Raw genomic sequence first — 70,837 nt, 5'->3', positions numbered from 1 at the left:
GACGAAGGGGACAAAGTTGACGAAGTGGACGAAGTTGAGGAAGTCTAGGAACTGGAGGAAGTGGAGGAGGTGAAGGAAGGGGAGGAAGTGGAGGAAGGGGAGGAAGTGGAGGAAGGGGAGGAAGTGGAGGAAGATGAGGAAGTGGACGAAGTTGACGAAGTGGACAAAGTTGACGAAGTGGACAAAGTGGCTTCAGTGCAAGAAGTGGACAAAGTGGAGGAAGTGGAGGAAGTGGACGAGGTGGACGAAGTGAAGGAAGTCGAGGAAGTGGAGGAAGTGGAGGAAGTGGAGGAAGGGGAGGAAGTGGAGGAAGGGGAGGAAGTGGAGGAAGGGGAGGAAGTGGAGGAAGATGAGGAAGTGGACGAAGTTGACGAAGTGGACAAAGTTGACGAAGTGGACAAAGTGGCTTCAGTGCAAGAAGTGGAGAAAGTGGAGGAAGTGGAGGAAGTGGAGGAACTGGCGGAAGTGGAGGAAGTGGACGAAGTAGAAGAAGTGGAGGAAGTTGACGAAGTGGGCGAAGTTGACGAAGTGGACGAAAGTGACGAAGTGGAGGAAGTGGACGAAGTTGACGAAGTGGACGAAGTGGACTAAGTGGATTAAGTGGAGGAAGTGGATGAAGTGGAGGAAGTTGACGAAGTGGAAAAAGTGGACGAAGTGGACGAAGTGGACAAAGTGGATTAAGTTGACGAAGTAGAACATGTGGAAGAAGAAGTGGACGAAATGGACGAAGTTGACGAAGGTGACGATGTGGATTAAGTGGACGAAGTGAGGGAAGTGAAGGAAGTGATGGAAGTCGACGAAGTGGAAGAAGTGGAGGAAGTTGACGAAGTGGTCGAAGTTGACGAAGTGGACGAAGTTGACGAAGTGGACGAGATGGACGAAGTGGACGAAAGTGACGAAGTGGAGGAAATCGAGGAAGGGGAGAAAGTGGAGGAAGATGAGGAAGTGGAGGAAGTGGAGGAAGTGGAAGAAGTGGAAGAAGTGGAAGAAGAAGTGGACGAAGTGGACAAAGTTGACGAAGATGACGAAGTGGACAAAGTTGACGAATACGACGAAGTGGACGAAAGTGACGAACTGGAGGAAGTGGACTAAGTGGAAGAAGTGGAGGAAGTGGATGAAGTGGACGAAGTGGACGAAAGTGAAGAAGTGGAGAGAAAGTGGAGGAAGTGGACAAAGTGGATGAAGTGGAGGAAGTGGATGAAGTGGACGAAGCGGAGGAAGTGGACGAAGGTTGCGAAATTGACGAAGTGGACGAAGTTGACGAGGTGGAGGAAGTGGACGAGGTGGACGAAGTGCAGGAAGTCGAGGAAGTGGAGGAAGTGGAGGAAGTGGAGGAAGGGGAGGAAGTGGAGGAAGATGACGAAGTGGAGGAAGTGGAGGAAGTTGACGAAGTGGACAAATTTAACGAAGTGGACGAAGTGGACAAAGTGGCTGAAGTGCAAGAAGTGAAAGAAGTGGACGAAGTGGAGGAAGTGGTGGAAGTGGAGGAAGTAGAGGAAGGGGAGGAAGTGAAGGAAGTGGACGATGTGGACGAAGTGGAAGAAGAATTGGAGGAAGTGGAGGAAGCGGACGAAGTGGAGGAAGTGGAGAAAGTGTGGAAGGGCAGGAAATGGAGGAAATGGACAAAATTGACGAAGATGACGAAGTCGAAGAAGTGGAAGAAGCGGAAGAAGTGGAATAAGCGGAAGAAGAAGTGATGAAGTGGACAAAGTTGACGAAGATGACGAATTGGACAAAGTTGACGAAGATGTGGAAGTGGACGAAAGTGACGAACTGGGGGAAGTGGACTAAGTGGAAGAAAGTGACGAAGTGGACGAAAGTGACGAAGTGGAGAGGAAGTAGAGGAAGTGGAGAAAGTGGATGAAGTGGAGGAAGTGGATGAAGTGGACGAAGTGGACGAAGCGGATGAAGTGGACGAAGCAAACGAAGTTCGCGAAATTGACGAAGTAGACGAAGTTGACGAAGTGGAGGAAGTGCATGAGGTGGACGAAGTGGAGGAAGTGGAGGAAGTGGAGGAAGCGGAGGAAGTGGAGGAAGATGAGGAAGTTGACGAAGTTGACGAAGTGGACAAAGTTGACGAAGTGGACAAAGTGGCTGAAGTGCAAGAAGTGGAGGAAGTGGATGAAGTGGATGAAGTGGACGAAGTGGACGAAGTGGAGGAAGTGGAGTAAGGGGAGGAAGTGGAGGAAGTGGACGAAGTGGAGGAAGTGGACGATGTGGAGGAAGTGGAAGAAGAACTGGAGGAAGTGGAGGAAGGGGACGAAGTGGAGGAAGTGGAGGAAGTGGAGAAAGTGTGGAAGTGGAGGAAGTGGAGGAAGTGGAGGAAGTTGACGAAGTGGACGAAGTGGACGAAGTGGACGAAGTCGAGGAAGTGAACGAAGTTGACGAAGTGGACTAAGCCGAGGAAGTGGATGAAGTGCACGAAATGGTAATGTCAGAAAGGGGAGGAAGACTATTGTGACCAGAAATGAAGGAAGTGGAGCAAGTGGACGAGGTGGAGCAAGTGGAGGAAGTGGAAGAAGTGGAGGAAGGGGAGGAAGTGGAGGAAGTGGAAGAAGTGGAAAAAGCGGAAGAAGAAGTGGACGAAGTGGTGGAATTGGAGGAAGGGGAGCAAGTGGAGGAAGTGGAGGAAGGGGAGGAAGTGGTGGAAGTGGAGGAAGTAGACGAAGTGGAAGAAGTGGAAGAAGCGGAAGAAAAAGTGGACGAAGTGGACAAAGTTGATGAAGATAACGAAGTGGACAAACTTGACGAAGATGACGAAGTGGACAAAGTTGACGACGATGACGAAGTGGACGAAGTGGACGAAAGTGACGAACTGGAGGAAGTGGATGAAGTGGAGGAAGTGGATGAAGTGAACGAAGTGGATGAAGTAGACGAAAGTGATGAAGTGCAGGAAGTGGAGGAAGTGGATGAAGTGAAGGAAGTGGATGAAGTGGACGAAGTTGGCAAAATTGACAAAGTGGACGAAGTTGACGAAGTGGAGGAAGGGGAGGAAGTGGAGGAAGATGAGGAAGTGGAGGAAGTGGAGGAAGTTGACGAAGTGGACAAAGTTGACGAAGTGGACAAAGTGCAAGAAGTGGATGAAGTTGACGTAGTGGAGGAAGTGGATGAAGTGGAGGAAGTAGAGGAAGGGGAGGAAGTGGAGGAAGTGGAGGAAGTGGACGATTTGGAGGAAGTGGAAGAAGAAGTGGAGGAAGTCGAGGAAGGGGACGAAGTGGAGGATGTGGACGAAATGGACGAAGTGGATTAAGTGGAGGAAGTGGTCGAAGCGGACTAAGTGGACGAAGTGGACGAAGTGGAAGAAGTGGACGATGTTGAGGAGGAGGAGGGAGTGGACGAGGTGGACGAAGTGGAGGAAGTAGAGGAAGTTGAGGAAGTGGAGGAAGTGGAGGAAGTGGAAGAAGTGGAAGAAGCAGAAGAAGAAGTGGACGAAGTGGACAAAGTTGATGAAGATGACAAAGTGGACAAAGTTGACGAATATGACGAAGTGGACGAATTGGACGAAGTGGACGAAAGTGAAGAACTGGACTAAGTGGAAGAAGTGGAGAAAGTGGATGAAGTGGACCAAGTGGAAGAAGTGGACGAAGTGGGCGAAGTGGACGAAGTGGACGAAGTGGACAAATTGGACGAAAGTGACGAAGTGGAGAGGAAGTGGATGAAGTGGACGAAGTGGACGAAGCGGATGAAGTGGACGAAGTGGATGAAGTTGGCGAAATTCACGAATTGGTCGTAGTTGACGAAGTCGAGCAAGTGGACGAGGTGGACGAAGTGGAGGAAGTCGAGGAAGTGGAGGAAGTGGAGGAAGTGGAAGAAGGGGAGGAAGTGGAGGAAGATGAGGAAGTGGAGGAAGTGGAGGAAAGTGGACGAAGTGGACAAAGTTGACGAAGTGGACGAAGTAGACAAAGTGGCTGAAGTGCAAGAAGTGGAGGAAGTGGATGAAGTTGACGAAGTGGAGGAAGTGGAGGAAGTGAAGGAAGTAGAGGAAGGGGAGGAAGTGGAGGAAGTGGAGGAAGTGGACGATGTGGATGAAGTCCAAGAAGAACTGGAGGAAGTGGAGGAAGGGAACGAAGTGGAGGAAGTGGAGGAAGTGTGGAAGTGCAGGAAGTGGAGGAAATGGAGGAAGTGGAGGAAGTGGTTTAAGTGCACGAAGTGGAGGAAGGGGAGGAAGTGGAGGAAGTGGAAGAAGTGGAGGAAGTGGAGGAAGTAGAGGAAGTGGAAGAAGTGGAGGAAGCGGAGGAAGGGGAGGAAGTCGAGGAAGTGGAAGAAGTGGAAAAAGCGGAAGAAGAAGTGGACGAACTGGACGAAGTGGACGAAAGTGACGAAGTGGAAAGGAAGTGGAGGAAGTGCGTGAAGTGGACGAAGTGGACGAAGTGGACGAAGCGGATGAAGTGGAGGAAGATGAGGAAGTGGACGAAGTTGACGAAGTGGACAAAGTTGACGAAGTGGACAAAGTGCAAGAAGTGGATGAAGTTGACGAAGTGGACGAAGTGGACAAAGTGGACAAAGTGGCTTAAGTGCAAGAAGTGGAGGAAGTTGACGAAGTGGACGAAGTGGACGAAAGTGACGAAGTGGAGGAAGTGGACGAAGTTGATGAAGTGGACGAAGTGGACTAAGTGGATGAAGTGGAGGAAGTGGATGAAGTGGAGTAAGTGGATGAATTGGACGAAGTTGGCGAAGTTGACAAAGGGGACGAAGTGGAGGAAGTTGACGAAGTAGAAGAAGTGGAAGAAGAAGTGGACGAAATGGACGAAGTGGACGAATTAGACGAAGTTGACGATGTGGACTAAGTGGACTAAGTGGAGGAAGTGGAGGAACTGGAGGAAGTGGTGGAAGTGGACGAAGTGGAAGAAGTGGAGGAAGTTGACGAATTGGTCGAAGTTGACGAAGTGGACGAAGTGGACGAAGTGGACGAAGTGGAGGAAGTAGAGGAAGTGGAGGAAGTGAAGGAAGGGGAGGAAGTGGAGGAAGATGAGGAAGTGGACAAAGTTAACGAAGTGGACAAAGTTGACAAAGTGGACGAAGTCGACAAAGTGGACGAAGTGCAAGATGTGGATGAAGTGGATGAAGTTGACGAAGTGGACGAAGTGGACTAAGTGGATGAAATGGAGGAAGTGGATGAAGTGGAGGAAGTGGACGAAGTGGAGAAAGTGGAGGAAGTGGATGAAGTGGGTGAAGTTGACGAAGTTGACGAAGTAGAACAAGTGGAAGAAGAAGTGGACGAAATGGACGAAGTGGACGAAGGGGACGAAGTTGACGAAGGTGACGATGTGGACTAAATGGACGAAGTGGAGGAAGTGGAGGAACTGGAGGAAGTGGACAAAGTGGACGAAGTGGAAGAAGTGGACGAAGTTGACGAAGTGGTCGAAGTTGACGAAGTGGACGAAGTTGACGAAGTGGACGAAAGTGACGAAGTGGAGGAAGTGGAGGAAGGGGTGGAAGTGGAGGAAGATCAGGAAGTGGAGGAAGTTGACGAAGTGGACAAAGTGGACTAAGTGCACTAAGTGGACGAAGTGCAAGAAGTGGATGAACTGGAAGAAGTTGACGAAGTGGACGAATTGGAGGAAGTGGAGGAAGTAGAGGAAGGGGAGGAAGTGGAGGAACTAGAGGAAGTGGACGATTTGGACGAAGTGGAAGAAGAAGTCAAGGAAGTCGAGGAAGGGGACGAAGTGGAGGAAGTGGGCAAAATAGACGAAGTGGAGGAAGTGGAGGAAGTGGATGGAGTGGACTAAGTGGACAAAGTGGAGGAAGTGGAGGAAGTGGAGGAAGTGGTGGAAGTGGAGGAACTGGAGGAACTGGTGGAAGTGGAGGAAGTGGAGGCAGTGGACGAAGTGGAGGAACCGGACGAATTGGAGGAAGTGGAGGAAGTAGTGGAAGTGGAGGAAGTGGATGGAGTGGAGGGAGTGGAAGAAGAACTGGACGAAGTGCACGAAGTGGACGAAGTTGACGAAGTGGACGATTGGCACGAAGTAGACGAAGTGGAGGAAGTAGACGAAGTTGAGGAAGTTGACAAAATGGACGAAGTAGACGAAGTTGACGAAGTGAAAGAAGTGGAGAAAGTGGACGAAGTAGAGAAAGTGGAGGAAGTCGAGGAAGTGGACGAAGTGGACGAAATGAAGGACGTGGAGGAAGTGGAAGAAGTGGAGGAAGTGGAGGAAGTAGAAGAAGTGGAGGACGTGGAGGAAGGGGAGGAAGTGGAGGAAGTTGAGGAAGTGGAGGAAGGGGACGAAGTGGACGAAGTTGACGAACTTGACGAAGTGGACGAAGCGAACGAAGTGCACGAAGCGGACGAAGTGGAGGAAGTACATCAAGTGGAGGAAGTGGTGGAAATGGAGAAAGTGGAGGAAGTGGAGGAAGTGGAGGAAGTGCACGAAGTCAACGAAGTGGACGAAGTTGATGAAGTGGAGGAAGTGGAGGAAGTGCTGCAAGTAGAGGAAGTGGACGAAGTGGAAGAGGAAGTGGCCGAAGTGGATGAAGTGGAGGAAGTAGTCGAAGTGGACTAAGTGGAGGAAGTGGACGAAGTGGAAGATTTGGACGAAGGGAACGAAGTGGAAGAAGTGGACTAAGTGGACGACGTTGACAAAGTTGACGAAGGTGACAAAGTTGACGAAGTTGACGAAATTGACAAAGTGGACTAAGTGGTGGATGTGGAGGAAGTGGAAGAAGTGGAGCAAGGGGAGGAAGGGGTGGAAGTGGAGGAAGTGGCGGAAGTTGACGAAGTGGAGGAAGTTAACGAAGTGGACGAAGTGGACGAAATGGAGAAAGTGGAGGAAGTTGACGAAGTGGAGGAAGTGGATGAAGTGGAGGAAGTGGACAAATGACGAAGTGGATGAAGTTGACGAATTGGACGAAGTTGACGAAGTGGACGAAGTGGACAAAGTGGACTAAGTGGAGGATGTGGAGGAAGTGGAAGATTTGGACGAAGGGAACGAAGTGGAAGAAGTGGACTAAGTGGACGAAGTTGACAAAGTTGACGAAGGTGACAAAGTTGACGAAGTTGACAAAGTGGACTAAGTGGTGGATGTGGAGGAAGTGGAAGAAGTGGAGCAAGGGGAGGAAGGGATGGAAGTGGAGGAAGTGGAGGAAGTTGACGAAGTGGAGGAAGTTAACGAAGTTGACGAAGTGGACGAAATGGAGGAAGTGGAGGAAGTTGACGAAGTGGATGAAGTGGAGGAAGTGGACAAACGACGAAGTGGATGAAGTTGACGAATTGGACGAAGTTGACGAAGTGGACGAAGTGGACAAAGTGGACTAAGTGGAGGATGTGGAGGAAGTGGAAGAAGTGGAGCAAGGGGAGGAAGGGGTGGAAGTGGAGGAAGTGGAGGGAGTGGAGGAAGTTGACGAAGTGGAGGAAGTTAACGAAGTTGATGAAGTGGAGGAAGTTGACGAAGTGGACAAAGTTGACGAAGTGGACGAAATGGACGAATTGGACGAAGTGGAGGAATTGGAGGAAGTGGAGGAAGTGGAGGAAGTGGAGGCAGTGGACGAAGTGGAGGAATCGGACGAATTGGAGGAAGTGGAGGAAGTAGTGGAAGTGAAGGAAGTGGATGGAGTGGAGGGAGTGGAAGAAGAACTGGACGAAGTGCACGAAGTGGACGAAGTTGACGAAGTGGACGATTGGCACGAAGTGGACGAAGTGGAGAAAGTAGACGAAGTTGAGGAAGTTGACAAAATGGACGAAGTAGACGAAGTTGACGAAGTGAAAGAAGTGGAGAAAGTGGACGAAGTAGAGAAAGTGGAGGAAGTCGAGGAAGTGGACGAAGTGGACGAAATGGAGGACGTGGAGGAAGTGGAAAAAGTGTTGGAAGTGGAGGAAGTAGAAGAAGTGGAGGAAGTGGAGGAAGGGGAGGAAGTGGAGGAAGTTGGGGAAGTGGAGGAAGGGGACGAAGTGGACGAAGTTGACGAAGTTGACGAAGTGGACGAAGTGGACGAAGCGGACGAAGCGGACGAAGTGCACGAAGCGGACGAAGTGGACGAAGTGGAGGAAGTACATGAAGTGGAGGAAGTGGTGGAAATGGAGAAAGTGGAGGAAGTGGAGGAAGTGGAGGAAGTGGTGGAAGTAGAGGAAGTGGACGAAGTGGAAGACGAAGTGGCCGAAGTGGATGAAGTGGAGGAAGTAGTCGAAGTGGGCTAAGTGGAGGAAGTGGACGAAGTGGACGAAGTGGACGAAGTGGAAGATTTGGACGAAGGGAACGAAGGGAACGAAGTGGAAGAAGTGGACTAAGTGGACGAAGTTCACAAAGTTGACGAAGGTGACAAAGTTGACGAAGGTGACGAAGTTGACAAAGTGGACTAAGTGGTGGATGTGGAGGAAGTGGAAGAAGTGGAGCAAGGGGAGGAAGGGGTGGAAGTCGAGGAAGTGGAGGAAGTTGACGAAGTGGAGGAAGTTAACGAAGCTGACGAAGTGGAGGAAGGTGACGAAGTGGACGAAGTTCACGAAGTGGACGAAATGAACGAAGTGGACGAATGGACGAAGTGGACGAAGTGGAGGAAGTGGAGGAAGTGGAGGAAGTGAAGGAAGTGGAGGAAGTGGAGGCAGTGGACGAAGTGGAGGAAGCGGACGAATTGGACGTAGTGGAGGAAGTAGTGGAAGTGGATGAAGTGGACGGAGTGGAGGTAGTGCAAGAAGAACTAGACCAAGTGCACGAAGTGGACGAAGTTGACTAAGTGGACGATTGGCACGAAGTGGACGAAGTGGACGAAGTGGAGGAAGTAGACGAAGTGCACTAAGTGGAGGAAGTGGAGGAAGTAGACGAAATTGAGGAAGTTGACAAAGTGGACGAAGTTGACGAAGTTGACGAAGTGGACGAAATGTAAGAAATGGACGAAGTGGAGCAAGTGGACGAAGTAGAGAAAGTAGAGGAAGTCGAGGAAGTTGACGAAGTTTACGAAGTGGACGAAATGTAAGAAATGGACGAAGTGGAGGAAGTGGAGGAAGTGGAAGAAGTGGAGGAAGTGGAGGAAGTGGAAGAAGTGGAGGAAGTGGAGGAAGGGGAGGAAGTGGAGGAAGTTGGGGAAGTGGAGGAAGCGGACGAAGTGGACGAAGTTGACGAAGTGGACGAAGTTGACGAACGTGACGAAGTGGACGAAGGGGACGAAGTGGACGAAGAGAACGAAGTGGACGAAGTGGAGGAAGTACATGAAGTGGAGGAAGTGGTGGAAGTGGCGGAAGTGGAGGAAGAGGAGGAAGTGGACCATGTGGACGAAGAGGAAGAAGAAGTGGATGAAATAGGCGAAGTGGACAATGTGGAGTAAGTGGAGAAAGTGGAAGAAGTGGAGGAAATGAGGAAGTAGAAGAAGTGGAGGAAGTGAAGGAAGTGGAGGAAGTGGAGCAAGTTGGGGAAGTTGAGGAAGTTGAAAAAGTGGACGAAGTTGACAAATTTGACGAAGTGGACAAAGTGGAAGAAGTGGAGGAAGTGGAGGAAGTGGAGGAAGTGGAGGAATTGGAGGAAGTGGAGGAAGTGGAGGAAGTGGAGGAAGGGGAAGAAGTGGAGGAAGTGGAGGATGTGGAGGAAGTCGAGGAAGTTGACGAAGTGGACGAAGTGGACGAAATGGAAGAAGTGGAGGAAATGGACGAAGTGGAGGAAATGGATGAATGGATGAAGTGGACAAAGTCGACAAAGTGGACGATGTTGACGAAGTGGAGGATGTAGAGGAAGTGGACGATGTGGAGGAAGTGGACGAAGTGGAAGAAGAAGTGGAGGAAGTGGAGGAAGCTGACAAAGTGGAGGAAGTGGACGAAAAGGACGAAGTGGAGGAAGTGGAGGCAGTGGAGGCAGTGGACGAAGTGGAGGAAGCGGACGAATTGGAGGAAGTGGACGAAGTAGTGGAAGTGGAGGGAGTGGAAGAAGAACTGGACGAAGTGCACGAAGTGGACGAGGTTGACGAAGTGAATGAAGTGGACGAAGTGGACGAAGCGGACGAAGTGGACGAAGTGGACGAAGTGGACGAAGTGGACGAAGTGGACGAAGTGGATGAAGTGGAGGAAGTGGAGGAAGAGGAAGAAGAAGTGGACCAAATAGGCAAACTGGACGAAGTGGAGGAAGTGGAAGAAGTGGAGGAAGTGGAGGAAGTACAAGAAGTGGAGGAAGTGAAGGAAGTGGAGGAAGTGGAGGAAGTTGGGGAAGTTGAGGAAGTTGACGAAGTAAACGAAGTTGACAAATTTGACGAAGTGGACGAAGTGCAAGAAGTGGACGAAGTGGAGTAAGTGGAGGTAGTGGGAGAAGTGGAGGAAGTGGAGGAAGTGGTGGAAGAGGAGGAAGTGGTAGTAGCGGAGGAAGTGGAGGAAGTTGGGGAAGTTGAGGAAGTTGACGAAGTGGACTAAGTTGAAAAATTTGACGAAGTGGAGGAAATGGATGAATGGAAGAAGTGGAGGAAGTGGACGAAGTGGACGAAATGGATGAATGGATGAAGTGGACAAAGTCGACAAAGTGGACGAAGTTGACGAAGTGGAGGATGTAGAGGAAGTGGACGATGTGGAGGAAGTAGACGAAGTGGAAGAAGAAGTGGAGGAAGTGGAGGAAGTTGACGAAGTGGAGGAAGTGGACGAAAAGGACGAAGTGGACGAAAAGGACGAAGTGGAGGAAGTGGAGGCAGTGGACGAAGTGGAGGAAGCGGACGAATTGGAGGAAGTATAGGAAGTAGTGGAAGTGGAGGAAGTGGACGAAGTGGAGGGAGTGGAAGAAGAACTAGACGAAGTGCACTAAGTGGACGAGGTTGACGAAGTGGATGAAGTTGACGAAGTGGACGAAGCGGACGAAGTGGACGAAGTAGTCGAAGGGGACGAAGTGGAGGAAGTGGATGAAGTGGAGGAAGTGGAGGAAGAGGAGGAAGTGGACCATGTGGACGAAGAGGAAGAAGAAGTGGACCAAATAGGCAAAGTGGACGAAGTGGAGTAAGTGGAGGAAGTGGAAGAAGTGGAGGAAGTGGAGGAAGTACAAGAAGTGGAGGAAGTGAAGGAAGTGGAGGAAGTGGAGGATGTTGTGGAAGTTGAGGAAGTTGACGAAGTAAACGAAGTTGACAAATTTGACGAAGTGGACGAAGTGGAAGAAGTGGACGAAGTGGCGGAAGTGGAGGAAGTGGGGGAAGTGGAGGAAGTGGAGGAAGTGCTGGAAGTGGAGGAAGTGGTAGAAGCGGAGGAAGTGGAGGAAGTTGGGGAAGTTGAGGAAGTTGACGAAGTGGACTAAGTTGACAAATTTGACGAAGTGGAGGAAATGGATGAATGGAAGAAGTGGAGGAAGTGGACGAAGTGGAGGAAATGGATGAATGGATGAAGTGGACAAAGTCGACAAAGTGGACGAAGTTGACGAAGTGGAGGATGTAGAGGAAGTGGACGAAGTGGAGGAAGTGGACGAAGTGGAAGAAGGAGTAGAAGTGGAAGAAGAAGTGGACGAAATGAACAAAGTGGACAAAGTCGACGAAGTGGAGGAAGTGGAGGAAGTGGAGGTGATGAGTCAATATTTTCTCAATTTCACTTAGCTTATTGTACCGAATTTAATTAGGGAATTGTGCTTAAATGTCCAGTATTTTCCCATTTTTCCTAATTGTGCTTAATTTGATCAGAAATTCTTATTTTAATTAATTTGAATGATTTGAGCTAATTATTTGCATTATTAATTGTAGGGAAAATTTTGGAAATACAATTTGGGACATTTAGAGGCTAAATGAGTGAGGAGGTGTGGATTTCATATTTGGGGGTGCACTTGGAGATGTGCATGTTGCTTGCTGGAAGGAAAAACACATCACACGGCCATTCATCTTATTCAGCCTTAGTTGGAATTAAAGAAGGGCCCACATTGAAGCACTCGGACCAAGCCTTCAAGCACACGCTGGCAGCAAAAATGGGGGTGCGTCCAGAAAAAGAAGGGAGCCCGTGGAAGAGGGGAACACACCTAGCAGAGGACGTGCTTGGAGGGAGGGGTGTCTCGGCCTAGGGCAACTGCCTCCCACATAAAAGAAAAGCACATTGCAATTTGAAAAGGGGGGGTGTTGGACGTGTGTGGTTCAGCCGCCACTTGCCACTCACTCTGTCTTTGGATTTTAGGATTTTGTTTTTGAACTCTTCTTTGGCTGGAAACGCTATTTGAGGATCATGAATGAAAAATACACTTTCAATTTTTCCATTTCGTTTTTGCAAGTGCTGGATTCATGAGCAATGCTTATTTAATTTTCATTATGAAAAGTGCACGTTATTGTTCAATCTCTACTCGCATTTTATGATTCTGGAAGTGTCACAAGGTGTCTCGGCCTGTACATGTGTTGGAGCAGTACCGAGAAGAAAAGAATGGTGTGCACGGACGCTTGAGTGCGTGTTGGATAATGGTGTGCGTGGAGTTGGAAGAGTTTCGGTTTTCATTCCAGTATTTCTCTTCATATAGAAAAGTGGTGCACGGTGCCTTTTAATTGTTCCAGCTGGGATATAAAAATGGGAGAAGGAAGTCACGGTGGCTCAAAGGAAAGTAGCTTTGCTTTTGTTTTAATGGAATGAGAAATAGATTAGGTGGGAGTCTAGGAGATGGGACGTGCCAGGGTATTTGGTAGCTGAATGTTAGCTAATTTTTTTTTTTTTTTCTTTTCTTTATTTCTTTGGGAATGAAGAGGTGGTAGGTAGGAGCTGTTGCTGCCACATTGTAGGGTCCATGAGGTGATTCATTTTGAAGGCACATGGTAGTAGCACGTTAGGTTGACTTGATTTTCTTGGAGTTGGAGCGGTGCAGCCACCACCCATTAGAAATTCAATTCAATTGATTTGCTTTTAGGAAATGAAAAACGCTGATTTCAATTGATGGAGAAAGGTAGCGCACCGAGAAGGAGTTGGAGCAAGAAAAATGGTCCACGGCAGGGAGCAGTCCGAGCGTATAAAAGAGGAAATCCATGGTGATTAATTCCCTTTTTCTTTGCATTTTTCTTTGCATTCATTTAGCTTTGGAGCGGTGCATTCAGTATTTTAATTTGGAGCGGTGCATTTAGCATTTTAAATTGGTGTCTTCATTCTCGGTGTGCTTTTCACTTTTTAATTCGATGTTGCAATTTAATTTGGTTCAAGCAATTTTCATTTTAATGTTGTCTAGTTTGGTCGGTTGTGATATTTTAGTTGTAATGTTAATTTAAGTTAGTTGGATGATTCGTCTTGGATTTGGATAAGAGTAGTGTGTAATTGTCATTAATCGGTGATTGAAAGTACGTAATTGAATTAGTGACCAACCATTTTAATTCTTCGGTTCCTTCCGTGTTTACATTCGCATTTTAATTTAGTTTACTCGCATTCACAAAATCTTCACAAACCCCCCCCCCCCCCCCCACTACGTGTTTGACCTGAGACTAGAACCACATTTGGTCCTTGAGAGACGACCTAGGAGTCACTTCCTAGCACTATACTGCATTAATATCTGCAATCAACTTTTGTTGGGAGGTGCGACCCTCTCATCAAAATGGCGCCGTTGCCGGGGACCAATGGTTCAGTCCTAGGTCTTTTTTGTTGTGTTTGTGTGTGTTGTGTTTTGTCTTGTGTTGTGATGTGATGTGATGTGATGTTCTGTTCTGTTGTGTGTGTGTGTTGCATGTATAAATGTGTTGTGTTTTATTTGTTTCGTAATTTTTAGTATTTTTCTTTTTCCATGTCTACCTATTTTGGTTATGTGAATGGTGCTTATTCTGTGAGTGCCTCTGATTATGATTCTCCTTCTGCATGTTACTCTGATTATAATTCATATTCTGCTGATTTCTATGTTGAGAACAATATGACTCATCCTCTAATTTCTGAGAGTGCTCTTTGTGAGCCGGTTTCACTCAAGGAGGATGATCTTCATTGCGATCTCACCCCTGGACTGATACATTTGCTGCCTAAGTTTCATGGTTTTGCAGGAGAATGCCCACACAGACATTTGGAGGAGCTCCACATCATGTGCTCTTCAATGAAGCCTCCAGATGTCCCTCTTGATTACATTTTCTTGAGCGCATTTCCGCATTCATTACAAGGAGCAGCTAAGGATTGGAAAGACTCTCTTCCTCTGAGATCCGTTACCGATTGGGGATATCTTGAGCATCAGTTTCTGAGCAAATTTTCCCCTGTGCAATATGCTTACAGCAACGGTCTTGGATGGAATGACCCTACCTTGGGATGGTATGATGCTCCACAACATCAATATCAAGAACCACCATTCCAGAGTACTTTTATGCCTCCACCAGTCCAGCAATACGAGAGTCAGCAGTATAGTGCTCCTGTCGAAATAGCTCCTCAGCCTTCTACTTCTGAGCCTACATTGCAGGAGTTGTTGGAGCAGATGACCATGCAGAACTTTCAGTTTCGGCAAGAGAACATGCAGTTCCAGCAAGAAATAGGAGCTGCTATTCAGAGTATGACTGATCAGATAGGGCAGATGGCCACTCAACTCACTGAGGAACAGTCTCAAGATTCAGAGTTACCATTTCAGACTGTTCAGATTCCAGATGATGATGATAGTGGCATCAACATAGAAGATGGGGAGAAGAGTCATGAGCTTACTACTGCGCCACATACTTTCCCACCTTCAAATGGTCCTACTCTTGCACATGCGGAGACTTATGAAGATTTTGAGGACCAGGCAGGTATAAGCAGTAATTTTGAGCCAGGTAGACCATTCTCATCCTCCACCACTATTCCAATCTTTAGGGAAGTGGAGGTAAACATACCTCAAATTGATTATTCTGTTGATGATTGTGCTATGCATGATTATGATGTTGATAGGTGTGTTGATGATTATATTGTTGATGAGTCTGTTCTTAATTGTCCCTCTTTGCATGATGAGAAACAACTGTTGCCACCCTATCTGAATACTTCTTATCCATGCATTGAACATGAATCTGAGCATGTTGTGGATATTGTTTCTAAATTTGAAAGTGATTCATGTTCTGAGAGTATATCTGAGGTTCAGCTTGTTACACTGGGATTGGGTGTTATACCCCTGCATGTAATTTCTGTAGAGCCACATTGGACTAACCATGTTGCAGGAGGTACACATGAATTTGACCAACATGCACCCACAGTGGAAGGAAAAGGTGCTTACATACACAACAATTTCAACATCAATAGGCACCAGCTAAACCCGCTCATCAACAATCACTTTTTAGATCCAGTTGTGGAAGACATTTCACTGCTAGATCAAATCTGGAGGATGAAGCAGTTCGTCCTCAAAACTTTCTTGCTGAATCCAGTGGTGAAAAACATCTCCCTACAAGTCCAAAATTGGCAACTGCCACCATGATCAGGGGAGTTTTCTTTCTCTCTTCTCCCCCTTTCCCTACTTTTATTGCACTTGTCCATGATCTGTTGACTGTTATGATTTCTGATCTTATGCTTATGACACATTGAGGACACTGTGTAGATTAAGTGTGGTCTATTGGGGGAGATTTTTATTTTTCTTTGTTAGTTTTTGTTTTTCTTGGTTAAATTTTTTTCTTTTCTAGGTTATTTTTTTTCTTTCGTGTCTTGTATACAGTTTTACATGTTTCTCTTGATTTCTGGACTTTGATTAGGTTGTAGATGTGTCTTTCACTTCATTGATACTCTGATTTGTTTGAAATCCTTGCTTTTCTCTGCTTGGGAAGATGATTATGATGTTTGAGAGGTTGATTTGATTGTGACATAAATTACCCTGTGTGAGATTTGAGCCACTTTATGTTCTTTCTTGTGTGTGATATGTCTCTTGACTGCTTGCACATATGCCTTGGCTTGACTCTTGTTGATAATTCTTGATTGATATGCATGTTTGGAAGTGATAAAGGCAGTTTTGTTCTTGAGCCTCTCTAGCCAAATAAGCTTACCTTGTTCTAATCCTTTGAAAACCCTTTTTGAGCCTATACTTTCCCCCATTTCTTTGTTTTGAATGCTCATACACTAGCCCTAAGTGAAAAACCATGATTACCTTAACCTTAGGGAATTTTGGAGCTTTGGAAGTGTTTTGGGAACAAGTGTGGTCTCCTTGGGGATTCTGATGAGTTGGCTAGTTGGTTCCTCTTCTTGTTTTGTTTTGGTAAATATATTTGTATCTTGTCTTTTACAATTTTGTTTTGAAAAGAGAGAAAAGAAAAGAGACAGGATGAAAAAAAAAATGAAAAAAATGAAAAAAAAAAAAAAATTGTGTGAATAATGGAGTCAAGAAGAGGATTGAATTAGAGGTTTTGGGTGTGATTTGATTGTGTTTACACTTGTTCCCCATTGCTCCTCTATTTCTTTTGGTTTATAGCTTCTCATCCATATGTTATCCTCCCATGTCCTTGGCCCCATTACATCCATGAAAAGACCTTTTGATTTGAACATGCGTATGTGCTTGAGTTTTGATATTAGAGGCTTGTCAAGTCTATTTGTGTTTGCTTTCTTGAGTGCATTGAGTGACATTGATTTACCTTAAACACTTGAGAGAAACACTGATAGTGCATCTGTGAGGTTTTGTTACTTTTGATTCACCTCTTGAGCTGATTGATCATTTTGTCATGATTTGAATTGCTTGGATAATTTCATGAGTATCTGCTTTCTCTGATTCTGAGTTGGATATTGTCTACCTCTTTTCTTTGTCCAGATTTCTTGAGGACTGTGTAATTCTGTTTCTGTCCTTGTTGAGTCTTTGTTTTCTATATGCTGAGTCTGTGTCACCTTCCTAAAAGTCCTTTGAACTATTCCTTGATCTGCGTCTTGATTTTGCCCAGGAGTGCAAAAGACTAAGTGTGGTCTATTTTGATGAGTCAATATTTTCTCAATTTCACTTAGCTTATTGTACCGAATTTAATTAGGGAATTGTGCTTAAATGTCCAGTATTTTCCCATTTTTCCTAATTGTGCTTAATTTGATCAGAAATTCTTATTTTAATTAATTTGAATGATTTGAGCTAATTATTTGCATTATTAATTGTAGGGAAAATTTTGGAAATACAATTTGGGACATTTAGAGGCTAAATGAGTGAGGAGGTGTGGATTTCATATTTGGGGGTGCACTTGGAGATGTGCATGTTGCTTGCTGGAAGGAAAAACACATCACACGGCCATTCATCTTATTCAGCCTTAGTTGGAATTAAAGAAGGGCCCACATTGAAGCACTCGGACCAAGCCTTCAAGCACACGCTGGCAGCAAAAATGGGGGTGCGTCCAGAAAAAGAAGGGAGCCCGTGGAAGAGGGGAACACACCTAGCAGAGGACGTGCTTGGAGGGAGGGGTGTCTCGGCCTAGGGCAACTGCCTCCCACATAAAAGAAAAGCACATTGCAATTTGAAAAGGGGGGGTGTTGGACGTGTGTGGTTCAGCCGCCACTTGCCACTCACTCTGTCTTTGGATTTTAGGATTTTGTTTTTGAACTCTTCTTTGGCTGGAAACGCTATTTGAGGATCATGAATGAAAAATACACTTTCAATTTTTCCATTTCGTTTTTGCAAGTGCTGGATTCATGAGCAATGCTTATTTAATTTTCATTATGAAAAGTGCACGTTATTGTTCAATCTCTACTCGCATTTTATGATTCTGGAAGTGTCACAAGGTGTCTCGGCCTGTACATGTGTTGGAGCAGTACCGAGAAGAAAAGAATGGTGTGCACGGACGCTTGAGTGCGTGTTGGATAATGGTGTGCGTGGAGTTGGAAGAGTTTCGGTTTTCATTCCAGTATTTCTCTTCATATAGAAAAGTGGTGCACGGTGCCTTTTAATTGTTCCAGCTGGGATATAAAAATGGGAGAAGGAAGTCACGGTGGCTCAAAGGAAAGTAGCTTTGCTTTTGTTTTAATGGAATGAGAAATAGATTAGGTGGGAGTCTAGGAGATGGGACGTGCCAGGGTATTTGGTAGCTGAATGTTAGCTAATTTTTTTTTTTTTTTCTTTTCTTTATTTCTTTGGGAATGAAGAGGTGGTAGGTAGGAGCTGTTGCTGCCACATTGTAGGGTCCATGAGGTGATTCATTTTGAAGGCACATGGTAGTAGCACGTTAGGTTGACTTGATTTTCTTGGAGTTGGAGCGGTGCAGCCACCACCCATTAGAAATTCAATTCAATTGATTTGCTTTTAGGAAATGAAAAACGCTGATTTCAATTGATGGAGAAAGGTAGCGCACCGAGAAGGAGTTGGAGCAAGAAAAATGGTCCACGGCAGGGAGCAGTCCGAGCGTATAAAAGAGGAAATCCATGGTGATTAATTCCCTTTTTCTTTGCATTTTTCTTTGCATTCATTTAGCTTTGGAGCGGTGCATTCAGTATTTTAATTTGGAGCGGTGCATTTAGCATTTTAAATTGGTGTCTTCATTCTCGGTGTGCTTTTCACTTTTTAATTCGATGTTGCAATTTAATTTGGTTCAAGCAATTTTCATTTTAATGTTGTCTAGTTTGGTCGGTTGTGATATTTTAGTTGTAATGTTAATTTAAGTTAGTTGGATGATTCGTCTTGGATTTGGATAAGAGTAGTGTGTAATTGTCATTAATCGGTGATTGAAAGTACGTAATTGAATTAGTGACCAACCATTTTAATTCTTCGGTTCCTTCCGTGTTTACATTCGCATTTTAATTTAGTTTACTCGCATTCACAAAATCTTCACAAAACCCCCCCCCCCCACTACGTGTTTGACCTGAGACTAGAACCACATTTGGTCCTTGAGAGACGACCTAGGAGTCACTTCCTAGCACTATACTGCATTAATATCTGCAATCAACTTTTGTTGGGAGGTGCGACCCTCTCATCAGGAGGAAGTGGAGGAAGTGAAGGAAGTGGAGGAAGGGGAGGAAATGGAGGAAGTGGACGAAGTGGAGGAAGTGGAGGAAGGTAACGAAGTGGACGAAGTTAACGAAGTTGACGAAGTGGAGGAAGTTGACGAAGTGGACGAAGTGGACGAAATGGACGAAGTGGAGGAAGTGGAGGAAGTGGAGGGAGTGGAAGAAGAACTGGACAAAGTGCACGAAGTGGACGAGCTTGACGAAGTGGATGAAGTGGACGAAGTGGACGAAGCGGACGAAGCGGACGAAGTGGACCAAGTGGAGGAAGTGGATGAAGTGGAGGAAATGGAGGAAGAGGAGGAAGTGGACCATGTGGACGAAGAGGAAGAAGAAGTGGACCAAATAGGCAAAGTGGACGAAGTGGAGTAAGTGGAGGAAGTGGAAGAAGTGGAGGAAGTGGAGGAAGTAGAAGAAGTGGAGGAAGTGAAGGAAGTGGAGGAAGTGGAGGACGTTGGGGAAGTTGAGGAAGTTGACGAAGTAAACGAAGTTGACAAATTTGACGAAGTGTACGAAGTGGAAGAAGTGGCGGAAGTGGAGGAAGTGGGGGAAGTGGAGGAAGTGGAGGAAGTGGTGGAAGTGGAGGAAGTGGTAGAAGCGCAGGAAGTGGAGGAAGTTGGGGAAGTTGAGGAAGTTGACGAAGTGGACTAAGTTGACAAATTTGACGAAGTGGAGGAAATGGGTGAATGGAAGAAGTGGAGGAAGTGGACGAAGTGGAGGAAATGGATGAATGGATGAAGTGGACAAAGTCGACAAAGTGGACGAAGTTGACGAAGTGGAGGATGTAGAGGAAGTGGAGGAAGTTGACCAAGTGGACGCAGGTTACAATGTGGACGAAGTGGACGCAGTGGAAGAAGGGGTAGAAGCGGAAGAAGAAGTGGACTAAGTGAACGAAGTGGACAAAGTCGACGAAGTGGAGCAAGTGGAGGAAGTGTAGGAAGATGACGAAGTGGACGAAGTTGACGAAAAGGACGAAGTTGACGAAGTGGACGAAGTGGACGAACAGGACGAAGTGGAGGAAGTGGAGGCAGTGGACGAAGTGGAGGAAGCCGACGAATTGGAGGAAGTGGAGTAAGTAGTGGAAGTGGAGGAAGTGGAGGGAGTGGAAGAAGAACTGGACGAAGTGCACGAAGTGGACGAGGTTGACGAAGTGGATGAAGTGGACGAAGTGGACGAAGCGAACGAAGGCGAGGAAGTGGATGAAGTGGAGGAAGTGGAGGAAGTGGATGAAGTGAAGGAAGTGGAGGAAGAGGAGGAAGTGGACCATGTGGACGAAGAGGAAGAAGAAGTGGACGTGATAGGCGAAGTGGACGAAGTGGAGTAAGTGGAGGAAGTGAAAGAAGTGGAGGAAGTGGAGGAAGTAGAAGAAGTGGAGGAAGTGCAGGAAGTGGAGGAAGTGGAGGAAGTTGGGGAAGTTGAGGAAGTTGACGAAGTAAACGAAGTTGACAAATTTGACGAAGTGGACGAAGTGGAAGAAGTGGACGAAGTGGCGGAAGTGGAGGAAGTGGGGGAAGTGGAGGAAGTGGAGGAAGTGGAGGAAGTGGTGGAAGTGGAGGAAGTGTTAGAAGCGGAGGAAGTGGAGGAAGTTGGGGAAGTTGAGGAAGTTGACGAAGTGGACGAAGTTGACAAATTTTACGAAGTGGACAAAGTGGAAGAAGTGGACGAAGTGGAGGAAGTGGAGGAAGTACAGGAGTGGAGGTAGTGGAGGAGTGGAGGTAGTGGAGGAGTGGAGGAAGTGGAGGAACTGGGGGAAGTGGACAATGTGGACGAAGAGGAAATGGTGGAAGTGGACGAAGTGGAGGAAGTTGGGGAAGTGGAGGAAGTTGACGAAGTCGACGAAGTTGACGAAATGGACGAGGTGGAGGAAGTGGACGAAGGTGGCGAAGTTGACAAAGTGGACGGAGTGGAGGAAGTTGACTAAGTGGACGAAGTTGACGAAGTGGAGAAAGTGGGGAAGGGGATGGAGTGGAAGAAGTGGAGGATATGGAGGAAGTGGAGGAAGTTGACGAAGTGGAGGAAGGGGACGAAATGAAGGAAGTGGAGGAAGTTGACGAAGTGGAGGAAGTGGATGAAGTGGAGGAAGTGGACAAATGACGAAGTGGATGAAGTTGACGAATTGGACGAAGTTGACGAAGTGGACGAAGTGGACTAAGTGGACTAAGTGAAGGATGTGGAGGAAGTGGAAGAAGTGGAGCAAGGGGAGGAAGGGGTGGAAGTGGAGGAAGTGGAGGAAGTGGAGGAAGTTGACGAAGTGGAGGAAGTTAACGAAGTTGACGAAGTGGAGGAAGTTGACGAAGTGGACAAAGTTGACGAAGTAGACGAAATGGACGAAGTGGAGGAACAGGAGGAAGTGGAGGCAGTGGACGAAGTGGAGGAACCGGACGAATTGGAGGAAGTGGAGGAAGTAGTGGAAGTGGAGGAAATGGAGGTAGTTGAGGGAGTGGAAGAAGAACTTGACGAAGTGCACGAAGTGCTCGAAGTGGACGAAGTTGACGAAGTCGACGATTGGCACGAAGTGGACGAAGTGGAGGATGTAGACGAAGTTGAGGAAGTTGACAAAGTGGATGAAACTGACGAAGTGAAAGAAGTGGAGAACGTGGACGAAGTAGGGAAAGTGGAGGAAGTCGAGGAAGTGGACGAAGTTGACGAAGTGGACGAAATGGAGGAAGTGGAGGAAGTGGAAGAAGTGGAGGAAGTGGAGGAAGTAGAAGAAGTGGAGGAAGTGAAGGAAGGGGAGGACGTGCAGGAAGTTGGGGAAGTGGAGGAAGGGGACAAAGTGGACGAAGTTGACGGACTTGACGAAGTGGACGAAGCGGACGAAGCGGACGAAGTGGACGAAGCAGACGAAGTGGACGAAGTGGAGGAAGTACATGAAGTGGAGGAAGTGGCGGAAATCGAGGAAGTGGAGGAAGAGGAGGAAGTGGACCATGTGGACGAAGAGGAAGAAGAAGTGGACGAAATAGGCGAAGTGGACGATGTGGAGTAAGTGGAGGAAGTGGAAGAAGTGGAGGAAGTGGAGGAAGTAGAAGAAGTGGAGGAAATGAAGGAAGTGGAGGAAGTGGAGGAAGTGGAGGAAGTTTGGGAAGTTGAGGAAGTTGACGAAGTGGACGAAGTTGACAAATTTGACGAAGTGGACGAAGTGGAAGAAGTGGAGGAAGTGGAGGAAGTGGAGGAATTGGAGGAAGAGGAGGAAGTCGTGGAAGTGGAGGAAGTGGTAGAAGCGGAGGAAGTGGAGGAAGTTGGGGAAGTTGAGGAAGTTGACGAAGTGGACGAAGTTGACAAATTTGACAAAGTGGACAAAGTGGAAGAAGTGGATGAAGTGGAGGAAGTGGAGGAAGTGGAGGAAGTGGAGGAAGGGAAGGAAGAGGAGGAAGTGGAGGAAATTGAGGAAGTGGAGGAAGTTGACGAAGTGGACGAAGTTGACGAATTTGACGAAGTGGACGAAATTGATGATGTGGAGGAAGAGGACGAAGTGGAGAAAGAGGAGGAAGTGGACGAACCTGACGTAGTGGAAGAAGTGGAAGAAGAAGTGGACGAACCTGACGAAGTGGAAGAAGTGGAAGAAGAAGTGGACGAAGTTGATGAAGTGGATGAAGTGGACGAAGTGGACGAAGTTGACGAAGTGGACTAAGTGGACGAAGTGGACGAAGTTGACGAAGTGGACTAAGTGGACGAAGTTGACAAATTTGACGCAGTGGACGAAGTTGACAAATTTGACGAAGTGGAGGAAATGGATGAATGGAAGAAGTGGAGGAAGTGGACCAAGTGGAGGAAATGGATGCATGGATGAAGTGGACAAAGTCGACAAAGTGGACGAAGTTGACGAAGTGGAGGATGTGGAGGAAGTGGACGATGTGGAGGAAGTGGACGAAGTGGAAGAAGAAGTGGAGGGAGTGGAGGAAGTTGACGAAGACGACGAAGGTTACAAAGTGGACGAAGTGGACGAAGTGGAACAAGGGGTAGAAGCGGAAGAAGAAGTGGACGAAGTGAACGAAGTGGACAAAGTCGACGAAGTGGAGGAAGTGGAGGATGTGGAGGAAGTGAAGGAAGTGGAGGAAGGGGAGGAAGTGGAGGAAGTGGACGAAGTGGAGGAAGTGGAGGAAGTTGACGAAGTGGACGAAGTTAACGAAGTTGACGAAGTGGAGGAAGTTGACGAAGTGGACGAAGTTGACGAAGCGGATGAAATGGACGAAGTGGAGGAAGTGGACGAAGTGGAGGAAGTGGAAGCATTGGATGAAGTAGAGGAAGCGGACGAAGTGGAGGGAGTGGAAGAAGAACTGGACGAAGTGCTCGAAGTGGACGAGGTTGACGAAGTGGATGAAGTGGACGAAGTGGAGGATGTGGAGGAAGTACAAGAAGTGGAGGAAGTGAAGGAAGTGGAGGAAGTGGAGGAAGTTGGGGAAGTTGAGGAAGTTGACGAAGTAAACGAAGTTGACAAATTTGAAGAAGTGGACGAAATGGAACAAGTGGCGGAAGTGGAGGAAGTGGAGGAAGTGGAGGAGTGGAGGTAGTGGAGGAGTGGAGGAAGTGGGGGAAGTGGACAATGTGGACGAAGAGGAAATGGTGGAAGTGGACGAAGTGGAGGAAGTTGGGGAAGTGGAGGACGTTGTCGAAGTCGACGAAGTTGACGAAGTCGAGAAAGTGGGGAAGGGGATGAAGTGGAAGAAGTGGAGGATGTGGAGGAAGTGGAGGAAGTTGACGAAGTGGAGGAAATTGACGAAGTGGACGAAGTGGACGAAGTGGACGAAATGGAGGAAGTGGAGGAAATTGACGAAGTGGAGGAAGTGGATGAAGTGGAGGAAGTGGACAAATGACGAAGTGGATGAAGTTGACGAATTGGACGAAGTTGACGAATTGGACGAAGTTGACGAAGTGGAGTAAGTGGAGGATGTGGAGGAAGTGGAAGAAGTGGAGCAAGCGGAGGAAGGGGTGGAAGTGGAGGAAGTTGAGGAGGTGGAGGAAGTTGACGAAGTGGAGGAAGTTAACGAAGTAGACGAAGTGGAGGAAGTTGACGAAGTGGACAAAGTTGACGAAGTGGACGAAATGGACGAAGTGGACGAAGTGGAGGAACTGGAGGAAGTGGAGGCAGTGGACGAAGTGGAGGAACCGGACGAATTGGAGGAAGTGGAGGAAGTAGTGGAAGTGGAGGAAGTGGACGGAGTGGAGGGAGTGGAAGAAGAACTGGACGAAGTGCACGAAGTTGACGAAGTTGACGAAGTGGACGATTGGCACGAAGTGGACGAAGTGGAGGAAGTAGACGAAGTTGAGGAAGTTGACAAAGTGGACGAAGTAGACGAAGTGAAAGAAGTGGAGAAAGTGGACGAAGTAGAGAAATTGGAGGAAGTCGAGGAAGTGGACGAAGTTGACGAAGTGGACGAAATGGAGGAAGTGGAGGAAGTGGAAGAAGTGGAGGAAGTAGAAGAAATGGAGGAAGTGTAGGAAAGGGAAGAAGTGGAGGAAGTTGGGGAAGTAGAGGAAGGGGACGAAGTGGACGAAGTTGACGAACTTGACGAAGTGGACGAAGTGGACGAAGCGGACGAAGTGGAGGAAGTACATGAAGTGGAGGAAGTGGTGGAAGTGGAGGAAGTGGAGGAAGAGGAGGAAGTGGACCATGTGGACGAAATAGACAAAGTGGACGATGTGGAGTAAGTAGAGGAAGTGGAAGAAGTGGAGGAAGTGGAGGAAGTGGAGGAAGTAGAAGAAGTGGAGGAAGTGAAGGAAGTGGAGGAAGTGGACGAAGTGGAGGATGAGGAGGAAGAGGAGGAAGTGGAGGACATTGAGGAAGTGGAGGAAGTTGACGAAGTGGACGAAGTTGACGAATTTGACTAAGTGGACGAAATTGATGATGTGGAGGAAGTGGAGGAAGAGGACGAAGTGGAGGAAGAGGAGGAAGTGGACGAACTTGACGTAGTGGAAGAAGTGGAAGAAGAAGTGGACGAACCTGACAAAGTGGAAGAAGTGGAAGAAGAAGTGGACGAAATGGACGAAGTTGACGAAGTTCATGAAGTGGACGAAGTGGACGAAGTTGACGAAGTGGACTAATTGGACGAAGTGGAGGAAGTGGAGGAAGTGGAGGAAGTGGAGGAAGTGGAGGAAGTGGAGGAAGTGGACGAAGTAGACGAAGTGGAGGAAGTTGACGAAGTGGACGAAGTGGACGAAGTTGACAAATTTGACGAAGTGGACAAAGTGGAAGAAGTGGACGAAGAGGAGGAAGTGGACGAAGTGGACAAAGTGGAGGAAGGGGAGGAAGAGGAGGAAGTGGACGAAGTGGACGAAGTGGACGAAGTGGACGAAGTTGACAAATTTGACGAAGTGGACAAAGTGGAAGAAGTTGACGAAGTGGAGGGAGTGGTCGAAGTGGAGGAAGGGGAGGAAGAGGAGGAAGTGGAGGAAATTGAGGAAGTGGAGGAAGTGGAGGAAGAAGTGGACGAAATGGACGAAGTTGATGAAGTGGACGAAGGGGACTAAGTGGACGAAGTGGAGGAAGTGGATGAAGTGGAGGAAGTGGAGGAAGTGGAGGAAGTGGAGGAAGTGGAGGAGTGGAGGAAATGGGGGAAGTGGACAATGTGGACGAAGAGGAAATGGAGGAAGTGGAGGAAGTGGAGGAAGTTGGGGAAGTGGAGGAAGTTGACGAAGTGGACGAAGTTGACGAATTTGACGAAATAGACGAAGTGACGAAGTGGAGGAAGTGGACGAAGCTGGCGACGTTGACAAACTGGACGGAGTGGAGGAAGTTGACGAAGTGGAGGAAGTGGTGAAAGTGGGGAAGGGGAAGAAGTGGAGGAAGTGGAGGATGTGGAGGAAGTGGAGGAAGTTGACGAAGTGGACGAAGTTGACGAAGTGGAGGAAGTGGACGAAATGGAGGAAGTGGAGGAAGTGGAGGAAGTGCTTGATGTGGAGGAAGTGGACAAAGTGGACAAAGTTGACGAAGTGGACGAAGTTGACGAAGTGGAGGATGTAGAGGAAGTGGACGATGTGGAGGAAGTGGACGAAGTGGAAGCAGAAGTGGAGGAAGTGGAGGAAGCTGACGAAGTGGACAAAGTTCACAAAGTGGAGGAAGTTGACGAAGTGGACGAAGTGTACGAAGTGGAGGAAGTGGAGGAAGTGGAGGAAGTAGAGGAGGAAGTGGAGGAAGTGGAGGAAGTGGACGGAGTGGAAGAAGAAATCGACGAAATAGACGAGGTGGACGAAGTTGACGAAGTGGAGGAAGTGGAGGAAGTGGAGGAAGTAGAGGAAGTTGGGGAAGTGGAGGAAGTGGACGAAGTTGACGAAGTGGAGAAAGTGGAGAAAGTGGGGAAGGGGAAGAAGTGGAGGAAGTGGAGGAAGTGGAGGAAGTCGAGGAAGTTGACGAAGTGGACGAAGTGGACGAAGTGGAGGAAGTTGACGAAGTGGACGAAGTTGACGAAGTGGACGAAATGGACGAAGTGGAGGAAGTGGAGGAAGTGGAGGAAGTGGAGGAAGTGGAGGAAGTGGAGGAAGTGGAGGAAGTGGAGGAAGTGGAGGAAGTGGAGGCAGTGGAGGAAGTGGAGGAAGCGGACGAATTGGAGGAAGTGGAGGAAGTAGTGGAAGTGGAGGTAGTGGAGGAAGTGGACGGAGTGGAGGGAGTGGAAGAAGAACTGGACCAAGTGCACGAAGTGGACGAAGTTGACGAAGTGGACGAAGTGGACGAAGTGGAGGAAGTAGACGAAGTGGACTAAGTGGAGGAAGTGGAGGAAGTGGACGAAGTTGAGGAAGTTGACAAAGTGGACGAAGTTGACGAAGTTGACGAAGTGGAGCAAGTGGACGAAGTAGAGAAAGTAGAGGAAGTCGAGGAAGTGGACGAAGTTGACGAAGTGGATGAAATGTAAGAAATGGACAAAGTGGAGGAAGTGGAGGAAGTGGAAGAAGTGGAGGAAGTGGAGGAAGTAGAAGAAGTGGTGGAAGTGGAGGAAGGGGTGGAAGTGCAGGAAGTGGACCATGTGGACGAAGAGGAAGAACAAGTGGACGAAATAGGCAAAGTGGACGATGTGGAGTAAGTGAAGGAAGTGGAAGAAGTGGAGGAAGTGGAGGAAGTAGAAGACGTTGAGGAAGTGAAGCAAGTGGAGGAAGTTGGGGAAGTTGAGGAAGTTGAAAAAGTGGACGAAGTTGACAAATTTGACGAAGTGGACAAAGTGGAAGAAGTGGACGAAGTGGAGGAAGTGGAGGAAGGAGAGGAAGAGGAGGAAATTGAGGAAGTGGAGGAAGTTGACGAAGTTGACGAAGTTGACGAATTTGACGAAGTGGACGAAATTGATGATGTGGACGAAGTTGACGAAGTGGACGAAGTGGACGAAGTGCACGAAGTGGACGAAATGGAAGAAGTGGAGGAAGTTGACGAAGTGGACGAAGTGGACGAAATGGAGGAAGTGGAGGAAGTGGACGATGTGGAGGAAGTGGACAAAGTCGACGAAGTGCACGAAGTTGACAAAGTGAAGGATGTAGAGGAAGTGGACGATGTGGAGGAAATGGACGAAGAGGAAGAAGATGTGGAGGAAGTGGAGGAAGTTGACGAAGTGGACGAAGTTCACAAAGTGGACGAAGTGGACGAAGTGGAAGAAGGGGTAGAAGCGGAAGAAGAAGTGGAGGAAGTGGACGAAGTGGAGGAAATGGATGAATGGATGAAGTGGACAAAGTCGACGAAGTGGACGAAGTGGAGGATGTAGAGGAAGTGGACGATGTGGAGGAAATGGACGAAGTGGAAGAAGAAGTGGAGGAAGTGGAGGAAGTTGACGAAGTGGACGAAGTTTACAAAGTGGACGAAGTGGACGAAGTGTAAGAAGGGGTAGAAGCAGAAGAAGAAATAGACGAAGTGGACGAAGTGAACGAAGTGGACAAAGTCGACGAAGTGGAGGAAGTGGAGGAAGTGGAGGAAGTGGAGGAAGTGGAGGAAGTGGAGGAAGTTGACGAAGTGGAGGAAGTTAACGAAGTTGATGAAGTGGACGAAGTGGACGAAATGGACGAAGTGGAGGAAGTGGAGGAAGTGGAGGCAGTGGACGAAGTTGAGGAAGCGGACGAATTGGAGGAAGTGGAGGAAGTAGTGGAAGTGGAGGAAGTGCACGAAATGGAGGGAGTGGAGGAAGTGGAGGAGTGGAGGAAGTGGAGGAAGTCGGGGAAGTGGACAATGTGGACGAAGAGGAAATGGAGGAAGTGGAGGAAGTGGAGGAAGTTGGGGAAGTGGAGGAAGTTGACGAAGTGGACGAAGTTGACGAATTTGACGAAATGGACGAAGTGGAGGAAGTGGAAGAAGCTGGCGAAGTTGAAAAAGTGGACGGAGTGGAGGAAGTTGACGAAGTGGACGAAGTTGACGAAGTGGAGGAAGTGGAGGAAGGTGAAAGTGGGGAAGGTGAAGAAGTGGAGGAAGTGGAGGATGTGGAGGAAGTGGAGGAAGTTGACGAAGTGGACGAAGTGGACGAAATGGACGAAGTGGACGAAGTGGACGAATTGGAGCAAGTGGAGGAAGTGGACGATGTGGAGGAAGTGGACAAAGTCGACGAAGTGCACGAAGTTGACGAAGTGGAGGATGTAGAGGAAGTGGACGATGTGGAGGAAGTGGACGAAGTGGAAGAAGAAGTGGAGGAAGTGGAGGAAGTTGACGAAGTGGACGAAGTTCACAAAGTGGACAAAGTGGAAGAAGGGGTAGAAGCGGAAGAAGAAGTGGAGGAAGTGGAGGAAGTGGAGGAAGTGGAGGAAGTGGAGGAAGTTGACGAAGTGGAGGAAGTGGAGGAAGTGGAGGAAGTGGACGAAGTGGAGGAAGTTGACGAAGTGGACGAAATGGAAGAAGTGGAGGAAGTGGACGAAGTGGAGGAAATGGATGAATGGATGAAGTTGACAAAGTCGACGAAGTGGACGAAGTGGAGGATATAGAGGAAGTGGACGATGTGGAGGAAGTGGACGAAGTGGAAGAAGAAGTGGAGGAAGTGGAGGAAGTTGACGAAGTGGACGAAGTTTACAAAGTGGACGAAGTGGAAGAAGGGGTAGAAGCGGAAGAAGAAGTGGACGAAATGGACGAAATGAACGAAGTGGACAAAGTCGACGAAGTGGAGGAAGTGGAGGAAGTGGAGGAAGTGAAGGAGGTGGAGGAAGGGGAGGAAGTGGAGGAAGTGGAGGCAGTGGACGAAGTTGAGGAAGCGGACGAATTGGAGGAAGTGGAGGAAGTAGTGGAAGTGGAGGAAGTGGAGGAAGTGGACGGAGTGGAGGGAGTGCAAGAAAAACTGGACCAAGTGCACGAAGTGGACGATTGGGACGAAGTGGACGAAGTGGAGGAAGTCGACGAAGTTGAGGAAGTTGACAAAGTGGACGAAGTTGACGAAGTGGACGAAGTGGAGCAAGTGGACGAAGTAGACAAAGTAGAGGAAGTCGAGGAAGTGGACGAAGTTGACGAAGTGGACGAAATGTAAGAAATGGACGAAGTGGAGGAAGTGGAGGAAGTGGAAGAAGTGGAGGAAGTGGTGGAAGTAGAAGAAGTGGAGGAAGTGGAGGAAGGGGAGGAAGTGGTGGAAGTTGGGGAAGTGGAGGAAGCGGACGAAGTGGACGAAGTTGACGAAGTTGACGAAGTGGACGAAGGGACGAAGTGGACGAAGTGGAAGAAGAAGTGGATGAAATGGACGAAGTGGACGAAGTTGACGATGTGAAGGAAGTGGATGAAGGAGAGGAAGTGGAGGAAGTGGAGGAAGTGGACGCTATGGACGAAGTGGACGAAGGTGAAGAATAACTGAAGGAAGTGGAAGAAGTGGAGGAAGTGGAGGAAGTGGAAGAAGCTGACGAACTTGATGAAGTTGAGGATGTGGACGAAGGTTACGAAGTCGACGAAGTGGAGGAAGTGGTCGAAGTGCACGAGGTGGACGAAGTGGACGAAACGGACGAAGTGGAGGAAGTGGACGAACTGGAGGAAGTAGAGGAGGAAGTGGAGGAGGTTGACGAAGTGGAAGAAGTGGAAGAAGAAGTGGACGAAATGGACGAAGTGGACGAACTTCACGAAGTTGACGATGTGGACGAAGTGGAGGAGGTGGAGAAAGTGGAGCAAGTGGTGGAAGTGGAGGAAGTATGGGAAGTGGACGAAGAGGAAGAAGAAGTGGAGGAAGTGGAGGAAGTTGGGGAAGTTGAGGAAGTTGACGAAGTGGATAATAAAGAAATACATGGTATTGTATTTAACTACAACGATTAAACTAGAAAGTGAAGAACACGTTGCAGCTTGGAATGAAATTAAATGCAAGATTCCGTTAACCAATTTAATGCATAGAGCAACTTCACAAGCAGCAGGAATTGGAATAAGAAAATGAGACCTAATAAATGAAGTGCTACGAAAAAGTACAAAGAAAATAAATTAGAAAACATTATCATGGCAGCGGGAATAAAAAGAAATGCAACATGCTAATAAGTGAAAGGCACAAGAAACTCCATGCAACTAGAATAAAACTTCAAGAAAAAGTGTGTGAACTTCTCAAATTAAAATCACTGTGTGCTTACTGCTGGAAAAAAAAAAACCCGAGAGACCCCTTTCTCCATGAATCATCACCATGTAGTTCTCGTGGATGTGCAGCTGCTGGACGAAATGGAAAGCAGTTTTCAAACTTAATCAATCACCGTGATGCTATTGTCTAAAGAAAGAAGCACTCATTTCTCGTTGCTGGAATAAAAATCAAAACTTCATTTATGAATCACCTTGCACACCAACGCTGCACATTCATTGATAGACTGAAAACTTCAAAGTAAAAAAAATGCATGAACTAATTTAAAAGGGCAATGAGTAAATCAGCAAAATTAAATTAACGTGGAGCTTTTCCCTAACATCGTGTGCTTCTTAATTGAAAACGAAACTAGCGCCTTCAATGTGCCATCTCCTGCTTGGAGCTCTCTATTCAGCCGTAACCTTCCATCTCCCAATGTCCGTGTGTTTTTTTTCTTTTCAGTGAAAGATAATCTAATGTAACAGTGCTCCCCCCTCCGTTTTCAGTTACTAGGTCACCTCATTCACAGCAAAAAGCATCCTCCGTGGTCCTGCAGCTCCAGCCCAAAAGAGTGTGTCCGTTTATTGCTGTGTTGTGCACCTCCCATTCTTGCTGCTGGGCCATGGAGGCTGCTGGAAAATGAAGCCCAACGTGCTGACTCCCAAGCTACTGGAACGCTTCTCGGCTGGACACAAGGCTGCTACTGTGTGCTTTGGGCCGTGTTGCTGCTGCTGGAAGAACATCTCCGAATGAAAGCCACTCCACTTCTCGCTGAGATCTGGAATTGAAGGCTTGCTGGACTCCTTTGGGCCGTGATGAAGCTTACTTCAGCCTGCTGCCAGCGTGTCCCGGCCGTGCACCTCTTAATCTGTGTGTGCACCTCTCCGTGTTGTCTTCTATGGGCCCATGTGGTTTCTTTCTTTTCACTAAATGAAGCCCCTTTCATTCACGTGCTGGATGCTCCAAAAGTGCTGCTGGAATAAACGTGTGCTTCCAAAAAGAAAAGTGGATCAGCGTCTTCACTTCTTCCAGCCGTCACACCCCTTTAAGCTTCTCCAAATTAAATCAGCTACACTTTTTCCTAAGCCAAAAGAATGAATTTCCTCTCCTGCCTGCTACCTCCTTCCCGTGAGCTTTACTAAGCCAATGTAAAATAATGTGAGTGGTGGCCCCCTCATTCCTTCCAGCTTCACGGACTCACACATTTAATTTTCCAAAGAAAAATTCTCCAATGTGGCAGCTTGCACTTTTTCCTCTTAAAGCACAATTATGAGATGTGGAGGCCGTGAGTGCCTCCCAAGCTGTTGGATTCCTTGTTTAAGAGTGTTGGGAGGTTTTAGCACTGTCCAATGATCAATTCCAGCCACCACAATTACTAAACAGCAAGCAAACAATGCAACAGATTAGAAATCACTCAAACAGTAATTACTGGACTGACATATGAGAGTAAAATAAATACTGGGAACAGCACAGAACGAATTTGAACAAAGTAAAAACTATACGTTAAAATAGACATCCAGACGAAACTATGAAAAAAAATTGCATGGAAAACGGATAAGAATTGAACTCAAACGAAGACACACAAGTTGACACAACATTCACGCGGCAGCCAGCGAAAATAAAAATGGCTAAGATGCATTGGCTCAATTTCCATTTCTCATTTAGCTTTCTAATGTCCCAAAAAGTTATCCAAAATTTTCCCATAATTAATAATGCAAAATAATAAGCTCAGATAATTCAAATTAGTTAAAATAAGAATTTCCGATCAAATTAAGCACAATTACGAAAAACAGGAAAATACCGGACGTTTAAGCATAATTCCCCGACTAATTCTAGCACATTAAACTAAGTGAAGTGAGGAAAATATTGGTTCATCAGTGGACGAAGTTGACGAATTTGACGAAGTGGACGAAGTGGACGAAGTGAACGAAGTGGACGAAGTTGACGAAGTGGAGGAAATGGAGTAAGTGGACGAAGGGGAGGAAGTGAATGAAGTGGACGAAGTTGGCAAAGTTGACAAACTGGACGAAGTGGGCGAAGTTGACGAAGTGGAGGAAGTGGAGGAAGTAGAGGAACTGGAGGAAGTGGAGGAAGTGGAAGAAGTGGGTGAAGTGGACGATGTGGACGAAGAGGAAGTGGAGGAAGTTGGGGAAGTGGAGGAAGTTGACCAAGTGGACGAAGTTAAGGAAGTTGACGAAGTTGAGGAATTTGATGAAGAGGACGAAGTGGACGGAGTGGACGAAATGGACGAAGTGGAGGAAGTGGACGAAGTTGACGAGGTGGACGAAGTGGACTAAGTGGACGAAGTGGACGAAGTGGATGAACTGGACGAAGTGGACGAAGTGGAGGAAGTTGGCGAAGTTGACAAAGTGGACGAAGTTGTCGAACTGGAGGAAGTGGAGGAAGTGGAGGAAGTAGAGGATGTCGACGAAGTGGACGAAGTGGAAGAATAACTGGAGGAAGTGGAATACGGGGAGGAAGTGGAGCAAGTGGAGGAAGTTGACGAAGTGGAAGAAGTTGACGAACTTGACGAAGTGTACGAAATGGACGAAGTTGACGATGTGGATGAAGTTGACAAACTGGACAAAGTGTACGAAGTAGACGAAGTGGAGGAAGTGGACGAAGTGGAGGAAGTGGAGGAAGTGGAAGAAGTAGAGGAGGAAGTGGAGGAAGTGGACGAAGTTGACAAAGTGGAAGAAGTGGAAGAAGAAGTGGACGAAATGGACGAAGTGGACGAAGTTGACGATGTGGACGAAGTGGACGAAGTTGACGATGTGGACGAAGTGGACGAAGTGGAGGAAGTGGAGGAAGTGAAGGAAGTGAAGGAAGTGGACGAAGTGGACGAAGTGAAGGAAGTGGACGAAGTGGACGAAGTGGACGAAGTGCAAGAATAATTGGAGGAAGTGGAGGAAGTGGAGGAAGTTGACGAAGTGGAAGAAGTTGACGAACTTGACGAAGTAGACGACGTGGATGAAGTCGACAATGTGGACGAAGGTTACGAAGTGGACGAAGTGGAGGAAGTGGACGAAGTGTATGAAGTGGACGAAGTGGACGAAACGGACGAAGTGGAGGAAGTGGACGAAGTGGAGGAAGTAGAGGAGGAAGTCCTGGATGAAATCGACGAAGTGGACGAAGTTGACGAAGTGGACGAAGTGGACGAAGTGTACGAAGTGGACGAACTGGAGGAAGTGGAGGAAGTGGAGAAAGTGGAGGAAGTGGACGAGGTGGACGAAGTGGAGGAAGTGGACGAAGTGGAGGAAGTATAGGAAGTGGAGGAAGTGGAGGATGTGGACGAAGTGGAAGAATGACTGGAGGAAGTGGAATACGGGGAGGAAGTGGAGCAAGTGGAGGAGGTTGACGAAGTGGAAGAAGTTGACGAACTTGACGAAGTGTACGAAATGGACGAAGTTGACGATCTGGACGAAGTTGACGAAGTGGACGAAGTTGAGAAAGTAGAGGAAGTGGAGGAACTGGAGGAAGGAGAGGAAGTGGAGGAAGTGGTGGAAGTGGAGGAAGTGGAGGATGTGGTCGCTATGGACGAAGTGGACGAAGGGGAAGAATAAGAGAAGGAAGTGGAAGATGTGGAGGAAGTAGAGGAAATTGACGAAGTGGAAGAAGTTGACGAATTTGACGAAGTTGAGGATGTGGACGAAGGTTACGAAGTCGACGACATGGAGGAAGTGGTCGAAGTGCACGAAGTGGACGAAACGGACGAAGTGAAGGAGGTGGACGAACTAGAGGAAGTCGAGGAGGACGTGGAGGAGGTTGACGAAGTGGAAGAAGTGGAAGAAGAAGTGGACGAAATGAACGAAGTGGACGAACTTGACGAAGTTGACGATGTGGACGAAGTGGAGAAGGTGGAGGAAGTGGTGGAAGTGGAGGAAGTATGGCAAGTGGATGAAGAGGAAGAAGAAGTGGAGGAAGTGGAGGAAGTTGAGGAAGTGGAGGAAGTTGACGAAGTCGACGAAGTTGACGAATTTGACAAAGTTGACGAAGTGGACGAAGTGGACGAAGTGGACGAATGGGAGGAAGTGGATGAAGTGGACGAAGTTGGCAAAGTTGACAAACTGGACGAAGTGGGCGAAGTTGACGAAGTGGAGGAAGTGGAGGAAGTGGACGATGTGGACGAAGAGGAAGTGGAGGAAGTTGGGGAAGTGGAGGAAGTTGACCAACTGGACGAAGTTGAGGAAGTTGACGAAGTTGAGGAATTTGACGAAGTGGACGAAGTGGACGAAATGGACGAAGTGGAGGAAGTGGATGAAGTTGACGAGGTGGACGAAGTGGACTAAGTGGACGAAGAGGAGGAAGTGGATGAAGTGGACGAAGTGGATGAAGTGGACGAAGTGGAGGTAGTGGACGAAGTTGGCGAAGTTGACAAAGTGGACGAAGTTGTCGAACTAGAGGAAGTGGAGGAAGTGGAGAAAGTGGAGGAAGTGGACGAGGTGGACGAAGTGGAGGAAGTGGACGAAGTGGAGGAAGTAGAAGAAGTGGAGGAAGTGGACGAAGTGGAGGAAGTGGAGGAAGTGGAGGATGTCGACGAAGTGGACGGAGTGGCAGAATAACTGGAGGAAGTGGAATACGGGGAGGAAGTGGAGCAAGTGGAGGAAGTTGACGAAGTGGAAGAAGTTGACGAAGTGTACGAAATGGACGAAGTTGACGATGTGGAGGAAGTTGACGAAGTGGACGAAGTTGATGAAGTGGACAAAGTGTACAAAGTGGACGAAGTGGAGGACGTGGAGGAAGTGGAGGAAGTGGACGAAGTAGAGGAGGAAGTGGACGAAGTTGACGAAGTTGACGATGTGGACGAAGTGGACGAAGTGGAGGAAGTGGAGGAAGTGGAGGAAGAGGAGGAAGTGGAGGAAGTGAAGGAAGTGGAGAAGTGGAGGAAGTGGACGATATGGACGAAGTGGTCGAAGTGCAAGAATAATTTGAGGAAGTAGAAGAAGTGGAGGAAGTGGAGGAAGTTGACGAAGTGGAAGAAGTTGACGAACTTAACGAAGTGGACGACGTGGATGAAGTCGATGATGTGGACGAAGGTTACGAAGTGGACGAAGTGGAGGAAGTGGACGAAGTGGAGGAGGTAGAGGAGGAAGTCCTGGACGAAATCGACGAAGTGGACGAAGTTGAAAAAAAGTTGACGAAGTGGACGAAGTGGACGAAGTGGATGAAGTGGACGAAGTGGACGAATTGGAGGAAGTGGACGAAGTGGAGAAAGTTGAGGAAGTGGACGAGGTGGAGGAAGTGGAGGAAGTGGAGGAAGTGGAGGATGTGGACGAAGTGGACGACTTGTAAGAATAACTGGAGGAAGTGGAATACGGGGAGGAAGTGGAGCAAGTGGAGGAAGTTGACGAAGTTGAAGAAGTTGACGAACTTGATTAAGTGTACGAAATGGACGAAGTTGACGATGTGGACGAAGTTGACGAAGTGGACGAAGTTGACAAAGTGGACAAAGTGTACGATGTGGACGAAGTGGAGGAAGTGGACGAAGTGGAGGAAGTGGACGAAGTAGAGGAGGAAGTGGAGGAAGTTGACAAAGTGGAAGAAGTGGACGAAATGGATGTGTCAACACTCAATTTTGTCCGGGTTGTAAAAGATTGTTTTTATTGGTTATTTATTATTTTCCTTTTATTTTATTTTACCTTTTTGTTTTATTCTATTTTTATGTATTTAGATCTTTGCTTTTAATTCAATTTCTATTTTATTTCGTATTTTCAATTTGTTTTAATAGAGTTAATTAATCAAAATAATTAAAAAATTGAAAAATAAAATTAAAAATAATTAAAAAATAAAATAAAATTGAAATAAAAAAATAAAAAAAATAAAAAAAAAACGTGGAAAAGGGGGAGAGGATGAATGGGACGCGTGTCTGAAGGAGGGAGACAAGGTTGTTAGAAAGGATTTTTCTAAGATTTTTTTGGAAAAAAAAAGGGGGACCAGGTGGTTACGAGGAGGATTCCAAAGATTTTGGGGAGAGGATTGTTTTGGATCAGAGAGAGGAAAAGGGGAAAGGAGGGCACACGAGGAACCATCATCTGGAATCATCATCCAGAGTCAGCATTGGCACCGGCACCGGCGAGAAGAGATCACCGACTACGCAGCGAACGATAGCAGCAGCCGTAGCAACAGGTAAGTCTCTGTTTCATCTGTACATCCAGACTCATCATGACCGCTTACTGCATAACTGCTTCTTATGCTTATTCCATCATGAATGCTTTTCCTCTGAACATCATGAGTTCCCTCATCACCAACCTCCCCTTCCATTCATTCTCTGTTTCACCACGTTCCCTCTCTCCTTCCTAACTCTCACGCTCACGGCCAATCTCAACAAACCAAATCCAAAACCCATCGCACAATCCAAGAATGAAGGGATGAGCTGGAGCGATGGCCGACGATGGTCTCGGCGGTGAAAGGCGGAGAGCTCGACGAAGAAGAGGCAGCCCGCATGTTTGAACTGGCGGAGACGAACCCCTCCCTGGGTTGCCAGTATCGGAGAGTGCAGACAAGAGCAAGGAAGCAGTGGCGCGGTATGGCGCGGCGTGGCGCGCTGGATAGATCGAGAGAGAAGACGGCATGGTAGCTGGTCCGTAGAGGCAGTGATACGGTGGCCACCTTCGTTGCGGTGGCTAGTCTGGTCCGCGGTGGTCAATCGGAAGAAGACGTGGTCGTTGAGTGACAGAAGTGAGTGTCTCTGAACCCTTTTGATCAGAGAGAAGGAAGCATTGGCCTCATTTGAGAGGAGCAGCATGAGGAGTGAATGAGAGTGGGAAGGTAGAACCCCTAGGAAATTCTAGGTTAGAAACCATTCAATTGGGCCAGGCCCAAAATCGAGCGTACGTCCAGGAACCTTTGGCTTTTTTTGAACGTTCGTCATCCAGCCACATCTTCCCAACGAACGCTCGTCTCAAACGAGCGCTCGTCATTCGGTCTCCACTTCCCACATCTTCCCAACGAACGCTCGTCCATAACGAGCGTTCGTCATCCAGCCTCATCTTCACAACGAACGCTCGTCCCAAACGAGCCCTCGTCATTCGGTCTCAGCTTCCCACATCTTCCCAACGAACGCTCGTCCATAACGAGCGTTCGTCATCCAGCCACATTTCCCCAACGAATGCTCGTCCATAACGAGCGTTCGTCATCCAGCCACATCTTCCCAACGAACGCTCGTCCATAACGAGCGTTCGTCATCCAGCCACATCTTCCCAACGAACGCTCGTCCATAACGAGCGTTCGTCATCCAACCTCATTTTCCCAACGAACGCTCGTCCCAAACGAGCGCTCGTCATTCGTTCGTCATCCAACCTCATTTTCCCAACGAACGCTCGTCCCAAACGAGCGCTCGTCATTCGGCCTCCACTTCCCACAGCTTCCCAACGAACGCTCTTCCATAACGAGCGTTCGTTATCCCACCTCATCTACCCAACGAGCGCTCGTCGACTAGCCTCCTCTTCTCAGCGTCCGTTCGTCACATCATCCAATGAACGCTCGTCATCTACCTTACTGTACTCAACGTACGTTCGTCGTATCACCCAACGAACGCTCGTCATTCAGTCTATTTTTCTCAACGTACGTTCGTCACCTCTCCACAACGAGCGCTCGTGACTCTGAATCTTTTCCTAACGTACGTTCGGCCTTTACCACGGACCGTTCGTTATCCAAGCTTTTAGACTGACCGTTCGACATTATATTATTTTTAATTTGGTACCCCTATTTTTATTATTATTTAATTATTCATTTGTCTTTTTATTTATCTTATTTCATTTCATTTTTATTTTATTACTTTATCTTATTTATTTCTTTTAAATATCCAATTATTTCAAAATATATATATATAATAATTTTACTTATATACATATATAAAATAGAAAATTACAAAAATTTGTTTTAAAGGTTAAGCACACGTGTGACCGCTCGCGTCGTCCTTGTGCTAAAAACCTTTTCTTCTTCTCTAAATAAATTTACAAAAATTTGTTTTAAAGGTTAAGCACACGTGTGACCGCTCGCGTCGTCCTTGTGCTAAAAACCTTTTCTTCTTCTCTAAATAAATTTACAAAAAAAATAGTTTTGAAGGTTAAGCACACTTGTGACCGCTCGCGTCGTCCTTGTGCTAAAAACCTTTTCTTCTTCTTTAAATAAATTTACAAAAGAAATAGTTTTGAAGGTTAAGCACACGTGTGACCGCTCGCGTCGTCCTTGTGCTAAAAACCTTTTCTTCTTCTTTAAATAAATTTACAAAAGAAATACGTTTTGAAGGTTAAGCACACATGTGACCGCTCGCGTCGTCCTTGTGCTAAAAACCTTTTCTTAAATAAAATTTCAAAAAAATACGTTTAAAAGTTGAACACTCGTGTGATCGTTCGCATCGTCCTAGTGTTCAATACTTTTCTCTCTTATTTACGTAATATTAAACGAGGGTACGAGTGCTCGTGCGATCGTCCGCATCAGCCTAGCACTCAATACTCTCAAGTCTTCCTAAATAAGTAAATAACGGTATGAGTGCTCGTGTGATCGTCCGCATCGTCTTAGTGCTTAATATCGTTATTTCTCTTTTTTTAAAAAAAAAAGATGATTAAAAATATTTAAATATCATTTTAAAGGTATGAGTACTCGTGCGACCGTTCGCGTTGGCCTAGTACTCATTACCTTCTTTTTCTCAAAAATATTAAAAAACATAAAATCTCCAAAAATTAAAAACATCTGCTTTTCCAAACAACAAACAATCTCTTAACTAGAACTACGTAACCCTGATTTCTCATTTTCAATGAGAATACGTAGGAGCAAGGTCAATCCTTGTCGCGCCCAAAAAACTAAAAAATATGTTTTGTTTATTTAGAATTTTATTTTAGGGGATAATTAAACATTTTAAAAACCGCATCATATCCGTGCATTTAGTTAAAGGTACTGCCTTAGGGCAGGCGTTGTGGGGTGCTAACACCTTCCCCACGCGTAACCGACTCCCGAACCCAATCTTTGGTTTTAGTGGACCGTGCTTTATCATTTTATGGTTTTTCCGTAGTTTTCCAAAATAAACTATGGTGGCGACTCCAAATCTCTTTTCAAAACCCGTTTCTTTATGGATCGTCGTCCCGTCGCGATTCCGGTTGCGACAGATGGCGACTCCACTGGGGACGTCTAGAGAGTCGAGCCATTTAATTAGATGCGCGAATTTGGTGTGGTTTTGCTTTGTGTTTTTCTTTCCCTTTTCTCTATCTATGTGTGATATTTGGAATAACTGCAATAACTGTGGAATATTGAACCCTAGGGTAGACAATATGTTTATATCTGCCTGGGAATTTTTCTGGTTGTTTTGCAGGTGAGGGTTTGGGTGTGCATAATTTCCTCCTTTCACACACACACTTTTGGCATATCACGAGTGGGGCCCTATACCCGGGTCTGAGCGTAGCTTAGAATTAGAGGAGTTGTGTAGCGGTGTCACTCTGGGATGTACTTCCTGTTTGGCTATCGTGAGAACTCCAGCTAGAGTCTGTTCTCTTCATATGTGTTTTCACACCTAGTTGATTACTCGACTGTTGTGGAGATGCTTTGAAGGGGACCATAGCTCTAGTGACCTTTGACCTTTAGGTTCAGGAAATCATCCTTGTGAGATTGCATATACTTGACCTTGAACTCAAAGCAATGAACCTTTGGTAGGGCACGATGGGAGGAATATATGCTTCTGTAACCCTCACGCTGTTCGTTTTTTTTATGATATTACATTTCATACCATGCATGTGTTTTGTTTTGTCATGTTATTTTATTATTATGCATCATATTCATACATCATTTAGTAACATGTTAATTTTAAGGGAAATCACAGGTACCTACTTGACTTCATACGAGATGGATGTTAACACAAGATCCGATGCTACACGGCATACCGACTCTTCCGATTTAAGAAAGAAATATAGTCTAAGGACTCATGTTGGAAATTTGACCGGGCTGATAAACTTGGGCAAAAGGCTTAAGACTATAAAGAGAGAAACCTTTCAGAGAAGATATGGAAATTTGTTGAATTTAATGGAGGTTGAAGTACAAATACCCGCTATCACAGCCTTGGCACAATATTATGATTCTCCGCTTCGATGTTTCACATTTCAAGACTTTCAGTTGGCGCCAACCATAGAGGAGTTCGAGCATATCTTGGGTTTGCCATTGGAGGGCACCACTCCCTATCAACATTTAGAGCATCATGCCTCTATACCCACTATTGCTACCATCATGAAATTACATCCCAAGGAGCTTGAAGACAGGATGATGATGAGGAATCAAGTGCATGGGTTATCACAGGGATATCTAGAGCAGTATTTACATCACTTGGCTGATAAAGAGGATTGGGAAACTTTCATGGATGTATTAGCCCTCACCATATATGGCATTGTCTTGTTTCCCAAAATAGAAGAATTTGTGGATTACACCGCGATAGACGTCTTCGTGGCGAGTAAAACCAGATCAGAGAATCCTATAACAGCAGTTCTTGCGGATGTTTATGGGACTTTGAGTTTTTGCCATGAGAGAAAGGGAAAGAAGATTCTTTGTTGCTTACCGGCGTTGTATACATGGATGACAATGCGCGTGTTTAAGGAGATGGTCGACGTCAAGAGTCTATCGGAGACTTTGTCACACCAAGGGCTTAAAGGTAAAGGAGGAAACGATTGGGCCCGATTCCTTGCCGGCTTGAGCGAAAGAAGTATAAAATGGCGCCTTCCTTGGCTCGGAAATAAACTGGCTATACAACATTGTGGTAGTTTTCTTAATGTGCCTCTCATAGGTGCCCGGTACTGTATAAATTACAACCCTCTTTTGGTGCAAAGACAATTTGGGCATCCTATAAAAGGGGCACCTTCATCAGATTACCTTGCTACCCTATTCATTTATTACGAAGACGGGCATTTCATCGAATTGTTAAGAAAGGTTAAAAGCGCCTGGGAAAATGTTGTTCGAGCAGAGAAGGACTTGAGGGATGGAGTAGTGGATAGCAGTGTTAGTTATCACACCTGGATTCTGGAGAGAGTGAAAGTAGTCAAGCTGCCTTTCAAGTCAATCAAAGATCAATCAGCTAGTGAAGGACCATTTCAAGCCCCAGAAAGTGAAGAGGTGCAACAACTAAAAGCTGAGATGGAGAAATTGAAAATTAGGAATGCTAGGTTGGAAAACGAATTACAAAGGGCGCGTAATGATCTTGTGGATATGAAAAATGATAATGAAGAAAAGTCGCGGGCTTATGAAAACCTTGTCAAAAGCCAGAAGGCTGAGAGGGATTACACATTTCGAGTGAAACAGGATCTAGCCGCCACGAGTAAGGAATTATCCATGAGGGTAAACGAGAAGAAGGTGGCTTTAGAAGAGGGAAAGGAGTGGAAGCACCTCTACGAAGAAGCCAAAAGAGATAAACGAGAAGCCCTGAAGAGATTAAGAGAAGCGCAGATTCAGATAGAAAAAGCGGGGCATGAGATGAAAGAGATGGCCATGTCGTTTGAGGCGGATATGAATAGGGAGCGTTGGAAGCTAACAGAAGCAGAGGAAGAGCATCGAACTCTGATAAAACAAATGGAGGAATATATCGAGGAACAGGAGGAGCGATGGAGGTCGATAGAATTTGAAGAAAGGCATCAGGCCTTGATAAAGCGAATGGAAGAGCACATCGCCGAGCAAGAAATGGCTGTAAAGCACTGGAAGGAAAGATTCTCTCAGTTGGCTGCTTTGGCAAACGGGGCAATTGAAGACATCCCCAGGATGGTGTCGAATGCTGAAGCAAGCACTCATTTTTGTAACTCACCAGCGGAAATAGAATTGTTTATTAATCATTGTAAATGGTTGGTGGGAGAGATGAAATCTTTCATTGCCCAGGCGCGGGATTGATGTACATCGGAATTTTATGTTTTGTTATTTAGACGATGTAATGGATCAAATTTTCTTGAAATGAAAGATAAGGGATGTTTGTTTGGTATCGGCTTGTGTTAATTTTCCATCAGTATTGTCGTCGTTATCCTGTGATTTCCACTTATCATTAGCATGCATCATGTTTTCTTTTGTTTTGCACTTTTCATCCTTATCTAATTTAATTTAATAAAAAATAGCAACAGTACAAGTGAGAAAACAACGACAAATTTTCCACGACATCCGTACAGGACCAGAGCTAACTCGAAGGCCATGGAGAATTGGGAGCAGTCACACGAATCTATTAAGGCTGATGTTAGCCAGTTGAAGGATCAAATGGCCTAGATTTTGGCGGCTCTCGAAGCCCTGAAGACTACGGGAGGGGCGACGTCTTCGCAAGTTGAGGGAAATGCTCAATATTACCCTCCGTTGTTCAATGCTGGGAGCCAATCTGTTTCATTCCCAATGTATGGATTGCCTCCAGGTTACACCCCACCTGTGGGAGAATACACAGAAGGGGAGCAGGCTTCATTCTCTTTCCCTACCACTGCTAACATACCGCCAATCAATACTCAGGGACCTGTTGTAATGTCTGCACCTATGGTAAATGAAGGGATGCATGCAAGCATGACTGATGGAATACGAGTAACCCCGGTGCCACCTGTGATTACCGGAGAGGGCTTTTCTACAAGGGTTGCGCCATATACTTCGTTTCAGGGGGTAACTAGTAATGTCGATGGGGCAAAGGATAAACTCGAGAGCCTAGAGGCAAGATTGAGGGCTGTGGAGGGGTATGAAAGTTATGGATTTGGGGATGTTTCTAGATTGAGCTTGGTTCCTGGCGTCAAAATTGCACATAAGTTCAAGGCGCCAGATTTTGAGAAGTATAAGGGAAAGACATGCCCAAAGAGCCATCTAACCATGTTTTGCAGAAAGATGGCTGCATATGCTTATGATGAGCAGCTGCTCATCCATGTTTTTCAAGATAGTTTGGCTGGAGTGACGTTAAACTGGTATACCCATTTGGAGCCGACTCGAATTCGTTGTTGGGCAGACTTGGCTGATGCTTTTGTGAAGCAGTACATATACAATACACATGTCGCGCCAGATCGTTTACAGCTGCAAAACATGTCGAAGAAAGACAACGAAACTTTTAAGGAGTATGCTCAGCGGTGGAGGGAATTGGCTGCACAAGTTGAGCCGCCTTTGTATGATAAAGAAATGGTGGCAATGTTTGTAAATACGCTCCAACCACCATTTTATGAACATATGGTGGGAAATGTATCTTCAAATTTCGCCGATATCATCGTGATAGGCGAGCGAATAGAGATCGGGTTGAAAAATGGGAAGATTGCATATGGCTCGTCGGCGGGTGCAAACTCCAAAAAACCCAATTTCAACTCAGGGAAAAGAAAGGAGGGAGATGTGCATGCAGCATCTGCAACCCCCGTGTGGAGAGGTCAGGCTCCCACTCATAACTATCGACCATACTGGGGTCAACATCCACATGCAGCTAACGCGTCATTTGGTCATCAAATTAGGCCTCAACAACAACCGGGATACTATCAACCACAATACATCCCGACGAATAATTGGAGGGGAGGGGCAAATGTAGGTTCCAATATGAATGTGGGTCCAAATGCTTATCCAAGAAGGAACCAAGAAAGAAATTATGTTAACTTTACCCCAATTCCTACAACTTATACGGAATTATTGCCTCATCTTATCAAACAAGGTTTAGTTGTTGTTTGTCCCCTGAAGCCTTTGCAGCCTCCGTATCCAAGAGGTTATGATGCAGATGCAAAGTGTAGTTATCATGGAGGGGCCGCTGGTCATTCCACTGAGAGGTGTCTGGCTTTCAAGCATAAAGTACAGACTCTAATTGATTCCGGGTGGTTAAAGTTCCAAGAGGATAAGCCTAGTGTCGAGTCCAATCCTTTATCTGGGCATGGAAGTGCTTCGACGAATGCTGTCGAAGTGAAAGAGCATGAGCTGGTGAGAAATGTGAAAGAAGTCAAGAGCTCTAGGAGGTTTATTTTGGAGGCATTGCTGAAAGTGGGTAACTTGAAGGGTGATTATGATGAGAGTATGGCATGCGCGCTCCACCCAGAGGCTGAGCACTCTATTGAGGAGTGTGTTGAATTTGAAGAAATTCTGCAAGACCTGCTAGATCGTGGTCTGATGCAAGTATGTTACAAGAGGGAGGAGGGAGATGTATTTGCACAGACTGGTGATGAATCCGGTATGATTTTACCAGAACCATTAGTGATTCGTTTCACTAAGACTACTTCTATCCCACCAACTCAAGGAAGGTCGCCTGTAGTTATCCATGTACCAGCCCCTTTTCCTTACAAGAACGAAAAAGCCGTCCCATGGAGATATGGGACGCATGCGTCAGGCGAAACGCAAAGCGTCGACCCTGTCGTCAAAAACATATCAGGAATAGGGGGAATGACTAGGAGTGGTCGAATTTTCACATCACCAGAGTTGGCTCGAGAAAGGGTTAATGATAGGGAAGCAACGATGGCCGCGAAGGCAAAAGAGTTCTTAAAGGGGAAGGGTGCACAGACAGAGGAAATCCCCGACAAGGAAGAGAGGAGAGAAGTTTCTGAAGAGGAGGCTTGCGAATTTTTAAAATTCATACAACAAAGTGAATATAAGGTGGTGGAACAGTTAAATCGTATGCATGCTCGTATATCCTTGTTAGACTTGCTCATGCATTCGGCATCACATAGAAAGTTGCTAATGAAGATACTCAGTGAGGCTCATGTGGAGCAAGGTATTTCGTTGAATAAATTCGAAGGTATTGTTGGCAATATTGTTGCTAATAATTATCTCACTTTTACGGATGATGAGATACCAGCTGAGGGAAGAGGGCATAACAAGGCTCTTCACGTCTCTGTGAAATGCCTGGATCATGTTATTGCGCGTGTTTTAGTGGACAATGGGTCCTCCTTGAATGTCATGCCGAAAGCAACTCTGGAAAAGCTACCTTGCGAAGGAATGCATATGAGGCCTAGTTCAATGATTGTGAGGGCGTTTGATGGTAGTAAAAGAGAAGTGATGGGAGAGGTGGAATTACCAATGCAAGTTGGCCCATGTGTTTTTCAAATAACGTTCCAAGTTATGGATATCCTGCCAGCTTATAGTTGTCTGTTGGGGCGCCCATGGATTCATTCGGCGGGAGTTGTGCCTTCTACACTACACCAGAAGTTGAAGTATGTGATAGGACATAAGCTGGTGATAGTATCAGGAGAAGAGGATCTTCTTGTGAGTGGGCCATCATCCACGCGCTACATTGAGGCGGCTGAAGAAGCTCTCGAGACAACCTTCCAATCGTTGGAAATTGTGGGAAATGCTTGTGTGGAACCGTTTCCAGTAAATCCTCGTCTATCATGTGCTTCTATTATGATGGCCAAGATTATGCTAAAAGAGGGCTATATATATATAGGGAAGGTTTGGGTAAATATCGGCAGGGGCGAGCATTCCCTCTAGAAATCGTTGAAAACAAGAACAGATATGGCTTGGGGTATAAACCTACCAAGGAAGACAGGAAAAGAGTGATTGAAGAAAGAAAAGAGCGCAGTCTGGCCCGTGCAGAAAGACGCGGGCCCAGAGAGAGCAAAATTCACATTGTTGACATCAAGGAAAGTTTCCGCAGTGCTGGGTGGATCAACACTGGTCAGATAGCAGCGGTGGAGGATGAAGAAAGGCCTCAAAGTTCGAGCTTTGTGTGGGCTTGCTCCCCTGATACTCAACTCAACAATTGGGAAACACTGGATTTACCTGTGATGCTTAATGTGAACAAAATGTAATAGTTTTAATTAAGCTTATAGTTTCGATTGGGGCTTTAGAACTGAGGTTTCGCGGATTTATTCTTTTTACTTTTCACTCAGCGTGATAATAAAGTTGCATTTCATCATCATTTGGCATTTTTCTTTGTTTATCTTATTTATTTATACTTTTTCATAAATTTAAATGATGCAGATGTGACAATGATTGTTTTGAAAATAATGATATCAATGTTCCTAATTTTGAGCACCCTATCAATAATACGGAAGATGATTTCGAAGATGATGTAGAAGAACCCTCTCCAGAATTGTTGAGATTAGTGGAACAAGAATCTAAGGAGATAAAACCCCATCAGGAGGAGATTGAAATACTCAACTTGGGAGAGAAGGATGAGATAAAGGAAGTGAAAATCGGTACTAGTATGAAAACGGAAGTGAGGGAAAGATTGCGTGCCCTGTTGAAGGAGTTTAAAGATGTATTCGCGTGGTCTTACAATGACATGCCGGGTCTAGATACCGATATTGTGCAGCATAGGCTCCCACTCAAGCCAGAATGCCCTCCAGTCAAGCAAAAACTAAGAAGAATGAAGCCGGAAATGTCACTAAAAATTAAAGAGGAGGTCCAAAAGCAATTTGACGCAGGATTTTTGGCTGTGGCAAGATACCCACAATGGGTAGCGAATGTGGTACCAGTGCCTAAGAAGGATGGGAAAGTTCGGATGTGTGTTGACTATCGTGATTTGAATCGTGCAAGTCCGAAGGATAATTTCCCGTTACCACACATCGATACTCTGGTTGATAATACGACCAAATTTTCGTTATTTTCGTTCATGGATGGATTCTCGGGATATAATCAAATTAAAATGGCACCGGAAGATATGGAAAAAATGACCTTTATCACGTTGTGGGGAACATTCTGCTATAAGGTTATGTCTTTCGGACTCAAGAATGCTGGGGCAACATACCAAAGGGCAATGGTGACACTTTTTCATGATATGATGCATAAGGAAATTGAAGTTTATGTGGATGACATGATTGCAAAGTCTGAATCAGAAGAGGAGCATATTTTCAATCTAAGGAAATTATTTGAGAGAGTGAGAAAGTACAAACTCAGATTAAATCCTGCCAAATGCACGTTTGGAGTAAAGTCTGGAAAATTGTTGGGCTTCATTGTCAGTCAAAGAGGGATAGAAGTTGATCCGGACAAAGTAAGAGCGATAACGGAAATGCCTGCGCCCAGAACAGAAAAGGAGGTTCGAGGTTTTTTGGGAAGATTGAATTACATTGCTAGGTTCATCTCCCAATTAACTGATACTTGTGAACCAATGTTCAAGTTACTACGGAAAAACCAGGCCGTAGTCTGGAATGAAGATTGTCAAGTTGCTTTTGAAAAAGTCAAACAATACCTGCAAGACCCTCCTGTATTGCGTCCACCTATGCCAGGAAGGCCGCTCATTTTGTATTTGACCGTATTGGATAATTCAATGGGTTGTGTATTGGGTCAGCATGATGAAGACGGGAAAAGAGAGCATGCTATATATTACTTGAGCAAAAGATTCACAGATTGCGAACAACGATATTCGTCGTTAGAACGAACTTGTTGTGCACTGGCGTGGGCTACTCATCGTCTAAGGCAATACATGTTGAGCCACTCTACTTGGTTGATATCCAAGATGGATCCTATCAAGTATATTTTTGAAAAGTCTGCTCTCACTGGAAGGATAGCTCGATGGCAGATGCTATTACCGGAGTATGACATTGTATATGTTACTCAGAAATCTATCAAGGGTAGCGCTTTAGCGGAATATTTAGCCCATCAGCCCATTAATGATTATCAGCCAATGCAACCTGAATTTCCTGATGAAGATATCATGGCTTTATTTGCTGAGAACAAAGAGGACAAAGATGAAAAAGCCTGGACGGTATTATTCGATGGGGCCTCGAATGTAATGGGGCATGGAATAGGGGCAGTGCTTATCTCTCCTAAGAATCAATACATTCCAATGACGACAAGGTTGTGTTTTAATTGCACGAATAATATCGCAGAATATGAAGCCTGTGCCATGGGTATTCGAGCAGCAATAGAGTCTAAAGCAAAAATTCTGGATGTATATGGAGATTCAGCTTTGGTCATCCATCAATTGAAGGGAGAATGGGAGACTAGGGATACTAAATTAATTCCATACCAAGCTTACATCAAGGGATTAATTGAGTATTTCGATTCCATCACGTTTAATCATATACCGCGAGAAGATAATCAATTAGCAGACGCATTGGCTACTTTGTCATCGATGTTTGAAGTTGATCAAGATGCAGAATTGCCAATGATTGAAATGAAGAGTCATGCGAAGCCAGCGTACTGTCATTTCATCGAAGAAGAGGTAGATGGTAAACCTTGGTACTTTGATATCAAGCATTATCTTAGAACCCGAGAATATCCAGAGAAGGCATCAGAAAACGATAAAAGGGCGTTAAGGAGGTTGGTTGGCAGTTTCATTTTGAGTGGGGATATTCTATATAAGAGGAATCATGATATGGTTCTCCTTAGATGCGTAGATGCAAAAGAAGCCGAGCTGATACTAAAAGAAGTGCACGAGGGTACATTTGGCACGCACATGAATGGGCACTCAATGGCCAGGAAGATACTGAGAGCGGGGTATTTTTGGTTGACTATGGAAAATGATTGTTGTACACATGTGAGAAAGTGTGAGAAATGCCAGGTATACGCAAGTAATATCAATGTTCCACCCACGACCTTGAACGTGTTGTCTGCACCATGGCCCTTTTCGATGTGGGGAATAGATGTCATCGGAGCTATAGAGCCAAAGGCGTCAAATGGACACCGTTTCATATTAGTCGCAATCGACTACTTCACCAAGTGGGTTGAGGCCGCTTCTTATGCTAATGTGACCAGAAAGGTGGTGACCAAGTTCATAAAAAGGGAGTTGATTTGCAGATACGGGCTCCCTAACAGGATCATCACTGATAATGCCACTAACTTGAACAACCAGATGATGACAGAGTTATGTGAGGAGTTCAAAATTCATCATCTTAATTCTTCTCCTTATCGTCCAAAGATGAATGGGGCAGTAGAGGCTGCTAACAAAAATATCAAGAAGATTGTGCAGAAGATGGTGGTCACGTATAAGGATTGGCATGAAATGCTTCCTTTTGCTTTACATGGTTATCGCACTTCGGTACGAACATCGACTGGGGCAACGCCTTTCTCGCTTGTATATGGAATGGAAGCAGTACTTCCGTTTGAAGTGGAAATTCCGTCCTTACGAGTTTTAATGGAAACCCAATTAGAAGAGGCGGAGTGGGTTCAAGCTCGTTTCGACCAGCTCAATCTCATCGATGAAAAGAGACTAACAGCAGTATGCCATGGACAATTGTATCAAAGAAGAATGAAGAAGGCATTTGACAAAAAAGTACACCCAAGAGAATTTCATGAAGGTGAGCTGGTGTTGAAGAAGATTCTACCCATACAAAAGGATCATAGAGGCAAATGGACTCCAAATTATGAAGGGCCATTTGTAGTGAAGAAAGCATTTTCTGGTGGGGCACTAATTCTCACGAGAATGGACGGAGAGGAGTTACCATTGCCAGTTAATTCTGATGCAGTAAAAAAGTTTTACGCATGATGATTCCGTGATAGTGGTTGCTATTAAAGGGATGTTGATATTGTCTTTAACGCTTATTGTACTCTGTGTTTTATTCACTAAATAAATTTCACATGAGTTCATTCATATTTTGGTTGTTTGCATTCCATCTGAAATATTGCATGTCACGCTGAGCTGTTAAGTAGTAAAGGGGAAATGAAAACGAAAATAAGTAAACGCGTGTTGATAAAAGCATCACAGTATATCAGGTTGGCAAGCTCGGTCCTGGAGGATGTCGAAAAGGAAAAACGAAAAAAAAGGTGAAAAGAAAAAAAAGGGGTTACATGTTGAGTTTGTTGTTAATAAAGTTGTCAAGGACATAGTATTTTTCGAAAAAAAAAAAGTTTTGAAAAATATCGTTGGTGAGTACTTCCCTGATTCAAGGTTTTGGGAGTAACCGGTGTTCTTTTCTTGATAAAGCATCTGCATTCACATTACTTGAACCCTAATTTTTGTTTCCCACAAGATGAAGGATTTCGCCGCCTAATATTGGGGCAGTTTTCATTATGTTACATATCACCGATAATCCGTTGATCAGGGAGATATATATATATATATATAAAAAAAAAAAAAAAAGAAAAAGAGGGAAAACAAAGCAAAGGAAAAATGAAGTGGATGTGTCAAACACTACATAGTTTTGTTTCAGGTTTAAGTTCAAGAGAAAATCAGACAAACAAGATTCAGAGTGACGTGTGGCCATTTTTCGTTATCCAATCGTCAAAAGCAGTTCATCCAATTGCACCCCTTTTGAGCCAAAATTCATAATTGTTTTCATCACCCTAGACAATAATTATTAGCATATCGACGTCAACTTAAAAAGATACATCATAAGCATCCAAAGTTGAGGGGGAAATCTCTAAAAGGAAGAAAGAAAAACAAAACAAAAATAAAAAGGAAAATATCATAAAGGACCACAGCAGGGGCAACAAAAAAAAAATGAAGAAAAAAAAACAACAATAAAGGATGCCTGAAGTTCAAATCTCTAAAGACAGTTGACTGGGCACCTTGCAAATGATTCTTGTTTAAAGACTTTAACCGTCAAACACTTATTTGGGCCTTCATTATCCTTTCTTTCAAAAACCCTTTGACCTTTAGCCACGGTACAAGCCAATAAAAGTCCACGCTGACTGAAAAATGTTTGTCCTAATCTTTCTCACGAATTTAACTTGGAAACAGAATGATGTGGTGAACGACGCATTCAGTTTAAAAAAAAAAAAAAAAAAAAAAGGTCTCCCTGTCAATCGAAGATCGTCCAATTTGGGGGGAATCCTTCATATACAAATCTTTTCACTTTTCCAAAGCATACTTATTGTACAAAATTGGGGCAATATGGGAGCCCAACATGTTAATAGCACTTTCCCCCAAATAAGGGACACGCATACGTTAATACTTGCTCACAGAAAATCATTATTCATCTGCTTTTCATAACCATTCTTCCACATCCTACAGGGTTCAAGTTAATTTGGATTGCAAAAAGCGATAAAAAGAATTTTAAACTCAGGGTTACACTTTCTTCCTGCTCATCAAAGGGTTTTATACATATCAACGTTGTTTTTAAGGAATGCGTTTTGAACGTACATCGTGTTTGATGACAATATTAACAATGGATTCCAAGCATGGAGCTTTCAAAAAAAAAAAAAAATGATGATGATGAAAAGCGAGAGTAAAAGAAAAGAACAAAATGAAAGTCTCATGCATCTAGGCATTCATGCACCATCATGACATAACATCATCTCAGAGGAAGCAAGGAGAATTGTTTGCAAAATCTTCATGTTTAACTCGGCATTTATCAACTTTTCAAAGCTACAAATCAAGGTTTTAATTTTCTGTTATCGGCCCTCTGCATGGCAAGGGTCGGATTTAAATTTCTGTTCTGTGAGTTTGGCCCTCTACGAGGCAATGGTCAAATCCAGGTTTTAATTTTCTGTTATCGACCCTCTGCATGGCAATGGTCGGATTTAAATTTCTGTTCTGTGAGTTTGGCCCTCTGCGAGGCAATGGTCAAATCCAGGTTTTAATTTTCTGTTATCGACCTTCTGCATGGCAATGGTCGGATTTAAATTTCTGTTCTGTGAGTTTGGCCCTCTGCGAGGCAATGGTCAAATCCAGGTTTTAATTTTCTGTTATCGACCTTCTGCATGGCAATGGTCGGATTTAAATTTCTGTTCTGTGAGTTTGGCCCTCTGCGAGGCAATGGTCAAATCCAGGTTTTAATTTTCTGTTATCGACCCTCTGCATGGCAATGGTCGGATTTAAATTTCTGTTCTGTGAGTTTGGCCCTCTGCGAGGCAATGGTCAAATCCAGGTTTTAATTTTCTGTTATTGACCCTCTGCATGGCAATGGTCGGATTTAAATTTCAGTTCTGTGAGTTTGGCCCTCTGCGAGGCAATGGTCAAATCCAGGTTTTAGTTTTTGTTACTGATACTTTACTTGACATTGGTCGTTTGGTATCGTGACTTGAATCATTTTGTTCGTTTTCTTTCATGATTGAAACTCGGACAAAATTAGTGTTTTTATCTTTACTTAGCTTTACTTAAATAATACGAAAAGATTAAATTTTCATATTATTTAGTAATATCTAAGTAAAGAGGGGCAGCTGTCAACACTCAATTTTGTCCGGGTTGTAAAAGATTGTTTTTATTGGTTATTTATTATTTTCCTTTTATTTTATTTTACCTTTTTGTTTTATTCTATTTTTATGTATTTAGATCTTTGCTTTTAATTCAATTTCTATTTTATTTCGTATTTTCAATTTGTTTTAATAGAGTTAATTAATCAAAATAATTAAAAAATTGAAAAATAAAATTAAAAATAATTAAAAAATAAAATAAAATTGAAATAAAAAAATAAAAAAAATAAAAAAAAAACGTGGAAAAGGGGGAGAGGATGAATGGGACGCGTGTCTGAAGGAGGGAGACAAGGTTGTTAGAAAGGATTTTTCTAAGATTTTTTTGGAAAAAAAAAGGGGGACCAGGTGGTTACGAGGAGGATTCCAAAGATTTTGGGGAGAGGATTGTTTTGGATCAGAGAGAGGAAAAGGGGAAAGGAGGGCACACGAGGAACCATCATCTGGAATCATCATCCAGAGTCAGCATTGGCACCGGCACCGGCGAGAAGAGATCACCGGCTACGCAGCGAACGATAGCAGCAGCCGTAGCAACAGGTAAGTCTCTGTTTCATTTGTACATCCAGACTCATCATGACCGCTTACTGCATAACTGCTTCTTATGCTTATTCCATCATGAATGCTTTTCCTCTGAACATCATGAGTTCCCTCATCACCAACCTCCCCTTCCATTCACTCTCTGTTTCACCACGTTCCCTCTCTCCTTCCTAACTCTCACGCTCACGGCCAATCTCAACAAACCAAATCCAAAACCCATCGCACAATCCAAGAATGAAGGGATGAGCTGGAGCGATGGCCGACGATGGTCTCGGCGGTGAAAGGCGGAGAGCTCGACGAAGAAGAGGCAGCCCGCATGTTTGAACTGGCGGAGACGAACCCCTCCCTGGTTTGCCAGTATCGGAGAGTGCAGACAAGAGCAAGGAAGTAGTGGCGCGGTATGGCGCGGCGTGGCGCGGTGGATAGATCGAGAGAGACGACGGCATGGTAGCTGGTCCGTAGAGGCAGTGATACGGTGGCCACCTTCGTTGCGGTGGCTAGTCTGGTCCGCGGTGGTCAATCGGAAGAAGACGTGGTCGTTGAGTGACAGAAGTGAGTGTCTCTGAACCCTTTTGATCAGAGAGAAGGAAGCATTGGCCTCATTTGAGAGGAGCAGCATGAGGAGTGAATGAGAGTGGGAAGGTAGAACCCCTAGGAAATTCTAGGTTAGAAACCATTCAATTGGGCCAGGCCCAAAATCGAGCGTACGTCCAGGAACCTTTGGCTTTTTTTGAACGTTCGTCATCCAGCCACATCTTCCCAACGAACGCTCGTCCATAACGAACGTTCGTCATCCAGCCTCATCTTCCCAACGAACGCTCGTCTCAAACGAGCGCTCGTCATTCGGTCTCCACTTCCCACATCTTCCCAACGAACGCTCGTCCATAAAGAGCGTTCGTCATCCAGCCTCATCTTCACAACGAACGCTCGTCCCAAACGAGCCCTCGTCATTCGGTCTCAGCTTCCCACATCTTCCCAACGAACGCTCGTCCATAACGAGCGTTCGTCATCCAGCCACATTTCCCCAACGAATGCTCGTCCATAACGAGCGTTCGTCATCCAGCCACATCTTCCCAAAGAACGCTCGTCCATAACGAGCGTTCGTCATCCAGCCACATCTTCCCAACGAACGCTCGTCCATAACGAGCGTTCGTCATCCAACCTCATTTTCCCAACGAACGCTAGTCCCAAACGAGCGCTCGTCATTCGTTCGTCATCCAACCTCATTTTCCCAACGAACGCTCGTCCCAAACGAGCGCTCGTCATTCGGCCTCCACTTCCCACAGCTTCCCAACGAACGCTCTTCCATAACGAGCGTTCGTTATCCCACCTCATCTACCCAAAGAGCGCTCGTCGACTAGCCTCCTCTTCTTAGCGTCCGTTCGTCACATCATCCAATGAACGCTCGTCATCTACCTTACTGTACTCAACGTACGTTCGTCGTATCACCCAACGAACGCTCGTCATTCAGTCTATTTTTCTCAACGTACGTTCGTCACCTCTCCACAACGAGCGCTCGTGACTCTGAATCTTTTCCTAACGTACGTTCGGCCTTTACCACGGACCGTTCGTTATCCAAGCTTTTAGACTGACCGTTCGACATTATATTATTTTTAATTTGGTACCCCTATTTTTATTATTATTTAATTATTCATTTGTCTTTTTATTTATCTTATTTCATTTCATTTTTATTTTATTACTTTATCTTATTTATTTCTTTTAAATATCCAATTATTTCAAAATATATATATATAATAATTTTACTTATATACATATATAAAATAGAAAATTACAAAAATTTGTTTTAAAGGTTAAGCACACGTGTGACCGCTCGCGTCGTCCTTGTGCTAAAAACCTTTTCTTCTTCTCTAAATAAATTTACAAAAATTTGTTTTAAAGGTTAAGCACACGTGTGACCGCTCGCGTCGTCCTTGTGCTAAAAACCTTTTCTTCTTCTCTAAATAAATTTACAAAAAAAATAGTTTTGAAGGTTAAGCACACTTGTGACCGCTCGCGTCGTCCTTGTGCTAAAAACCTTTTCTTCTTCTTTAAATAAATTTACAAAAGAAATAGTTTTGAAGGTTAAGCACACGTGTGACCGCTCGCGTCGTCCTTGTGCTAAAAACCTTTTCTTCTTCTTTAAATAAATTTACAAAAGAAATACGTTTTGAAGGTTAAGCACACGTGTGACCGCTCGCGTCGTCCTTGTGCTAAAAACCTTTTCTTAAATAAAATTTCAAAAAAATACGTTTAAAAGTTGAACACTCGTGTGATCGTTCGCATCGTCCTAGTGTTCAATACTTTTCTCTCTTATTTACGTAATATTAAACGAGGGTACGAGTGCTCGTGCGATCGTCCGCATCAGCCTAGCACTCAATACTCTCAAGTCTTCCTAAATAAGTAAATAACGGTATGAGTGCTCGTGTGATCGTCCGCATCGTCTTAGTGCTTAATATCGTTATTTCTCTTTTTTTTAAAAAAAAAAGATGATTAAAAATATTTAAATATCATTTTAAAGGTATGAGTACTCGTGCGACCGTTCGCGTTGGCCTAGTACTCATTACCTTCTTTTTCTCAAAAATATTAAAAAACATAAAATCTCCAAAAATTAAAAACATCTGCTTTTCCAAACAACAAACAATCTCTTAACTAGAACTACGTAACCCTGATTTCTCATTTTGAATGAGAATACGTAGGAGCAAGGTCAATCCTTGTCGCGCCCAAAAAACTAAAAAATATGTTTTGTTTATTTAGAATTTTATTTTAGGGGATAATTAAACATTTTAAAAACCGCATCATATCCGTGCATTTAGTTAAAGGTACTGCCTTAGGGCAGGCGTTGTGGGGTGCTAACACCTTCCCCACGCGTAACCGACTCCCGAACCCAATCTTTGGTTTTAGTGGACCGTGCTTTATCATTTTATGGTTTTTCCGTAGTTTTCCAAAATAAACTATGGTGGCGACTCCAAATCTCTTTTCAAAACCCGTTTCTTTATGGATCGTCGTCCCGTCGCGATTCCGGTTGCGACAGATGGCGACTCCACTGGGGACGTCTAGAGAGTCGAGCCATTTAATTAGATGCGCGAATTTGGTGTGGTTTTGCTTTGTATTTTTTTTTCCCTTTTCTCTATCTATGTGTGATATTTGGAATAACTGCAATAACTGTGGAATATTGAACCCTAGGGTAGACAATATGTTTATATCTGCCTGGGAATTTTTCTGGTTGTTTTGCAGGTGAGGGTTTGGGTGTGCATAATTTCCTCCTTTCACACACACTTTTGGCATATCACGAGTGGGGCCCTATACCCGGGTCTGAGCGTAGCTTAGAATTAGAGGAGTTGTGTAGCGGTGTCACTCTGGGATGTACTTCCTGTTTGGCTATCGTGAGAACTCCAGCTAGAGTCTGTTCTCTTCATATGTGTTTTCACACCTAGTTGATTACTCGACTGTTGTGGAGATGCTTTGAAGGGGACCATAGCTCTAGTGACCTTTGACCTTTAGGTTCAGGAAATCATCCTTGTGAGATTGCATATACTTGACCTTGAACTCAAAGCAATGAACCTTTGGTAGGGCACGATGGGAGGAATATATGCTTCTGTAACCCTCACGCTGTTCGTTTTTTTTATGATATTACATTTCATACCATGCATGTGTTTTGTTTTGTCATGTTATTTTATTATTATGCATCATATTCATACATCATTTAGTAACATGTTAATTTTAAGGGAAATCACAGGTACCTACTTGACTTCATACGAGATGGATGTTAACACAAGATCCGATGCTACACGGCATACCGACTCTTCCGATTTAAGAAAGAAATATAGTCTAAGGACTCATGTTGGAAATTTGACCGGGCTGATAAACTTGGGCAAAAGGCTTAAGACTATAAAGAGAGAAACCTTTCAGAGAAGATATGGAAATTTGTTGAATTTAATGGAGGTTGAAGTACAAATACCCGCTATCACAGCCTTGGCACAATATTATGATTCTCCGCTTCGATGTTTCACATTTCAAGACTTTCAGTTGGCGCCAACCATAGAGGAGTTCGAGCATATCTTGGGTTTGCCATTGGAGGGCACCACTCCCTATCAACATTTAGAGCATCATGCCTCTATACCCACTATTGCTACCATCATGAAATTACATCCCAAGGAGCTTGAAGACAGGATGATGATGAGGAATCAAGTGCATGGGTTATCACAGGGATATCTAGAGCAGTATTTACATCACTTGGCTGATAAAGAGGATTGGGAAACTTTCATGGATGTATTAGCCCTCACCATATATGGCAGTCTTGTTTCCCAAAATAGAAGAATTTGTGGATTACACCGCGATAGACGTCTTCGTGGCGAGTAAAACCAGATCAGAGAATCCTATAACAGCAGTTCTTGCGGATGTTTATGGGACTTTGAGTTTTTGCCATGAGAGAAAGGGAAAGAAGATTCTTTGTTGCTTACCGGCGTTGTATACATGGATGACAATGCGCGTGTTTAAGGAGATGGTCGACGTCAAGAGTCTATCGGAGACTTTGTCACACCAAGGGCTTAAAGGTAAAGGAGGAAACGATTGGGCCCGATTCCTTGCCGGCTTGAGCGAAAGAAGTATAAAATGGCGCCTTCCTTGGCTCGGAAATAAACTGGCTATACAACATTGTGGTAGTTTTCTTAATGTGCCTCTCATAGGTGCCCGGTACTGTATAAATTACAACCCTCTTTTGGTGCAAAGACAATTTGGGCATCCTATAAAAGGGGCACCTTCATCAGATTACCTTGCTACCCTATTCATTTATTACGAAGACGGGCATTTCATCGAATTGTTAAGAAAGGTTAAAAGCGCCTGGGAAAATGTTGTTCGAGCAGAGAAGGACTTGAGGGATGGAGTAGTGGATAGCAGTGTTAGTTATCACACCTGGATTCTGGAGAGAGTGAAAGTAGTCAAGCTGCCTTTCAAGTCAATCAAAGATCAATCAGCTAGTGAAGGACCATTTCAAGCCCCAGAAAGTGAAGAGGTGCAACAACTAAAAGCTGAGATGGAGAAATTGAAAATTAGGAATGCTAGGTTGGAAAACGAATTACAAAGGGCGCGTAATGATCTTGTGGATATGAAAAATGATAATGTAGAAAAGTCGCGGGCTTATGAAAACCTTGTCAAAAGCCAGAAGGCTGAGAGGGATTACACATTTCGAGTGAAACAGGATCTAGCCGCCACGAGTAAGGAATTATCCATGAGGGTAAACGAGAAGAAGGTGGCTTTAGAAGAGGGAAAGGAGTGGAAGCACCTCTACGAAGAAGCCAAAAGAGATAAACGAGAAGCCCTGAAGAGATTAAGAGAAGCGCAGATTCAGATAGAAAAAGCGGGGCATGAGATGAAAGAGATGGCCATGTCGTTTGAGGCGGATATGAATAGGGAGCGTTGGAAGCTAACAGAAGCAGAGGAAGAGCATCGAACTCTGATAAAACAAATGGAGGAATATATCGAGGAACAGGAGGAGCGATGGAGGTCGATAGAATTTGAAGAAAGGCATCAGGCCTTGATAAAGCGAATGGAAGAGCACATCGCCGAGCAAGAAATGGCTGTAAAGCACTGGAAGGAAAGATTCTCTCAGTTGGCTGCTTTGGCAAACGGGGCAATTGAAGACATCCCCAGGATGGTGTCGAATGCTGAAGCAAGCACTCATTTTTGTAACTCACCAGCGGAAATAGAATTGTTTATTAATCATTGTAAATGGTTGGTGGGAGAGATGAAATCTTTCATTGCCCGGGCGCGGGATTGATGTACATCGGAATTTTATGTTTTGTTATTTAGACGATGTAATGGATCAAATTTTCTTGAAATGAAAGATAAGGGATGTTTGTTTGGTATCGGCTTGTGTTAATTTTCCATCAGTATTGTCGTCGTTATCCTGTGATTTCCACTTATCATTAGCATGCATCATGTTTTCTTTTGTTTTGCACTTTTCATCCTTATCTAATTTAATTTAATAAAAAATAGCAACAGTACAAGTGAGAAAACAACGGCAAATTTTCCACGACATCCGTACAGGACCAGAGCTAACTCGAAGGTCATGGAGAATTGGGAGCAATCACACGAATCTATTAAGGCTGATGTTAGCCAGTTGAAGGATCAAATGGCCTAGATTTTGGCGGCTCTCGAAGCCCTGAAGACTACGGGAGGGGCGACGTCTTCGCAAGTTGAGGGAAATGCTCAATATTACCCTCCGTTGTTCAATGCTGGGAGCCAATCTGTTTCATTCCCAATGTATGGATTGCCTCCAGGTTACACCCCACCTGTGGGAGAATACACAGAAGGGGAGCAGGCTTCATTCTCTTTCCCTACCACTGCTAACGTACCGCCAATCAATACTCAGGGACCTGTTGTAATGTCTGCACCTATGGTAAATGAAGGGATGCATGCAAGCATGACTGATGGAATACGAGTAACCCCGGTGCCACCTGTGATTACCGGAGAGGGCTTTTCTACAAGGGCTGCGCCATATACTTCGTTTCAGGGGGTAACTAGTAATGTCGATGGGGCAAAGGATAAACTTGAGAGCCTAGAGGCAAGATTGAGGGCTGTGGAGGGGTATGAAAGTTATGGATTTGGGGATGTTTCTAGATTGAGCTTGGTTCCTGGCGTCAAAATTCCACATAAGTTCAAGGCGCCAGATTTTGAGAAGTATAAGGGAAATACATGCCCAAAGAGCCATCTAACCATGTTTTGCAGAAAGATGGCTGCATATGCTTATGATGTGCAGCTGCTCATCCATGTTTTTCAAGATAGTTTGGCTGGAGTGACGTTAAACTGGTATACCCATTTGGAGCCGACTCGAATTCGTTGTTGGGCAGACTTGGCTGATGCTTTTGTGAAGCAGTACATATACAATACACATGTCGCGCCAGATCGTTTACAGCTGCAAAACATGTCGAAGAAAGACAACGAAACTTTTAAGGAGTATGCTCAGCGGTGGAGGGAATTGGCTGCACAAGTTGAGCCGCCTTTGTATGATAAAGAAATGGTGGCAATGTTTGTAAATACGCTCCAACCACCATTTTATGAACATATGGTGGGAAATGTATCTTCAAATTTCGCCGATATCATCGTGATAGGCGAGCGAATAGAGATCGGGTTGAAAAATGGGAAGATTGCATATGGCTCGTCGGCGGGTGCAAACTCCAAAAAACCCAATTTCAACTCAGGGAAAAGAAAGGAGGGAGATGTGCATGCAGCATCTGCAACCCCCGTGTGGAGAGGTCAGGCTCCCACTCATAACTATCGACCATACTGGGGTCAACATCCACATGCAGCTAACGCGTCATTTGGTCATCAAATTAGGCCTCAACAACAACCGGGATACTATCAACCACAATACATCCCGACGAATAATTGGAGGGGAGGGGCAAATGTAGGTTCCAATATGAATGTGGGTCCAAATGCTTATCCAAGAAGGAACCAAGAAAGAAATTATGTTAACTTTACCCCAATTCCTACAACTTATACGGAATTATTGCCTCATCTTATCAAACAAGGTTTAGTTGTTGTTTGTCCCCTGAAGCCTTTGCAGCCTCCGTATCCAAGAGGTTATGATGCAGATGCAAAGTGTAGTTATCATGGAGGGGCCGCTGGTCATTCCACTGAGAGGTGTTTGGCTTTCAAGCATAAAGTACAGACTCTAATTGATTCCGGGTGGTTAAAGTTCCAAGAGGATAAGCCTAGTGTCGAGTCCAATCCTTTATCTGGGCATGGAAGTGCTTCGACGAATGCTGTCGAAGTGAAAGAGCATGAGCTGGTGAGAAATGTGAAAGAAGTCAAGAGCTCTAGGAGGTTTATTTTGGAGGCATTGCTGAAAGTGGGTATCTTGAAGGGTGATTATGATGAGAGTATGGCATGCGCGCTCCACCCAGAGGCTGAGCACTCTATTCAGGAGTGTGTTGAATTTGAAGAAATTCTGCAAGACCTGCTAGATCGTGGTCTGATGCAAGTATGTTACAAGAGGGAGGAGGGAGATGTATTTGCACAGACTGGTGATGAATCCGGTATGATTTTACCAGAACCATTAGTGATTCATTTCACTAAGACTACTTCTATCCCACCAACTCAAGGAAGGTCGCCTGTAGTTATCCATGTACCAGCCCCTTTTCCTTACAAGAACGAAAAAGCCGTCCCATGGAGATATGGGACGCATGCGTCAGGCGAAACGCAAAGCGTCGACCCTGTCGTCAAAAACATATCAGGAATAGGGGGAATGACTAGGAGTGGTCGAATTTTCACATCACCAGAGTTGGCTCGAGAAAGGGTTAATGATAGGGAAGCAACGATGGCCGCGAAGGCAAAAGAGTTCTTAAAGGGGAAGGGTGCACAGACAGAGGAAATCCCCGACAAGGAAGAGAGGAGAGAAGTTTCTGAAGAGGAGGCTTGCGAATTTTTAAAATTCATACAACAAAGTGAATATAAGGTGGTGGAACAGTTAAATCGTATGCCTGCTCGTATATCCTTGTTAGACTTGCTCATGCATTCGGCATCACATAGAAAGTTGCTAATGAAGATACTCAGTGAGGCTCATGTGGAGCAAGGTATTTCGTTGAATAAATTCGAAGGTATTGTTGGCAATATTGTTGCTAATAATTATCTCACTTTTACGGATGATGAGATACCAGCTGAGGGAAGAGGGCATAACAAGGCTCTTCACGTCTCTGTGAAATGCCTGGATCATGTTATTGCGCGTGTTTTAGTGGACAATGGGTCCTCCTTGAATGTCATGCCGAAAGCAACTCTGGAAAAGCTACGTTGCGAAGGAATGCATATGAGGCCTAGTTCAATGATTGTGAGGGCGTTTGATGGTAGTAAAAGAGAAGTGATGGGAGAGGTGGAATTACCAATGCAAGTTGGCCCATGTGTTTTTCAAATAACGTTCCAAGTTATGGATATCCTGCCAGCTTATAGTTGTCTGTTGGGGCGCCCATGGATTCATTCGGCGGGAGTTGTGCCTTCTACACTACACCAGAAGTTGAAGTATGTGATAGGAGATAAGCTGGTGATAGTATCAGGAGAAGAGGATCTTCTTGTGAGTGGGCCATCATCCACGCGCTACATTGAGGCGGCTGAAGAAGCTCTCGAGACAGCCTTCCAATCGTTGGAAATTGTGGGAAATGCTTGTGTGGAACCGTTTCCAGTAAATCCTCGTCTATCATGTGCTTCTATTATGATGGCCAAGATTATGCTAAAAGAGGGCTATATATATAGGGAAGGTTTGGGTAAATATCGGCAGGGGCGAGCATTCCCTCTAGAAATCGTTGAAAACAAGAACAGATGTGGCTTGGGGTATAAACCTACCAAGGAAGACAGGAAAAGAGTGATTGAAGAAAGAAAAGAGCGCAGTCTGGCCCGTGCAGAAAGACGCGGGCCCAGAGAGAGCAAAATTCACATTGTTGACATCAAGGAAAGTTTCCGCAGTGCTGGGTGGATCAACACTGGTCAGATAGCAGCGGTGGAGGATGAAGAAAGGCCTCAAAGTTCGAGCTTTGTGTGGGCTTGCTCCCCTGATACTCAACTCAACAATTGGGAAACACTGGATTTACCTGTGATGCTTAATGTGAACAAAATGTAATAGTTTTAATTAAGCTTATAGTTTCGATTGGGGCTTTAGAACTGAGGTTTCGCGGATTTATTCTTTTTACTTTTCACTCAGCGTGATAATAAAGTTGCATTTCATCATCATTTGGCATTTTTCTTTGTTTATCTTATTTATTTATACTTTTTCATAAATTTAAATGATGCAGATGTGACAATGATTGTTTTGAAAATAATGATATCAATGTTCCTAATTTTGAGCACCCTATCAATAATACGGAAGATGATTTCGAAGATGATGTAGAAGAACCCTCTCCAGAATTGTTGAGATTAGTGGAACAAGAATCTAAGGAGATAAAACCCCATCAGGAGGAGATTGAAATACTCAACTTGGGAGAGAAGGATGAGATAAAGGAAGTGAAAATCGGTACTAGTATGAAAACGAAAGTGAGGGAAAGATTGCGTGCCCTGTTGAAGGAGTTTAAAGATGTATTCGCGTGGTCTTACAATGACATGCCGGGTCTAGATACCGATATTGTGCAGCATAGGCTCCCACTCAAGCCAGAATGCCCTCCAGTCAAGCAAAAACTAAGAAGAATGAAGCCGGAAATGTCACTAAAAATTAAAGAGGAGGTCCAAAAGCAATTTGACGCAGGATTTTTGGCTGTGGCAAGATACCCACAATGGGTAGCGAATGTGGTACCAGTGCCTAAGAAGGATGGGAAAGTTCGGATGTGTGTTGACTATCGTGATTTGAATCGTGCAAGTCCGAAGGATAATTTCCCGTTACCACACATCGATACTCTGGTTGATAATTGATGGACAAATTTGTAAGCACCAAAATATGATGTCACAAACTTGTTTCACAATCGGCAAGTATGACCGAATCGTTCAAGTAATAAAACTTGGTAAGACCAAGTATCGTTCTTCCCAAAGGACTCACGGCCTAGTTTAGTTATGTGATTTCTTGATTAGCTAAGACTTAAGAAAACAATAATTGAAATTTTAATATGCAAGACGAAAATAAACATGTATGCATGAATTGATCAATGGCAAAGACATAAGATAAACACTTTCAATGGATTAAATGAATGAATATGTTGTTGGGGGTCAATTTCATCTCATCCACTCTCATATATTTTAGGAATTCCTCTTTCAAATCATCATTGTTAATGCCACTCTCTAATGTACCATTCTAGATGGCTTCTCCCTAATCAAATAGTTCATACAATTCCTAGCATTCCTAATGATTAGTTCATGAGTGCAGGAGCTTAAGGCAACCAATATAATGTTGTCAGTAAAATATTGGGAGAAATTCCCCGGATCTAGATTTCCCCGTACGTGTCCGTATCAACAAAACCAATAATCATGCATTAGAATGAGTTAAACAATGCAAGCATTGAGCAAAGAGGAAAAACCCTAACTAATGATGAAAAGAAAGCATATGTCTTAATTCAAAGATGTAGTCAACAAATCCATATATGAGAGCTTCAAGAGATTACATTGATTCCCCAACAAACATACAAGGTTTAGTTCACCATATTCATGGTGAACCTAGATGAATTACAATGAAAGTATGAAAGAATAAACCCAATAAAGGTGAAGAGGTAGCCTGAGCATCCAAGATCCTCCTTCAAAGGGGTGAAAGAGAGAGTGTTTGCCTCGTTTCTGCCAAAGATACTAACTAAAGGACGTGCAAGCCCTTAAATACTAATCTAGAGTTACAAAAGATTACAAAAGCCCAAGCCCAAAAAGTGCCGCTCAGCGCCATTTACCGCTCAGCGGTGGTTACGCGTCTTCTTTCTTCCCCTCAGCGGCCATTTGCCCCTCAGCGGTTCCAACGCCACCTCTTGAGTGCCGCTCAGCGGTAGTTTGCCGCTGAGCGGTGCCTTCGACTTCTCCTTTTTGCACTCTTTCTTGTCTTTTCTAATGTCCTCTCTCTCATTCTTCACTTCTTTCACCAAATTCACCTCAAAACCTGCACAAAAACACTCAAATCAAGCATAAACCTGTCCAGCTCTCTTATTTCTGAAAATATAAACAAAATGCATGATTTCAAGCTAGTTTCTAAGTCTAAAGGTTGCTTTTAGTATCACTTTTAAGCATGAAAATAACAGTTTTTCAACTGTTATCAATAATACGGCCAAATTTTCGTTATTTTCGTTCATGGATGGATTCTCGGGATATAATCAAATTAAAATGGCACCGGAAGATATGGAAAAAACGACCTTTATCACGTTGTGGGGAACATTCTGCTATAAGGTTATGTCTTTCGGACTCAAGAATGCTGGGGCAACATACCAAAGGGCAATGGTGACACTTTTTCATGATATGATGCATAAGGAAATTGAAGTTTATGTGGATGACATGATTGCAAAGTCTGAATCAGAAGAGGAGCATATTTTCAATCTAAGGAAATTATTTGAGAGACTGAGAAAGTACAAACTCAGATTAAATCCTGCCAAATGCACGTTTGGAGTAAAGTCTGGAAAATTGTTGGGCTTCATTGTCAGTCAAAGAGGGATAGAAGTTGATCCGGACAAAGTAAGAGCGATAACGGAAATGCCTGCGCCCAGAACAGAAAAGGAGGTTCGAGGTTTTTTGGGAAGATTGAATTACATTGCTAGGTTCATCTCCCAATTAACTGATACTTGTGAACCAATGTTCAAGTTACTACGGAAAAACCAGGCCGTAGTCTGGAATGAAGATTGTCAAGTTGCTTTTGAAAAAGTCAAACAATACCTGCAAGACCCTCCTGTATTGCGTCCACCTATGCCAGGAAGGCCGTTCATTTTGTATTTGACCGTATTGGATAATTCAATGGGTTGTGTATTGGGTCAGCATGATGAAGATGGGAAAAGAGAGCATGCTATATATTACTTGAGCAAAAGATTCACAGATTGCGAACAACGATATTCGTCGTTAGAACGAACTTGTTGTGCACTGGCGTGGGCTACTCATCGTCTAAGGCAATACATGTTGAGCCACTCTACTTGGTTGATATCCAAGATGGATCCTATCAAGTATATTTTTGAAAAGTCTGCTCTCACTGGAAGGATAGCTCGATGGCAGATGCTATTATCGGAGTATGACATTGTATATGTTACTCAGAAATCTATCAAGGGTAGCGCTTTAGCGGAATATTTAGCCCATCAGCCCATTAATGATTATCAGCCAATGCAACCTGAATTTCCTGATGAAGATATCATGGCTTTATTTGCTGAGAACAAAGAGGACAAAGATGAAAAAGCCTGGACGGTATTATTCGATGGGGCCTCGAATGTAATGGGGCATGGAATAGGGGCAGTGCTTATCTCTCCTAAGAATCAATACATTCCAATGACGACAAGGTTGTGTTTTAATTGCACGAATAATATCGCAGAATATGAAGCCTGTGCCATGGGTATTCGAGCAGCAATAGAGTCTAAAGCAAAAATTCTGGATGTATATGGAGATTCAGCTTTGGTCATCCATCAATTGAAGGGAGAATGGGAGACTAGGGATACTAAATTAATTCCATACCAAGCTTACATCAAGGGATTAATTGAGTATTTCGATTCCATCACGTTTAATCATATACCGCGAGAAGATAATCAATTAGCAGACGCATTGGCTACTTTGTCATCGATGTTTGAAGTTGATCAAGATGCAGAATTGCCAATGATTGAAATGAAGAGTCATGCGAAGCCAGCGTACTGTCATTTCATCGAAGAAGAGGTAGATGGTAAACCTTGGTACTTTGATATCAAGCATTATCTTAGAACCCGAGAATATCCAGAGAAGGCATCAGAAAACGATAAAAGGGCGTTAAGGAGGTTGGTTGGCAGTTTCATTTTGAGTGGGGATATTCTATATAAGAGGAATCATGATATGGTTCTCCTTAGATGCGTAGATGCAAAAGAAGCCGAGCTGATACTAAAAGAAGTGCACGAGGGTACATTTGGCACGCACATGAATGGGCACTCAATGGCCAGGAAGATACTGAGAGCGGGGTATTTTTGGTTGACTATGGAAAATGATTGTTGTACACATGTGAGAAAGTGTGAGAAATGCCAGGTATACGCAAGTAATATCAATGTTCCACCCACGACCTTGAACGTGTTGTCTGCACCATGGCCCTTTTCGATGTGGGGAATAGATGTCATCGGAGCTATAGAGCCAAAGGCGTCAAATGGACACCGTTTCATATTAGTCGCAATCGACTACTTCACCAAGTGGGTTGAGGCCGCTTCTTATGCTAATGTGACCAGAAAGGTGGTGACCAAGTTCATAAAAAGGGAGTTGATTTGCAGATACGGGCTCCCTAACAGGATCATCACTGATAATGCCACTAACTTGAACAACCAGATGATGACAGAGTTATGTGAGGAGTTCAAAATTCATCATCTTAATTCTTCTCCTTATCGTCCAAAGATGAATGGGGCAGTAGAGGCTGCTAACAAAAATATCAAGAAGATTGTGCAGAAGATGGTGGTCACGTATAAGGATTGGCATGAAATGCTTCCTTTTGCTTTACATGGTTATCGCACTTCGGTACGAACATCGACTGGGGCAACGCCTTTCTCGCTTGTATATGGAATGGAAGCAGTACTTCCGTTTGAAGTGGAAATTTCGTCCTTACGAGTTTTAATGGAAACCCAATTAGAAGAGGCGGAGTGGGTTCAAGCTCGTTTCGACCAGCTCAATCTCATCGATGAAAAGAGACTAACAACAGTATGCCATGGACAATTGTATCAAAGAAGAATGAAGAAGGCATTTGACAAAAAAGTACACCCAAGAGAATTTCATGAAGGTGAGCTGGTGTTGAAGAAGATTCTACCCATACAAAAGGATCATAGAGGCAAATGGACTCCAAATTATGAAGGGCCATTTGTAGTGAAGAAAGCATTTTCTGGTGGGGCACTAATTCTCACGAGAATGGACGGAGAGGAGTTACCATTGCCAGTTAATTCTGATGCAGTAAAAAAGTTTTACGCATGATGATTCCGTGATAGTGGTTGCTATTAAAGGGATGTTGATATTGTCTTTAACGCTTATTGTACTCTGTGTTTTATTCACTAAATAAATTTCACATGAGTTCATTCATATTTTGGTTGTTTGCATTCCATCTGAAATATTGCATGTCACGCTGAGCTGTTAAGTAGTAAAGGGGAAATGAAAACGAAAATAAGTAAACGCGTGTTGATAAAAGCATCACAGTATATCAGGTTGGCAAGCTCGGTCCTGGAGGATGTCGAAAAGGAAAAACGAAAAAAAAGGTGAAAAGAAAAAAAAGGGGTTACATGTTGAGTTTGTTGTTAATGAAGTTGTCAAGGACATAGTATTTTTCGAAAAAAAAAAAGTTTTGAAAAATACCGTTGGTGAGTACTTCCCTGATTCAAGGTTTTGGGAGTAACCGGTGTTCTTTTCTTGATAAAGCATCTGCATTCACATTACTTGAACCCTAATTTTTGTTTCCCACAAGATGAAGGATTTCGCCGCCTAATATTGGGGCAGTTTTCATTATGTTACATATCATCGATAATCCGTTGATCAGGGAGATATATATATATATATATAAAAAAAAAAAAAGAAAGAAAGAAAAAGAGGGAAAACAAAGCAAAGGAAAAATGAAGTGGATGTGTCAAACACTACATAGTTTTGTTTCAGGTTTAAGTTCAAGAGAAAATCAGACAAACAAGATTCAGAGTGACGTGTGGCCATTTTTCGTTATCCAATCGTCAAAAGCAGTTCATCCAATTGCACCCCTTTTGAGCCAAAATTCATAATTGTTTTCATCACCCTAGACAAGAATTATTAGCATATCGACGTCAACTTAAAAAGATACATCATAAGCATCCAAAGTTGAGGGGGAAATCTCTAAAAGGAAGAAAGAAAAACAAAACAAAAATAAAAAGGAAAATATCATAAAGGACCACAGCAGGGGCAACAAAAAAAAATGAAGAAAAAAAAAACAACAATAAAGGATGCCTGAAGTTCAAATCTCTAAAGACAGTTGACTGGGCACCTTGCAAATGATTCTTGTTTAAAGACTTTAACCGTCAAACACTTATTTGGGCCTTCATTATCCTTTCTTTCAAAAACCCTTTGACCTTTAGCCACGGTACAAGCCAATAAAAGTCCACGCTGACTGAAAAATGTTTGTCCTAATCTTTCTCACGAATTTAACTTGGAAACAGAATGATGTGGTGAACGACGCATTCAGTTTAAAAAAAAAAAAAAAAAAAAAAAAAAAAAAAAAAAAAAAGGTCTCCCTGTCAATCGAAGATCGTCCAATTTGGGGGGAATCCTTCATATACAAATCTTTTCACTTTTCCAAAGCATACTTATTGTACAAAATTGGGGCAATATGGGAGCCCAACATGTTAATAGCACTTTCCCCCAAATAAGGGACACACATACGTTAATACTTGCTCACAGAAAATCATTATTCATCTGCTTTTCATAACCATTCTTCCACATCCTACAGGGTTCAAGTTAATTTGGATTGCAAAAAGCGATAAAAAGAATTTTAAACTCAGGGTTACACTTTCTTCCTGCTCATCAAAGGGTTTTATACATATCAACGTTGTTTTTAAGGAATGCGTTTTGAACGTACATCGTGTTTGATGACAATATTAACAATGGATTCCAAGCATGGAGCTTTCAAAAAAAAAAAAAAAAAAATGATGATGATGAAAAGCGAGAGTAAAAGAAAAGAACAAAATGAAAGTCTCATGCATCTAGGCATTCATGCACCATCATGACATAACATCATCTCAAAGGAAGCAAGGAGAATTGTTTGCAAAATCTTCATGTTTAACTCGGCATTTATCAACTTTTCAAAGCTACAAATCAAGGTTTTAATTTTCTGTTATCGGCCCTCTGCATGGCAAGGGTCGGATTTAAATTTCTGTTCTGTGAGTTTGGCCCTCTACGAGGCAATGGTCAAATCCAGGTTTTAATTTTCTGTTATCGACCCTCTGCATGGCAATGGTCGGATTTAAATTTCTGTTCTGTGAGTTTGGCCCTCTGCGAGGCAATGGTCAAATCCAGGTTTTAATTTTCTGTTATCGACCTTCTGCATGGCAATGGTCGGATTTAAATTTCTGTTCTGTGAGTTTGGCCCTCTGCGAGGCAATGGTCAAATCCAGGTTTTAATTTTCTGTTATCGACCTTCTGCATGGCAATGGTCGGATTTAAATTTCTGTTCTGTGAGTTTGGCCCTCTGCGAGGCAATGGTCAAATCCAGGTTTTAATTTTCTGTTATCGACCCTCTGCATGGCAATGGTCGGATTTAAATTTCTGTTCTGTGAGTTTGGCCCTCTGCGAGGCAATGGTCAAATCCAGGTTTTAATTTTCTGTTATTGACCCTCTGCATGGCAATGGTCGGATTTAAATTTCAGTTCTGTGAGTTTGGCCCTCTGCGAGGCAATGGTCAAATCCAGGTTTTAGTTTTTGTTACTGATACTTTACTTGACATTGGTCGTTTGGTATCGTGACTTGAATCATTTTGTTCGTTTTCTTTCATGATTGAAACTCGGACAAAATTAGTGTTTTTATCTTTACTTAGCTTTACTTAAATAATACGAAAAGATTAAATTTTCATATTATTTAGTAATATCTAAGTAAAGAGGGGCAGCTGTCAACACTCAATTTTGTCCGGGTTGTAAAAGATTGTTTTTATTGGTTATTTATTATTTTCCTTTTATTTTATTTTACCTTTTTGTTTTATTCTATTTTTATGTATTTAGATCTTTGCTTTTAATTCAATTTCTATTTTATTTCGTATTTTCAATTTGTTTTAATAGAGTTAATTAATCAAAATAATTAAAAAATTGAAAAATAAAATTAAAAATAATTAAAAAATAAAATAAAATTGAAATAAAAAAATAAAAAAAATAAAAAAAAACGTGGAAAAGGGGGAGAGGATGAATGGGACGCGTGTCTAAAGGAGGGAGACAAGGTTGTTAGAAAGGATTTTTCTAAGATTTTTTTGGAAAAAAAAGGGGGACCAGGTGGTTACGAGGAGGATTCCAAAGATTTTGGGGAGAGGATTTTTTTGGATCAGAGAGAGGAAAAGGGGAAAGGAGGGCACACGAGGAACCATCATCTGGAATCATCATCCAGAGTCAGCATTGGCACCGGCACCGGCGAGAAGAGATCACCGGCTACGCAGCGAACGATAGCAGCAGCCGTAGCAACAGGTAAGTCTCTGTTTCATCTGTACATCCAGACTCATCATGACCGCTTACTGCATAACTGCTTCTTATGCTTATTCCATCATGAATGCTTTTCCTCTGAACATCATGAGTTCCCTCATCACCAACCTCCCCTTTCATTCATTCTCTGTTTCACCACGTTCCCTCTCTCCTTCCTAACTCTCACGCTCACGGCCAATCTCAACAAACCAAATCCAAAACCCATCGCACAATCCAAGAATGAAGGGATGAGCTGGAGCGATGGCCGACGATGGTCTCGGCGGTGAAAGGCGGAGAGCTCGACGAAGAAGAGGCAGCCCGCATGTTTGAACTGGCGGAGACGAACCCCTCCCTAGGTTGCCAGTATCGGAGAATGCAGACAAGAGCAAGGAAGCAGTGGCGCGGTATGGCGCGGC

The 70,837-nt window shown here is 44.5% G+C and overlaps 2 protein-coding genes across 2 annotated transcripts; both read left to right on the top strand.

Annotated features, from left to right (window-relative positions):
- The first annotated feature begins 43,323 nt into the window (after positions 1–43,323).
- On the top strand, positions 43,324–53,097 carry LOC148203721 (uncharacterized). Its single transcript, XM_088107729.1, has 5 exons — positions 43,324–44,677; positions 44,993–45,432; positions 45,531–45,774; positions 52,474–52,671; positions 53,030–53,097. Exons 1-5 carry the CDS (start codon positions 43,324–43,326, stop codon positions 53,095–53,097), a joined length of 2,304 nt encoding a protein of 767 aa, XP_087963855.1.
- A 6,637-nt stretch (positions 53,098–59,734) lies between these two features.
- LOC148203720 (uncharacterized) lies at positions 59,735–70,431 on the top strand. The gene is made up of 3 exons (XM_088107728.1): positions 59,735–60,967; positions 61,010–62,183; positions 70,292–70,431. The coding sequence occupies exons 1-3, from the start codon at positions 59,735–59,737 to the stop codon at positions 70,429–70,431; spliced, it is 2,547 nt and encodes an 848-aa protein (XP_087963854.1).
- Positions 70,432–70,837: the final 406 nt, after the last annotated feature.

The sequence above is a fragment of the Vigna umbellata genome, chromosome 2 (assembly GCF_029865625.1).
Source record: "Vigna umbellata cultivar VRB3 chromosome 2, Vumbellata_1.0, whole genome shotgun sequence".
Classification (NCBI taxonomy): Eukaryota; Viridiplantae; Streptophyta; class Magnoliopsida; order Fabales; family Fabaceae; genus Vigna; species Vigna umbellata.
Note: the sequence above shows the minus strand (reverse complement) of the source record. Positions and strands in the feature narration are given on the sequence as shown.

Bases quoted from the DNA above. Each gene is read 5' to 3' on its own strand.
- LOC148203721 (XM_088107729.1), top strand. From the start codon at position 43,324: ATGGTGGGAAATGTATCTTCAAATTTCGCCGATATCATCGTGATAGGC. The intron at 45,433-45,530 runs GTAAATCCTCGT...AAATATCGGCAG, and splicing joins CTTGTGTGGAACCGTTTCCA to GGGCGAGCATTCCCTCTAGA. The intron at 52,672-53,029 runs GTAAGTCTCTGT...CTGGTTTGCCAG, and splicing joins AGCAGCAGCCGTAGCAACAG to TATCGGAGAGTGCAGACAAG.
- LOC148203720 (XM_088107728.1), top strand. From the start codon at position 59,735: ATGGTGGGAAATGTATCTTCAAATTTCGCCGATATCATCGTGATAGGC. The intron at 60,968-61,009 runs GTTAATGATAGG...AAGGCAAAAGAG, and splicing joins CAGAGTTGGCTCGAGAAAGG to TTCTTAAAGGGGAAGGGTGC. The intron at 62,184-70,291 runs GTTCGAGCTTTG...TTTTTGGATCAG, and splicing joins GGATGAAGAAAGGCCTCAAA to AGAGAGGAAAAGGGGAAAGG.